Source organism: Ctenopharyngodon idella, chromosome 9, assembly GCF_019924925.1.
Source record: "Ctenopharyngodon idella isolate HZGC_01 chromosome 9, HZGC01, whole genome shotgun sequence".
Taxonomy (NCBI): Eukaryota; Metazoa; Chordata; class Actinopteri; order Cypriniformes; family Xenocyprididae; genus Ctenopharyngodon; species Ctenopharyngodon idella.
This window is the reverse complement of record NC_067228.1, coordinates 26911922-26972869: the sequence shown is the minus strand read 5'-3', so window position 1 is coordinate 26972869 and position 60948 is coordinate 26911922. Positions and strand designations below refer to the sequence as shown.

General features: G+C 37.7%; 2 protein-coding genes and 2 long non-coding RNA genes across 10 annotated transcripts; 3 read left to right on the top strand and 1 right to left on the bottom strand.

Moving 5' to 3' along the window:
- Positions 1-11956: 11956 nt before the first annotated feature.
- On the top strand, positions 11957-18127 carry si:ch211-214p13.9 (cell surface glycoprotein CD200 receptor 1-A). 2 transcript variants are annotated; one of them, XM_051906017.1, is made up of 7 exons: positions 11957-12284; positions 13267-13323; positions 14810-15106; positions 15403-15681; positions 17125-17257; positions 17369-17432; positions 17546-18127. In XM_051906017.1, the coding sequence occupies exons 1-7, from the start codon at positions 12215-12217 to the stop codon at positions 17636-17638; spliced, it is 993 nt and encodes a 330-aa protein (XP_051761977.1). In that variant the 5' UTR covers positions 11957-12214; the 3' UTR covers positions 17639-18127. The 2 variants fall into 2 exon arrangements, with proteins under 2 accessions (XP_051761977.1, XP_051761978.1); XM_051906018.1 differs by lacking the exon at positions 13267-13323 and having other exon boundaries at positions 11959-12284.
- Positions 18128-20976: 2849 nt separating this feature from the next.
- On the bottom strand, positions 20977-28816 carry LOC127518829 (uncharacterized). Its single transcript, XR_007931675.1, has 6 exons — positions 28755-28816; positions 28603-28666; positions 25815-28322; positions 25584-25606; positions 25254-25294; positions 20977-21436 (listed from the first exon to the last, which is right to left on the bottom strand). It is a non-coding gene; the product is annotated as an uncharacterized LOC127518829 (long non-coding RNA).
- A 145-nt stretch (positions 28817-28961) lies between these two features.
- On the top strand, positions 28962-32742 carry LOC127518831 (uncharacterized). Its single transcript, XR_007931679.1, has 4 exons — positions 28962-29921; positions 30089-30145; positions 30665-30784; positions 31834-32742. It is a non-coding gene; the product is annotated as an uncharacterized LOC127518831 (long non-coding RNA).
- A 4610-nt stretch (positions 32743-37352) lies between these two features.
- Positions 37353-55271, top strand: zgc:113337 (uncharacterized protein LOC503741 homolog). Of its 6 annotated transcripts, XM_051906010.1 has the most exons (10): positions 37425-37487; positions 37942-37962; positions 38549-38661; positions 39386-39461; positions 39540-39860; positions 41860-42189; positions 44294-44578; positions 48804-48905; positions 54298-54358; positions 54932-55271. In XM_051906010.1, the coding sequence occupies exons 4-9, from the start codon at positions 39392-39394 to the stop codon at positions 54354-54356; spliced, it is 1167 nt and encodes a 388-aa protein (XP_051761970.1). In that variant the 5' UTR covers positions 37425-37487; positions 37942-37962; positions 38549-38661; positions 39386-39391; the 3' UTR covers positions 54357-54358; positions 54932-55271. The 6 variants fall into 6 exon arrangements, with proteins under 6 accessions (XP_051761972.1, XP_051761974.1, XP_051761973.1 ...); XM_051906009.1 differs by lacking the exon at positions 37942-37962 and having other exon boundaries at positions 37354-37487; XM_051906011.1 differs by lacking the exon at positions 37425-37487 and having other exon boundaries at positions 37961-38080.
- Positions 55272-60948: the final 5677 nt, after the last annotated feature.

Genomic DNA, 60948 nt, shown 5'->3' with positions numbered 1-60948 from the left:
TCTGGCCACTGTGAAGGACTTGTATCTGTCATTCCCAAGATGAATTGATGCTGTATTGGCCACAAAAGGAGGGCTTACACCATACTAATAAATTACTGTGGTCTAAAACCAGACGTCATAAGAGGGGTAATACGTCAGTCAAAAAAAACAGAGCTTGCAATGCCAGTTGCTTGTCAACAGAGGTTGCCAAAAACACATTGAAACCGTATTTTGCGTATTTAACTCAAATGTCTCTTTCTTTTACTTGTGTAGCCTATTAATAGCTTGTAGGGCTGTCAAATCGATTTATCACTATTAGTCACATCTAACATAAAAGTCTGTGTTTATATAATATATGTGTGTGTACATATATATGTGTGTGTATGTGGGGGGGTCATATACACACAGAATAATCTCGATAAATCGATTTGACAGCACTAATATATATTTATGTTTCATGCCCAGAGGAAACTTTTGTTACTCTACATGCACACGTTGTGCATCTACATACGAACCTTCTATTTACTGTAATAGTTTGTAATGCCTTAGAAGTTTAAAGCATTGTGTTGGTATCTACAGTTTGTAGGCCTGGGACGACAGACCTTTGGAAAAATTTGAATCATACATTTATATGGACTGTATATGATGTAGCCTATATGATGAGTCAAATTTACAAAAACAATTCATCATATCTTTCTGAGTTTTATTTTGCATTCACGCCATGTTATAATTACCGTAAATACAAGATAACAACAAGCGACGTTATATTCTTCACGTCCTCATACTCGGAATTTTGTGTTTATTTAGCAACACTGTCAATGCCAAAATAAATCTGCATCAGCCACGTGTGTCAGGGTTATATCTGTTTATAGTTTGTTTTTTATCTGTTTGCCTGTTCTGTTGTAGTCTGTGTTTCTTAGTTGTATTCTAGGTTGTTAATTAGTCCTGTCCTTGTTTGTTTCCTTGGTTACTGGTTTGATTAGAGTTCTTGTTTCAGGTGTGTCTAGTTAGTTTCTCCCTTTGTTTGCCTTGTATATATACCCTGGGTTTTCCCTTAGTCTCTGTCGGTTCTCGTTTGTGTTTTGATGTGGTTACTCTTATGTTTCTCCTGGATATCCGTAATTAAAGTCTACCTTTCTGCATTTCTCCTCGTCGTGCGAGTTTATACACCATGTCACGTAACAACGTGGTCGAAGCTCTCTGAAAATTCTGAGTTTACAAGTTGTAATTACAAGTTCTATGAGGATGTGAATGCTTTTTTACAAGTCAGAATCGTAATTGAATGTAATTGTATGCCGCCTCCATGTGCTGTGTGTTGTGGGTCTCCCTCGGTAGAAATCGCATTCAGGGGAGGAGAAATGGGAACGCGGGGGCACCGCGATGCGACCGCAAAGGGCACTTTCACTTTCGCAATCAAAGGCGCAGGGGCTCAAGCCATTTTTGCTAAAATCCGATGGCTCAGTGAGGCTTCCATTGAGAGAAAGTTAATTTAGACTTTCAAACGCCCAGAAACAAACTAAAAACATATTTAAAACAGTTCATGTGACTACAGTGGTTCAACCTTAATGTTATGAAGCGACGAGAATAATTTTTGTGCGCAAAAAAAACAAAACAACGACTTTATTCAACAGTATATAGTGAAGGGCGATTTCAAAACACTGCTTCATGAAGCTTCGATGCTTTAACGAATCTTTTGTTTCGAATCAGTGGTCAAGTCATGTGATTTCAGTAAACGAGGCTTCGTTACTTCATAAGGCAGGAACACACCAAGCCGACGCCGACGAACTAGTGGCAACAAAAGCAGACTGCGGGGTTGGCTCACACTGCTTCATGAAGCGTCTGGGTCCAAAGTTGCCCTGACACACCAAACCGACGCTCAACAGCCAACGGCCCAAGTAGCATGTCCGTTCTGCGCCTGCGTAAGATGAAATGCCTTTCCGTACCAGCAGGTGGCAGTAGCAGATGGCCCGATTAACAATATCCGACGGCGATTCAACATGCCGAATCGGCTGAAAAAAAGCAGACGAGGACTAACTTCAGCCGACGGTGCGGAACACACTGAGAAAGCTTAGTCGGCCGACGAACAAAAACTACCCAACGGCCGACCGTCGGCTTGGTGTGTTCCTGCCTATAAGTGTTTCGAAATTTCAATGGTTCACGTGACTTTGGCAGTTTGATACATGCTCCGAACCACTGATTCGAAACAAAAGATTCGTAAAGCTTCGAAGCTTCATGAAGCAGTGTTTTGAAATCGTCCTTCACCAGATATTGTTAAATAAAGTCGTTATTTAGTTTTTTTGGCACACAAAAAGTATTCTCATCGCTTCATAACATTAAGGTTGAACCACTGTAGTCACATGAACTGTTTTAAATATGTTTTTAGTACCTTTCTGGACGTTTGAAAGTCTAAGTTAACTTGCTCTCAATGCAGGCCTCACGAGCCATCGGATTTTTATCAAAAATATCTTAATTTGTGTTCCGAAGATGAACGAAGATCTTACAGGTGTGGAACGACATGAGGGTGAGTAATTAAAGACAGAATTTTCATATTTAGGTGAACTAACCCTTTAAGCAAAAAATATCTGTAGCCATTTGAAATTAGAGATAACCACTGCATTTTAATCACAATCCAAACAAAGATGTTACATACATGTAGCATGAGCAGTTGTTTTTGATTTGAATTAGATTGTATAATTTCAAGATTTAAAGCAAAAACAGAATGGTGTGACTTTAGATTTGTGAAATTATTCTAGACACCTGCACTGACTGACTGAATGAAAATGCAAATTCACTAGGTGGCGCTTATGGTACAGCAGCAGTTTCTTTGAAAACACTACTTTATACAGAGGCAAGAAGAAAATAAAATTCCATCATAACTTTTATGAAGACAGTCAGTTCCTTTTCAAGAGATCCGTTCATATAAACCCCCATCCCTAATGCAATATTTATATTTTTCTCTCTATATTTCAAGCATCGCGAACTGTGAGCTTACTGTGCCTGGTACAGTTTCTCCCCTCAGGCATGTTTAAAGTGTATTGCACGCCCAACTCGAAAACTCGGGTATCATCAGTTTCCCATTATTAAATGCAACTTAAGAAAGGGGCGCATGTCCAATTTCTGACCTTGAAACTCGTAATTACGATTATTCCTATAGCATGGGAAGGCAGAATTATGGTAATTCCGACATAGTGGGAACGCAGCTTTGTTTCAGGAGCATGAATCAGCACATACTATAAAATGTTTCCTTCAAAACCTTGGTATTCACTGCAAATAAGAGTGGTAATAAAATGTACAATAGTAGTTTGGGGCATTATTTGGGCATTATGGCATCATTGTGGGAGAATGTGGTTGTTCCCCCCTTGGTGGAAATCACGAGGGCCCCCCGAAAGACTGGTGCCCCTCAAGCAACGTCATATACTGAAGACTTTGATTACTATAAACAGACTGTTTTAGGCTACCTTTTTTCACTGTCCTTTGTCCGCTTGAAGTGGAAGTCACATTAGGTGCGTTTACGCCATGTTGCAATTACCGTAGTTACAAGATTTTAACTTGTAAAAAGCGTTTGCGTAATTACAACTTGTAAGCTGGGAATATTCTGAGAGCTCTACTTTTGTACCATGTGACCACTGTACCACCTGACTGCTGCAGATTAATTTAAGCATTGATAGTGTTGCCATAAAAACGCATAATTCCCAGTCCGTAGAACGTGTTGTCATCTCGAAAATACGGTAATTACGACATGGCGTGAACGCAGCAATAATACTTGTAGATAACAACAAATATATTTCGCCCTCTGCCTGAAAAAAAAAAAAAACGCCAAAGCGGTAACTTCTCTCCACCTTGTCTATAAGCAAAGACTAAAGCAATTTAATATGTATTATAACGATTGTGAAATAAAAAAATCTATTTCAAAATCAGAAAAAAACTGAGTTAAGTGAATCAGTTTTTCCCCACCCTTTACAGTTTATGACATTGTTGAGATCTCTTTTAATCAATGGTGGAACTCGGTCCCCCCTTGAAATTCACTCCCCCTCCAAATTTCCAGCCCCGCTTTTAATAGAAGAGATACTACATTGAGCTCTTTTGTGTTTTCTCTTGCTATATGAGAAAAACTTAATTTTTCTAACACACTCTGATAGATAGTGAAAGTGAATGACTTATTATTATGATACAATTTCATAAAATACAGAACCATAAACGATGTGAGAACAATAAACCTCAATAAACCTGTGGCTGTTTTTTTTTTTTTTTTTTTTTTTTCTTTTTAACAGCTTGTGGTTAGGTTAGCCTGCAAATGCTTCCAACCTCTGCTGGCAGAGAACTTGCTCTAATGGAGGCTCTTGCCTGTTCTCGTGATAGACTGAAGCAGAGGTGGTGAGATACATGCTCACACATTCACAACTGAAAGTACCTCCTCCATTACACTGCATTTCGCCGCAGATGATCTGATTTGCCGTAAATGACACAGTCTTCACAGAAACATTTTAGTTGATTGTTTGTTTGTGGCTTGTGCTCTTAACTTTGCACACATTCAATATGTGTTTGTGTGGGTGTGTGTTAAAAGAGAGAGAAACATGGCAGATTTACCAACAAACATTATTTACTCAACACATTATATTAAACATAATAAAGCATCTTGTTTGGAAATTCAAATTCCTACTTCAGAAAATGTACCATGTTTCCAACAATGACTGTGCTAAGATATCAAAGTCTTACATTCAAAAGTCAAATATTTCAATATAAGCTCAAACATTTCTCATCAAATTCTTCCAGGACCAAATGATCTGAGTTGCTATCCAAATGATTTTTGATTTACTATTCATTACAAAACTAAGTTGATACTTAAATGAAACATAAAGATGTACTATGAAACAGCAACCTCTGAGCAATATATTTTCCTCTGGCCCACTTTAGCACAGGTGATTTCTGGGAAGATTCCTCAGATTGTGCAAATGTGAGTTGCTCATGGCATACAGAAGAAAGGTGTATTTACAGTATCTCACAGAAGTGAGTACACCCCTCACATTTTTGCAAATATTTTATTATATCTTTTCATGTGACAACACTGAAGAAATGACACTTTGCTTCAATGTAAAGTAGCGAGTGTACAGCTTGTATAACAGTGTAAATTTGCTGTCCCCTCAAAATAACTCAACACAGCCATTAATGTCTAAACCACTGGCCTCAAAAAGTGAGTACACCCCTAAGTAAAAATGTCCAAATTGGGCCCAATTAGCCATTTTCTCTCCCCGGTGTCATGTGACTCGTTAGTGTTACAAGGTCTCAAGTGTGAATGGGGAGCAGGTGTGTTAAATTTGGTGTTACCGCCAGAGATTGTATACTATAGGGAGATGAGAGGGTCTGTATCTCTTACCATTGGAGAAAGCATAACGGCTAACTTAATCACGTGTGGAACCTCTCAGCCTATCGTGTAATGGTAGTGACATCAGTCACAACATTCCCTAGTCTGCCTTCTCTTAAAAAAATACATTTTTATCAAGCTAAATCTACATATAGTTCCTAACGAAAGTATTGTTTAGTGTAAAACATGCTGAAGATTAGCAAACAGGCTGTCGATTAACTAAATGATTAGCTATTCCCCCACAAAAGCTGTTTAATCAGCATAGTGAAGCCTCTCATCCATTGACATCCATTCAAAAACGGCCTCTTATCTACTTCCCTGCGTACCGCCAGAGGTGGAGCGTTAGCATTAGCCGTTACGCTTTTTTGGCTAAAGGTTGCAGGCTTGCCTTCCAGTGGCTTTGTTATTGCTCTCACTCTCTCATACTGGTCACTGGAAGTTCAACATGGCACCTCATGGCAAAGAACTCTCTGAGGATCTGAAGAAAAGAATTGTTGCTCTACATAAAGATGGCGTAGGCTATAAGAAGATTGCCAAGACCCTGAAACTGAGCTGCAGCACGGTGGCCAAGACCATACAGCGGTTTAACAGGACAGGTTCCACTCAGAACAGGCCTCGCCATGGTCGACCAAAGAAGTTGAGTGCAGGTGCTCAGCGTCATATCCAGAGGTTGTGTTTGGGAAACAGACGTATGAGTGCTGCCAGCATTGCTGCAGAGGTTGAAGGGGTGGGGGGTCAGCCTGTCAGTGCTCAGACCATACGCCGCACACTGCATCAAATTGGTCTACATGGCTGTCGTCCCAGAAGGAAGCCTCTTCTAAAGATGATGCACAAGAAAGCCCGCAAACAGTTTGCTGAAGACAAGCAGACTAAGGACATGGATTACTGGAACCATGTCCTGTGGTCTGATGAGACCAAGATAAACTTATGTGGTTCAGATGGTGTCAAGTGTGTGTGGCAACCAGGTGAGGAGTGCAAAGACAAGTGTGTCTTGCCTACAGTCAAGCATGGTGGTGGGAGTGTCATGGTCTGGGGCTGCATGAGTTCTGCCGGCTCTGGGGAGCTACAGTTCAGTGAGAGAACCATGAATGCCAACATGTACTGTGACATACTGAAGCAGAGCATGATCCCCTCCCTTTGGAGACTGGGCCGCAGGACAGTATTCCAACATGATAACGACCCCAAACACACCTCCAAGACGACCACTGCCTTGCTAAAGAAGCTGAGGGTACCTAAACCCTATTGAGCATCTGTGGGGCATCCTCAAACAGAAGGTGAAGGAGTGCAAGGTCTCTAACATCCACCAGCTCCGTGATGTCGTCTTGGAGGAGTGGAAGAGGACTCCAGTGGCAACCTGTGAAGTTCTGGTGAACTCCATGCCCAAGAGGGTTAAGGCAGTGCTGGAAAATAATGGTGGCCACACAAAATATTGACACTTTCACTTAGGGGTGTACTCACTTTTGTGGCCAGCGGTTTAGACATTAATGGCTGTGTGTTGAGTTATTTTGAGGGGACAGCAAATTTACACTGTTATACAAGTTGTACACTCACTATTTTACATTGTAGCAAGTGTCATTTCTTCAGTGTTGTCACATGAAAAGATATAATAAAATATTTACAAAAATGTGAGGGGTGTACTCACTTCTGTGAGATACTGTATGTGTGTCTCCAAAGTATAAGTTGTCTACATTAAAGTTTATTTACTAAAGCATCTCCAACACTGATATTGTTCTGATTACACAAGTTCAGTAATATATATACCATCATATCTTGTGTGGCCACTAAAATTGACCAAACTCAAATTTAAAACCACTGTATGGAGACGTAGAAGACCACAGTTGTTCATTCAGGTCTGAAATGAGGAAAACCACAATAAAGGGCATATATAGTCTCATATTATATTTTACTTTAAACAGATTCCCAGTTGAACTTCCTCAGCCAGTTGCTGCCAGCTCATTCTCAAACATTTCCAGGGTGATGACTGTTCTTGCCAAACTAATAATAACCCCACTAATAATAAGTGGAATTGTTCAAATGTGGATTTTTTTAGTAAGCATTGGGCTCACAGGATCAAGTTGTTTGGTTAAAGCTCTTTTTAAAGCTAATTTATACATTCAGCAGAGAGGTAAACAAAGAACAGTTGGGTGTTTGTGTGAAGGGAATGTGTTGATAATGTAGGTTTTGAAATATGTCAGCAGATAAAGGCCATTTTTGACTGCATTGCAGATTGCAAAGAGCGTGTGCTTTCTAATCTATAGCACATCATCAGACGTCTTACCACACCAACACATTTGATCTGACAACGGCTAATATCCATGTGTGATTGGAGGGGGGCATGGCTAACCACATCCTGTGTGACTGCATCTGTCTGAACTATGCACAACATCTGCACAAGAATTAACTGACTATGCTGTTTTTCATAACCTCATTTAACATGCAAGGATTGTCCACTAACTGAAATTGTGCTACATAATTATACACCTAAACTTCACGAAAATTCAACCTAGTGAGATGTGAAAAATACTGAAATTAGTCAAATCAATACACTATATTATTATAGCACAATGGTCCAGTATGTTGAGAAATATATATATTTTATTGTGAAGATTATAAATATTTAAATTATATATATAATATTTAATTCAACATTACTATTCTATTCTCTAACTATTCTCCCCCCACCCCCGACCAATGTTGTTTTGGACCACACTGACTTTAATAGCTTGGGCAAAATATCTTCTTTTATGTTCAATGGAAGAAAGAAGGTCATACACACGTGGGACAACATGAAGGTTAATAACGCAATCTTCTTTTTTGGTGAACTGTCCCTTTAATTTATCACATTGATCACTGGAATACTAAATGCTTATTTTATTGAACAATCAAAGAGTTTTGTGCAAACTAAACTGGATATTTCACTATTGGCCATGGCAACATACTGGCACTACTTTACATTTACATTTACATTTACATTTAGTCACTTAGCAGACCCTTTTCTCCAAAGCGACTTACAAATGAGAATAGTAGAAGCAATCAAATCAACATGAGTACAACAGTATGTAAGTGCCGTGTCAAGTCACAGTTTCATCAGTAAAGTGTTCGTAGCAAGGGTTTCTTTTTTCTTTTCTTTTTTTTTTTAAATATACACAAATAGATGGAGAAAGAGAATAGAAAATCGAAAAAGAAAAGTAAAATAAAAAGTGCTAATATTGCTGGGTCAAGTGTTGATGAAAAAAAAAACTTTAAAGTAACTTTAATTACTTTAATAAAGTAATAATGCTTTAATAATAATAATAATAATTTAATAACCCCATATATATTCTTGCTCTTTTCATTTCAACACAAATTGGTGCCATCTTGAATCTCAAGAGGTTAGACTAGTGACAGTTGTAAAATTGACCTTGGACAACTTGTATTCATATCATAAACATAATACGTTAGAGGCCTAAAAACATGGATAAAAAGTTGAGATGGCTAAAACATTGGGGAACTGTGAGAGTCAGCTGGGTTAGAAAAAAAACAACTAAAATAGAAGAAACATTTTTAATACCGTCATACAGTATTTTTTTTTTTTTTTTTTTTTTTCTAAGCCACTTGTTTTCTTTGTTGAAATGGCCTTTTACTTACAGGAAGCTGTAAGATATGATCTAAAGCCGCCCTTGCATTGTCACCTTTCTCCCCCTAGTGAGAATCCTTCAGATCAGATTCATGAAACAGTAAATAGTCTCTGCTTATTCACCATACTAAAAAGAATGAATGTATGAATATATCCACACAAAACAACTGACCGCCAGTACATCTGAAAAAAAACAAAAAAAAAAACATAAAAGGTTTTCTTGGGCTAATCCACGTATATAGTTTATAACCTTTTAGTGTACAAATATTGGTAATTTTAACCTTGTGCTCATAGTTTTGATCTAGCTGAAAATGTAAACACACCCAAAAGCTCAAACTGGATCCGACAGTTCCACATACGCATATGATTGGAACTCCAGGCAACTGCTGTTCTTCACTGGAAATGAATGACATTTAGGTTATTTACATCTGGGATTAAGATGCGTTTTGGTTGATAGGATCACAAGTGGACGACGCTAAATACATGTGTAAATGGGGTAGGGCTGTCAGTAATGATTATTTTGGTAATCGAGTAATCGATCGATTATTTTGATGATTAATTGAGTAATCGGATTTTTTTGTGGAAATAAAAATAGAAAATGCATTATGTATTATAAAAAAAATGCCTGCAGAGGGCGCCAACGGCCTAGTGGTTGTTGTTGTTACACAGAAGATCAAATCCTTAATATTGGCCAAATGTTTACTTAATCTTTAATATTTGCCCACTTCTTTATGATGTAAATGTTACAGCCACTGTAATTTCAGAACATGTGGACATCAAAACATGCAAACTCAGAGCGAGGGTTTAAACTTCTATTTTGAAATTGCGATGAACAGTTTGCATATTTAGAAATATGTATTCTCCAACCCGATCTCACGGCAATTTGTACGTATTTTACAAGGTGGCTAATTTGTACAAATTCATACGACCTCACTTGTATGAATTCATATGTTTTTTTTGCTAAATCGGAATGCGCTACTTCCGATATTTTCCCGGTTACTGGCAAATTGCAATCGAGGATTTTTAAAAATCGAGTATTCAAATTGAATCAAGGAATCTGGACAGCCTTAAAATGGGGTCTAAAAGATTTTTAGCTTGTCCACTTTTGACCACTTCCAGAGACGTCGAAAACTCATTCGACCATGGATTGGTTTCGTGGTGTAAACGCTCATGTGGTCGAATGCATTTGAACAACCACAAAAGACTGCCTACTCTCTGCCTAAACATTAAAGGGTTAGTTCACCCAAAAATGAAAATTCTGTCATGTATTACTCACCCTCACGGTGTTCCACACCCGTAAGACCTTCGTTAATCTTCGGAACGCAAATTAAGATATTTTTGTTGAAATCCGATGGCTCAGTGAGGCCTCCATAGCCAGCAATGACATTTCCTCTCTCAAGATCCATTAATGTACTAAAAACATATTTAAATCAGTTCATGTGAGTACAGTGGTTGAATATTAATATTATAAAGCGACGAGAATATTTTCAAAATTACCAAAAAAAAACCAAATAACGACTTATATAGTGATGGCCGATTTCAAAACACTGTGTCATGAAGCTTCGGAGCGTTATGAATCAGCGTGTCGAATCAGCGGATCGGAGCGCCAAAGTCATGTGATTTCAGCAGTTTGGCGGTTTGACACGCGATCCGAATCATGATTCAATACGCTGATTCATAATGCTCCGAAGCTTCCTGAAGCAGTTTTTTGAAATCCGCCATCACTATAATAAGTCGTTATTTTGTTTTTTTGGTGCACCAAAAATATTCTCGTCGCTTTATAATATTAATATTGAACCACTGTACTGATTTAAATATGTTTTTAGTACAATAATGGATCTTGAGAGAGGAAATGCCATTGCTGGCTATGCAGGCCTCACTGAGCCATCGGATTTCAACAAAAATATCTTAATTTGTGTTCCGAAGATTAACGAAGGTCTTACGGGTGTGGAACGGCATGAGGGTGAGTAATAAATGACATTATTTTCATTTTTGGGTGAACTAACCCTTTAACATTAACATGTAAACATTATGTGAAGCAAGCCAGTGTAATGGAGGCCAGCTAGTAGACGCTGTGCGAGTAAACCTCACTCCCCTGATCTCAAGAGATGGTCTAGTGATTGACACTAGAGGTGGCAGCCTTTAGCCTCCTTGTTAGAGTGTCCGACTTCCACGTCGGAGACCCAGGTTTGAGGCCCACGCAGAGCGTGGCAAGTAGGACCTGGGTGAGGGGTTACACCAGCCAGACAGGATTTAAACTTTGTCGACCTAAGTTTGGTTTGAAGACAAAAAATGTAATAAGCACAATGTTCTCTCGCCATTCCTGATTTCTAACACACACTCACTGCGTTCAGTGTGGTCTTGTGGCTGTCAGAGCACAAAAGAAAGCTGCTCTACGTATGTTTTTCCGTCGTCTTCGTCGTGTTCATAAGTAAATTGCGTGAGCTTATTTTGGGCATTAGATCAAAAGATCTGAAAAAAAAAACATACATTTACCCACTAATGGACCCTTCCCTCAAAGAAATCAGGACAGAAGTGGTTGAAAGTGGACAAAAGAGACGGATTAAAATACCAGGTGTAAACAGGAATGTGTCTGCCTTGTCTCCTTGTGATCCGATCGACCAAAATGCATCTTAATACCAGGTGTAAACAGGGCCTTAGTCTGTCATTTGTCAGAGATAGTGGGGGAAAGAATAAATTGAAATGATCCAAATAGCCTTTTCATCTCTCTTTTGAATCGTAGATTACAGCAGGAGTAAGGTCACATTACTATAATCATTCTACCAGCTAGATAAAACAACAAAATTAGACAATAAATATCACCATCAACAAACACATCACACACTACCAAACTGCAATCTTCTTGCACTAAGAAACGTTTTCACATGACTGCCGTGGTTAACAAGACAGGAAGTCAGCATTTTCATGTGGGAGAAGAGTATGAAATGATAAAAAAATGGAGGAGTGTACAACAGCGTCACACTGCTGAAGGAAACAAAAGGAGGAGAACTCAGACAAGGGAAAGAGAGAATGAGTGAAGTTTGATAAACAGCTCCTCAAATCAGCATGTATTACTGTATTCTTAAGACCTTGATAAATTCAGTCTAAGTTCATAGTAAAGACAAAGAATGTATGACATTTCAGTTCTTTTGAAAAAGGTACTTTGACTACAAGTGCGCATAACCCGAGAGAACAGACAAAAAAGTACATTTAAAGGTGAGCGAAGAGGAGTCTGATCAGAGATTTGTACTGTAGCAATGGCGAACAGTCAGACATTGATGGTTCTCGTCCTCCTAAGTATCTTTATGACAAGAAGTCACTCAAAAGGTGAGTGTACATACATTTTTATTGATACTCTTTAGATCTCGCTGTACGTAGATGGTTTGGCCTTCAGGTCTAATATCTTCTTAGTCTAGCATAGTTTGCAGATGCCACTTGACTTGATATTTTATTTCTAATGGACTTGATATTTTATTTCTGGAGGAATTCAATTTATACATTTATAAGTGTCCCAAAATACTTTTTGGGTATTTTCTTAAAGGTGAAATCTTGGCATTGTTTGAATCAGTTAGACAAAGTATACTGAAAGTGTGAAGTGAATCATTGTGGCTTAACTGTTGATCAACTGAGAAAAAGTTTACTTTTATATCCTTCCACTTAAAATGCAAAGACATTAACGGTGTACTTATATTGTAAATGTACTTCAGTAGAGCTCATAATGGATGTGCAGCAGAATGAGAAAACTGTTATATCACGTGCATGTGAAGGCTTTGTGTTTGTTTCTAAATGTGTTTGTTGCTATTTTGAGAGGACATGCCATGACGAAGCGCTCTTCCTCTCAGGGGGGGATTCTTAGGGGGAGATGAGTTGTTGAGGTTTTTGAGGCTGACAGAAGCATCTGAAAAGAAACTGTAAATGTAGAACAGTAAATTTTGTTGTTTGGAACCAAGTGACATTTGTGATGTGACTTTTTACATAATGCCACTGGATGTGGTAGATGGGGTGGTATGGCAGTCGTTGCTTTAGGCCAGGTGTTCAAACTGCATGTTATTCAGAATTAGGTCTCTTTCCTCTTGTGCTACAATAATAACAGCAGATGTTTGCCTAATCTTTGGACAAAACTGTACACCTCTGACTAACATTAACAAGAAATATGACTAGTAAATGTACTAAACCTTCAATATCCCACACTTACTAATGTAATGTAACGGAAATTAACTGGAATACTCACATGAGCGAATGATTCTGTTTCCATGTGCTTCGGCTCACATTAACCTGTCACTAACATGCTGTGCACTAATTGTCCTAGGAGATCAAGACAATGTATCACATCAGAATCAAGATTCTGTGATTGAAAAACTGACAGGTCAGACAAAACACTTTTATAATTTACTCTTTTTCATTTATAAATAAACTGGCACTTTTCATGAATAGGGTACAAGAACACAAAACTCAATTGACCTTAAGAAAACATTGATTGTCAAACTGTTGATAGAATTTTGTAGAATCGCCATTTTACGGGGGAATACGTACATTAGATGTTTCTAAACTAGCTGCTTTTCCTGTTGAGATAATAACTCAACATCACATCTAACATAGTTATAAAAAAACATGGGATTTGTGCTTCTAATGTTTTTTTAAAAAAAACATACGAAGTCTTGAATAGTATCGAGTGAACTCTACTGATGGAAAGTGCCAGCTGTGTTACATCTATTGTAAAAATAGAGCCGCTGTGTGTGTTGTAACTATTTTTAGAGTTAAAAAAAGGAAATGACACACCAAAGGATAAAACTAGTTTGGCATGGCAGGGAGAGATAAGTTCAGTGTATAGAGAGGGGGAAAATATGACAAAATGTGTCATAATACCCCAGTTTTACACTTCTTGTCAAAAGTTTGAAATAATAATTTTTTTATGTTTTTGAAAGAAGTATCTTATGCTCACCACGGCTGAATTTTTTGATTAAAAATAAAAAATACAGTAAAAAGGTGATGTACTACGGTATTGTTAACATAACTGTTTTATTTGTATATATTTTAAATTGTAATTTACTTCTGTAAAATCTTTCTAATATGCTGATTTGGTGCTCATTTATTGTTGATACTCAATTATTAATAATGGTCCTTACTATAAGAACAGTTGAAAACAGTTTTCGAAAATTTAAAAGAACAGCATTTATTTGAAATAGAAATCTTTCACAACATTATAAATGTCTTCACTGTCCGTTTTGATTAATTTAATACCTCCTTAAAATAGCAAAAGTATGATTATTATTATTATTATTTTTTTTTTTTTTTTTAAATCTTACTTTTGAATGGTAGTGTATCACAGTTTACCCAAATACAATATTAAGCAGCACAACAGTTTTCAACATTGATAATAATAATAAATGTTTCTTGAGCATCAATTTAGCATATTAGAATGATTTCTGAAGGATCATGTGACACTGAAGACTGAGGAATGATGCTGAAAACTCAGCTTTGCATCACAGGAATAAATTTCACTTATATATTAAAACATAAATATATTAAAACATTTTTTTTTAATTGTAAAACCATTTCACAATATTACTATTTTTTTTTTTATCAAATAAACGCAGCCTTGGTGAACATAAGAGACTTTTTAGCATTAAAAATATTAATTATTTCAGACTTTTGACCAGTAGTGTACAATTATATATTTGAATTATATTTGAATTTATTTAAATTATATTCATTTAGTATAATTTAATTTACATTAATATATGTTAAATGCAGATCATATTTTTATTTATTTATTTAGTAAACAGACATTTTACTCTTATCCAATATTACTATCTAATTTTGTACAATTCAATTTTTTTTTTTTCTTCCAGTTTTCAAAGAGCAGATCTTTGTGGTGGGCAACGATGTCACTTTATGGTGTACCGATAATGCCACTGATGTCAAATTGAATGAATTCATTTATGTTGTGTGGAACATGAGCATGCAAGGCAAAAAATGTTATCTTGGTTTGTCACACAAACGGGACGACACTTGTAATGATGGAAAGAAGCTGAACAACACTTCATTTTCCTTATTCATTCCCAATATTTCAATGGAAGATGAAGGATATTACTTATGTGATTTATCATATAAAGGAGGAAGCAATGCTGTAAATATCTCTGTAAGCGGTGAGTACAAGCAGAATTTATTGTAAAAATATTGCAAAAACTGTGAAAATGTTTTAAATCAGAGGTTAGGTATAATTCCACTAACTAATCACTAACCATCAATGTTACCTAGTTTCATTTAGTGATAGACTACTTACATCTCTCTGTTTCAACTCTCTCTTTCATCATGAGCCAGTGAAGAATTCAATTCATTATACAAAAAAAAAAAAAATTGTATTTAGAGTTAGCAATGAAGACAATAGTATTTAACTGATATCACACCGATATTCAAATTAAATAAAGTTGTTTTTTTTTAGTTACTCGCCTGGAAACTCAGCTGGACAGTGAAAATGGACAGAGGATTGCTGTCTGTAAGGCCACATATAAAAAGACGCAACCCACTCTTCATTGGGAACCTGCCTTGAACTTTTCCTTCAATAACACTTCTGTCAAGAAGGTTGACACATTTTTCATTATGGAGAATCGCGTACATCTGCCTGAATATGTGACCATCAGTAACATCACTTGTGTGGCCTCATACCTCTCTGTGTCCGGCTCTGTGCAGCATAAGAGCACACTTGATCTTACAACACAAGGTGAATTTTACACACACTGTATTTCAAAAGGAACTGACAGTTGTTTTCTTAAGTGGAACAGTAGTAAATTCTGTTTTGAAGTTTGACACAACAGTGTCAAATATATCAGCTTTAAATGAAATATGAGACATATGATGAGTAAAGTAAACAGTTACATGTAAATATTATATATATACATCAATACAACATTTCATATGTGATGAAAATGATCATGACCATCAGAAAAAAAGAGATAATTCTAATTTTATGCATGTATATACATTGTTGGACATGTTATCGGACAAATAAACCAGTGAGAGTGTGAAAAGTATTTAGGAGAGATAACTTTCTAAAAGTCCACAGGGTCAAATTTGCAAATATTTTGCAAAGAAACACCCTTTGATGAAATATGGAGCAAATTTGACCTCATTTAGTACAGTGGCTTTTATTAAGAAGGAATCAGTTTTGACAATATGCTATTACAGACTTTACAATAAGGTTTCATTTGTTAACATTAGTTCATGAATTATTTAACATGAACTAACAATGATCAATACTTCTACAACATTTATTAATCTTAGTTAATACTAATTTTTACATTTACTAATACATGTTTTAAAAGTTGTATTAGTTAATGCACTGTGAACTAATATGAATAAACAATGAACGATTGTATTTTATAAACTAACATTAAGAAAGGTTAATAAATGCTGTAATAATGTTTCACTCATAGTCAGTTCAAGGTAACTAACGTGTTAACTAATTTTAACAAATGAGACCTTATTGTAAAGTAGGTAACACTTTACAATAAGGTTCATTTGTTAACATTAACTAACATGAATTGACCATGAGCAATACATTTGTTACAGTATTTATTAATCTTTGTTAACATTATTTAATAAAAATACAGCAGTTTATAGATTGTTCATGTTAGTTCAGAGAGCATTAACTAATGTTAACAAATACAACTCTTGATTTTAATAATGCATTAGTAAATGTTGAACTTAATATTAACAAAGATTAATAAATGCTGTATAAGTGCAGTTCATTATTAGTTCATGTTAACTAATGCAGTTAACTAATGTTAACTAATGAACCTTATTGTAAAGTGTTACTGTAAAGTGTTACAGACAATTAAATTTTTTTTTAACAAATGGGGGTGAAACAACATGTTTTATCCCCTTATATATCACGTATTAACATTTACACTTTATTTTACAGTGTTCTTGTTACACGTTACATGTACTTGCTTTAGTAATAACAGTAAATTATGCATTATTGCATGCAACTAACCTTAAACTAAACCCTAATCCTAACCCTAAATCAATTTCTCTATATCTACATGTTGTTATTTAATATCACTTAGTAAATGTGTAATTACACTGTAACAAGGACACCTTCAAATAAAATGTAACCCACGTAACATTAATTATTATTACAAATATTCATCTTCTCTCTTTTCAGATATACCAAACACAGGAAATTTTGGTACATTGGGTGGTTCATGGCAAATTATTGTCATTTCAATTGGTTTTGTTCTTTCAATTATTGCGTTTCTGGCCATTTACCTACTATGCAGAAAGCTAAAGCACATAAGGTGGGTTGTTTTACTGCCTTGATTCAGTGCTATTGAATCACTTTGCATGATATGATGATTAATGAATACAGCTGTCTCATCATTATCTATTTGTCTTTGTGTTCTCTTTAGTGCATTGAAGATGCTTTGCTGCAAATCCAAAATCTCACCACCAGCTGAAGACAAACCACCCCAGGTAACACATCTCTGTCAAACCCATTTTATTTCGTATACTGCACCAAACTCTATTATTCACTATGTAGGGTCCATTGTAAAAGCTCACTAAAGCGTATGTCTGTGTGTGTTTAGCCTGCTGATGTCGAAGAGGTGGAACCCTATGCAAGTTATATACAGCGAGTCAATTCCATCTACAACTCCTCAGCTGAACTCTTTAACGCCTGAGAGACACACTCACTTTTCATGATGAAACAGGATATCAGAAAAGTACTGAGAATTAAGAGAGCAAAGACATTTCTGTGGTCAAAATTGCACATGAAAAACAATACTAGTGGAAAAATAGTCATCTCAAGAGAGCATCCCCAAAGCAAACAGCGCCTGACTGAGGAACAAAAGTCACACTGAGTCAAATCATGACAGATGATGACACAGGAACATTTGTCTTAGTATGTGATGAGGAATGACTGGGACAACTTCAGCGTCAGTAATATCACTAATATGTAGATTTCTATAAGCCTGGTTAGATATTAATCATTTCAACAAAATGTTCCTTTCGCATTTGTACAGATATCTTTCCTTTCAGAGAGTAAAAGGTAATAAAAAATCTACCCATTGTCCACTAATAATACTAAAGTTTTTTCCTTGTAAAGAGAGGATATTTTACATATTGCACAGAATTTAAATCATGTAAATAAATGTTATTATTACTTCACATTTCAGTATTGCATATGTTCTTATTTGGTCTTTGAGTTTCATTAATCAACTCAACCTTCTCACATAAACACTCTTAAAAATAAAGGTTCCAAAAAGAGTTTTTTGTAGCAACCATTTTTGTGCCATTAAAAGAACATTTCACTAAACAGTTCTTAAAAGATCAGTTTTTCTCCAAGTGTGAAGAACATTTCAATAATCTAAAGAGATTATTGGCATTGATGGTTCCATAAAGAACCTTTAACATCCATGGAATCTTTCCATTGTACAAAAGGTTTTTTAATGTAGACAAACATCCTTTTTTACTTTTTGATTAATAAAATGTTCACACTAAGAAAAACGTAGCTCTTTTAAGAACTGTTTACTGAAAGGTTCTTTGGGGAACAAAAAATGGTTCTTCTGTGGCATCACAGTTAAAAAGGTTCCAAAAAGGTTTTTCTTTTTAAGTCTATAAAGAACCTTTTTATGGAATAGAAGGGTTCCATGGATGTTAAGGGTTCTTTATGGAACCAGCGATGACACTAGAACCTTTATTTTTAAGAGTGTAGAGCAGTTTTTTTTAACCAGTGATGTTGGTTGTAATCTGTAAAAATAGGCCTTTCTAACGGGCCACAAACGGTCAGTGTTAAATAGGGAGTATGTTACTTGTTACCGGCTTTTAACATATCCCCTTCAGTGTTACACACAAATGCAACATTGTGAGTTTTGTGGTCAGATAATGGCGAGTCAGACCCTTTGAGTCTTAGTCATTTGTCCCTTGAGGTGAAAATCTCACACTGTCCCCCTGATTAAGTGTGGTTCAGTGTTTAGTGGAACATTGTGGAAATTTAGGGGTAATCGTATACCTATCTGAATGCTTGTAACTGGAAACAAGAGGTACGCCCTCAGACACAAATACTCCTACAGAAACTGAAACTGGTGGGATGCCGATCACCTTCTTTTTTGCTTTTTTGTTTTTATCGTGGGATTCCCCAAGAACTATGACAGTGTTATTTTTCATTTGATCCAAATTTAGATCTTAAAGCTTTGTACCTTTGTCCCTCGATCTACTTCTACTATCACGCTCTACATAACATACAACATGAAAGCATATTGCTCCCTCTAGTGGTTGTTTATTGGTAGAATAATTTTATTGGAATCCCTATGAAAGCTATACATTACCAGGGTTGTAAAACACAAGCAAAAAGTAAATATTTGGTCATTGTGATTTTTTTTTAATTCTTAACGCTATTTATATATTTTGAAGAAACTTCTTGTGGCTACTTCTCACAATTTTTACTTCAGTGAATATTTCTCATTGTAGATTTATTTTTGAGAATTGATTCATGTACAGGTATCTTGGCTTTGTTTTTTGGACAGTTATTTGGACATTTCCATTATTGACTAAGAAAAAAAGATGATTCACTGAACACATGTCACGCTATATGGGGTAAGTTGATAACGTATTCCCCCAATACACAGTCCATTTTTGGCTTTTCAAAATTAAGTAAGGAATAATTAATGACAGGTTGTTGAATTCTCAGAAAATAATGCACACCCGAGGTGGTAATGCGGCCACGATATGAAGCGAAGTCAATTATTCCACTTATACTATGGATACCACATGCACCTCAAGACACTGTTGCGATGTTGTATTTGAAGGCATTTGTCAGGTTTTTGTCCTTAAAACACTCTTGTGTGTGGGACAAATTTCTTATGCATCTCATCCCAAGCCTCCGTTGCTAATTCCAAAACGTCATTTCAGAAATAGTAGCAGAGGCTTAAGACATTGATAGCAAACTAATACAGTTGGTAGTTATTAATGCAGTTAGAGAGAGAAAGAGAGAGAGAGAATAAGCATATGTGCGTCTGTGCGTCTCTCACGGCAGCAGTGTCTCTACTAATAACGAAACTATAAGTTTATCTACCTCAAGAACCGCACAGTTATTACCTCGCTGGTGAGAAATGTCAGATAGCTTTTAAGTTGCTAAACTATTTTACTGATTAATTCCTCCGAGCAGTGCTGACAAAACGTTTCTGTGCGAGTGTGTGTCCATACTATACAGTACGTGTGTACGTTTGAAAGAGAGAGAGTTTTCATCCTGTTGTTTACTATATTTATTTGCTTGGTCGGTGTTGTTGTGGGTTTTGTTTCTTTTGCGGTTGTAAGCTGTAGGACCTTTTGAAATAACTGAAATCATTTGGTGAAGTGATATAGAACTGTAATGCGGTCAAGACCTTCCTAGAACTACTTCAGCTGTGTGTTTCCCTGAAAATAATTGCACACCATAGAACGTTGGTCAATCAGATTCGAGCATTCAACAGCCACGTAGTATACAATAAAATTACATTAATATTTTAAAATTACAACATACGAAATGCATATAAATATTTGCCCACCAGAAAAATGTGATAACTTGCCTCTGATATTTATGAAAAGCACCATTGTTCTAAGAACACATTGCTTCATTGTACAGGTAATTTACTCTTGTCTGATTGTATGTCAGTTTGGTTTTATTTTGTTCACCTGTTACCCAACATATGATGATACTGGAATTTTAGTTTGGGGGACAGAATTCACAAAACAATAACTTAAGATTTGACATTTCTAATTTTTGAAATGCGTGTTTGAAATCATCATACAAAACAAAGTTAGAGAAAACACACATTTGTGTAATTGGACCTGTAGTTATAGTTATGCTACAGTTTATGTAAAGGAATAATTAGTTACCAAACACATTTGATTCTTCTTTAATGATTGAGAACTTACTAGTAACCTACTAATTATTATTATAATTTTCATCATTGGAAAAATATAAATCTCTCTTGAGTTTCATAATTAAAATCACTTTATAATACATAACACATACACATATAGGAAGATAGACATAAAATGCACTTTTATTCACTATGCACATAAAGGCAGTTATTACCTACAATGCATAAAAAAAAAAAAAAAAAAAAGTTAATATGTTATACTTCATGTTGTAAATATGCAGTGACAAAAGCAGATCTGATAATAATAAAAAAATAAAATAAAATAAAATATCATTGCAACCTCATCAATACAAAGTCATCAAGCGTTTAAAGTTGTGTTTGTGTATCTCAGGTGTCCATTCCGGTTGAATGTGCTGATTTCAGCCATTTCAATGCTCAGCCCATGAGCACATAATCATCTGAACAGTCCTCGCTGCTTTTGTGCTTGCTTATGTCTGTTGTGTTTTGAGGGAGCTTTACAACGGCATAATCACAATCGTTGTCCTCCAGATCTTGAATATGCCTTTCTGGATTGATGGTAGTGTGGTCAATAGAAGCATAGAGGACATCTTCTGTCTGTGGGTCAGAGAGATAACACACGCATGTAAATTATGCTGAGGAAGTATTTAAACTGGCATTTGAAAAACTTCCATTATCCATTGCATTAGTGTGTGATGAATGCCACAGCACTAATGTTTACTCTGTGTATAACAATGAGGAACTGTCAGAGAAACTGTGAACTTTTCTTATTATCTGTTTTAGTTTAATTTTTTTTTTTTATTCTAAAACTTTATTTGTTTGTTTGTTTGTTTGTTTCCCCACAACTTAAAAAACATATTTTTATCATATTATGTGGCCTAAAGGAGGATAATAAATCAGGGTGGTATCGCCTTGTGGTTAAAAAAAAAAAAATGTATACGATAATAATCTCTTCCCTGTCATTCTCCTATGCTGTTTACATTGTATTGACAGTGCAGGCTTCCAGGTTCTATGTCAGAACGCTCATTATTGGCCGACGCTGTTCACGTGAGCAACATGACGCATGCATGTGACGCTGACACAGGAGCCGGACAATAATCAGCATTCTGACGTAGAACCCGGAAGTCTGCACTGTCTATAACATGTGGACTTACATCACATGGACTTACCCACCGGGAAGTACCACATATGGAAAGAATTCTCTGCGATAGGTCCCTAAAAGGGGTAGTGGGAACTTTGGGCACGTAGCCTGGCTGGGGTCTCAAGATCACATGACAGTATGCCGGACTGAACTCAAGGCACGTTTCACTGACAGATAAATGCCTGCAGGTCCCCAACCCTCTTGATGGAGGTGAGCGTGGTCAGGGGCAATGAGAGGACCCTAAGCTCAACTGACTCCAGTGGCTCAAAAAGAGCTCTCTGTAGGCCTTGCAAGACCACACAGAGATCCCATGAGGGAATAAGGCATGGAAGGCCCCTCCTGGCGCCTCTGAGAAACCTGATGATCAGGCATTGGTCAGCAAGGTTCAGTGGCTATTAACATCCTTATAATGAGGTTTGTGTTAGGGAAAGAAGGAGGTGGGAACTGGCGAACTTTGAACATAAAACTTGAATCATCAAATTAACAAACAACAAAATGAAAGTAAAGAGGCAGCCCCTCATAGGCGACAGCTGCATATAAACATAAAAAAACAAAACATAAATGTCCCAGGCCTGGTTCTTTCTCATCCTACACTGTCGTCACTCCTCCTTTTATCCTTCCCAGAGCTCCTCCAAGTCACTCGAGACCGGTGTGGCACGCAGGTGATGCTCATTAGGACTCACGCCACCAGCCTCGCACCATTCCAATGGCTTTTGGCCCGCCCTGCTTGCCACATACCCCCATCGCCAATCACAGGCCACTCCTCCGTGGTGCCAGGCAGAGAGTACTCAAGTCACTCCAGCTTACCGCCTCGAGCATCCATGGCAGCAGGTTCTTCTCACTCAGTCCTGCTCAATGACACTGCGGATTTCCCACAGCGGTGAGGGCTCTTTAACAGCGCGATCCACATTTCTCTGAAGTCTCGGCACCAATGTAGCAATGTTAAAGGCTCAGGGAAGAAGGTGGCGGGATTTGGCAAGCGATCAACTTAAAACTTTAATCACAAAATAAACAAACAACAAAATTAAAGTAAAGTGACAACACCTCACAGACGACTGCCGCATATAAACATAACAAAATACAATGTCCCAGGCCTTCACTGTCATCACTCCTCTTTTTATCTTTCCGGAGCTCCTCCTTGGGACTCGAGACAGGTGTGGCACTCATTAGCACTTGCACCACCAGCCTCGTTCCGTTCCCACGGCTCTTGGCCCCGCCCTACTTGCCACAGTCCTCATTACATCAGCATCTGACACAGCGTCGAGTTCCTTCAAAATGGAATGCCTTAGGTTTACATATGTATGTAACCCTGTTTCTCTATGAAAGGAACAAGATGTTGCAATTTCACATTTGCTTTAGACACCGGGTTCCGTAGACACGTCCCCATACCGTCAGCATATGACCCAGTGTCTTGTTCCCTTGTCAGGAAACCGGGGTTACATAACCCTAAAATGATTTTTAATTTAAGAGGGTTTTGAAATAAATGTTTGAAATCACCATACAAAACACAGCCAGAGAAAAAACACATTTGTGTAATTGGACCTAAAGTTACTTAGATATAGCCCATGTGATGAGTGCCAGCCCTGCCTAAGTATGGTGTTGTTTCACTCAACTATGTTTTGGCTAGATACAACTTTGAATTGAGTAAAATATAAGTACAATTTTATATTTTACATATTTTGTATGTACTTCTATTTATAAATGTAAGTTATTGTGCCTTGGAAGTTGGTCAGAAACCACCTTTCTTTTGGAAGTGCCTTCATCCAAAAACAGTTGTCAGTTACTGCAAATGACTGTCTGGGCAGTGAGACACCTTTGGCTTCAGTGCTAAATGTACTTTAATGCTTGAATAGGAAAAAATGCTTTTGAAAGTTAAAATAGCGTTTGAAACTTTCCAAGAAGTTAAGTGTGGCCATTTATATGTAATTTTACGCAATGTAAAATTACAGCACAAAATGAATGAATCATCTCATACAATTACATTGCAGAAGCATTATACAAAGGAGCATTACATACTGTAGGCTTGAGGTCAGTAGTCTTCTTTAATGAACCAGTACCCTAACTAATTGTACAGTGTACATTTTTCTAAAGTACTGTATTAGTTAATTTATGAATTTGACATGGCACTGAAGATTTCAATTGGGTTGATCCAGATATCCTTTTATCAACATTGTAAAATATGTAAATTTATAAATTTGACATTGAATGCACTGAAGATTTCTATTTGTTTAATTTCCTTTAAACGCTTGTACCAGCATCATAAATGTATCGTAAGTTTTACCTCAAGTCATTTGGCATACTTTCCCACTTTGACATACTTTCCCACCTGGATTCTATTTCTGTCTCACTGGTAGCATCATTTTGGAGAAACAGGAAAAACCATTGTGACTAAATGTTTATCGTTTGAATATTACATTTACAAGACTCATTCAGATCACCCTTCATGAAGCCCCAAAATGCAAAACAAGCCAACACATCATCAACCGTTTTTTGAGAAGGAACCAAAAATACCTGTAATGAAACTGACACAAGATCTAAACTAACACCCTCATGTTGTAACATGATGTTATCAGATGTGCAAATTCAGTACTACAGATATAAAAGGAAGGGCTATATACTGTATACATGTATATGAAATGAAAATGTAATTTTAATTGTACAGCTTAAATGTATTATTTTAGTTGAATTGCTTTTAACTACAGTAGCAAAGACAGAGAGAGAGAGAAAAAAAAAAGATTTAAGAGTCAAATAAGCAGCCTATTAAAGGATTAGTTCACTTTCAAATACTTTACTCAGTCTCAAGCCATCCTAGGTGTATATGACTTTCTTCTTTCTGATGAACACAATCGGAGATATATTAATAAATATTCTGATGCATCCGAGCTTTAAAATGGCAGTGAGCGGGATCAACAAGTATGAGCTGAAGAAAGTGTTTCCATCCACATTCATCCATCATAAACATACTCCTCACGGCTCCAGGGGGTAATAAAGGCCTTTTGAAGTGAAGCGATGCGTTTGTGTAAAACAAAAAAAATCCATATTTCACAAGTTATGAAGTAAAATATCTAGCTTTCGCTAGACCGCCTTCCGTATTGAACCCCGCTCACTGCCATTATAAAGCTTGGATGCGTCAGGATATTTATTAATATATCATCAATTGTGTTCATTAGAAAGAAGAAAGTCATGGCTTGAGGGTGAGTAAAGCTTGGGCTAATTTTTATTTGAAAGTGAACTAACCCTTTAAACTCCTATAAAACATTATGCCATTCTTACCCGTGTGCCTGCTGTTGTTTCTCTCTGATGGTCATTATCTTCTAGATAAAACATGCAAAGTACATGTCAAGAAACAGTCACTTCACAATGTAGCCATTCAGTGTACACAATGATTATCATAGCTGTCCTTCAAAGTACATTGTCACAAAACTGACAGTCAGCTACTGAAGTGCTGCATTTAGTGTGAACCACATGAACGTTGACATAAAACTGAAAGCATGTTTGCATCTCTACTAAAGGATTGACTAATCAAGTAAAAAGACACTTCCTTTTTAATGCATTAGCTGGAACATGCTATTTCAGAGTATATTAATTGATAAATTCTCTTACCAGCGCTTTCAGGTTTCTTCTTCCTGAGGATAAAAATATGTAAATTATGTAAAGTCGCATACACAATGCAATTTTCTGTTTCCAAAACATTTACATACACTTAGACTTTATAACATAAACATAGACTTTACAACATAATAAGCAATATATTTATTTTAGATTACTTACAAAGTTAATAATAATAATAAAACAGAACTCTCAGTAAATGATCAAGCTCTATAGATGCCCTACCTTCGCTTGCAGCTTAAATTTCCCATAGTTCCAACAAGCTCAATGTGGTTTGTCTGCCGCAGTATAAAAACTGAAGTTACAACCACAAATTGCAGACTGCCGAAATTGCCAGTGTAGTCTGAAACCAGAGTTTCCACCCCAATCAGAGAGAATAAGATGTGAGAGGACAGATGTAGTAAAACAAGAGAGGGATGAAGAGAGTGATTCAGTGTAAAGCGGTCAAACAGCCTGCTTGTATTTCGTTTGTATTTCCTGTGTTTTGTGGTTTTCATTTGCCTCTGAGTACATGCCATAAAGACACGCTTATTTTCATGTGTGCGCATTTACACCTCTATTAGTGGTGTTTCTGCTATCTTATATCTGTCTAATGTGTGTGTGTTATTTGTTATTCCACGACAGCTCTTCTGTAACTGCTGTATTATTTTATTATTTTCACTAATCTCCCATATGACATATGTATGCAAATAGCTGTCACTAGGAAAAACAAGCAATACAGTGTCTGATGTATTTTTTTTTTCTCATTTAGGTGAGTGGTTGGAAAACAAGTTCCCCAAAACTATCTATGAATTGTTGTTTATTCCTCTTTCATATATAGGCCTGTATATCAATGTATATAATGCTAACAACACAATTACTCATAGTGTCTTTGAATTAACAGCTATTATAGTTCCACCATGAAAAACATTACATCCTCAATGTGTGTTCAAAGATATGTTAGGTGTTTGGTTTCTGACAGTTGATGCTTGTTAGGCACAGGAAGTTGTGCATTTCCTTCGAGGCCACAAGGTAGATACAAATAAAACTCTCTAACCATGAACTACTTTGCATTATTATTTATAATTATTATTGACTTTCTTTTGCAATCTGCCTATATGTTTATGCCTTAAGCTCATATAATGCACATATAATGCTTTTTTTTTTTTTTTTTTTGATTTTGTGATCAGCATGAGATTCCATCAGATAAGCAGCAGACTCTTTCTTTGCACTGTCATCCTTAGCCCTGTAGGGGTCAGTATGAAAACACTCAAAGTTAAAAACATACAGTAGATGCAAACAGCCATTAAGGAGCCAAGCACAACGAAGGCATGATAAGTCATGCCAACATGGCTGAGAGCATCAGACCAACTGCCGAAATGAACAATTAAAGGCCTATTAAGATAATTTTTGGCAAAATAGTTGAAAAATCATTATCACACAGTCAATAAAAATGATTTAATCGTTTATCACTTTCGACCAATAGGAGGTGCTGTGACCAAATTAATGTGCTGTGGTCAGAGTGAGGTGACAATGACACATGCAAAGTTTGGTGTCAGTATGTCAAAGCATTGGAAAGATACAGCCTCAAGAGTCATTTCGGCATCATGCCTCAACTTTGTTGCTGTGGTATTTGAAAACGGTTTCATCTGTTGAAAATCATCTAATGAAATCCATAACTTTGTGCCGGCATGGTCTGAAGATGATACAATTCAATTTTGGTGAAAATTGGACAAACAGTCTAGGAGGATTTAGAAAAATTAGGTTTTCAAAGAAAAACAAAATGGCAGACAAGAAGTTCGTATCTGGCAAAATTTGTATCTATGTTCTCGGCATGACTTAAGGGATCTATTATGACCAGTTTTATTACAATAGGATAATTTATTCAAAAGTTATTAGCATTTTTAAACTTTTGCCCCAAAACTTTTTGAGTGCATGGTGCCGAAGACCCATACCGAATTTCGTAACAATACGCTAATGCGTTCATAAAATACAGCATTTTACGTTTTTTTGGGCAAACTGTTTAGAAGTTATAAGCAAAAATAATTATTTTTCATATCTCCAGACCAGTAGGTGGCTCTGGGCTGAAACGCAACACATAACCTCAGGTCATGCTTGTGATGGCATGTACCAAGTTTGGTCAGAATACGTTGAGGAGATAAAGCCTTACGTCTATTTTCGCAAGCACTATGTAAAATTTGTTCGCATGTTTTTCGGAAACGGTTTAACAAATCGACTTGAATACCATAACTTTTTGTCGGCATGGTCTGAAGATGATCTGGTTAAATTTTCATGAAAATCAGAGCAATGGCCTAGGAGGAGTTGAAGGAAAAATAATTTGGTTTCTAGCCCTTACGGTTCAAAAGTTATCATAAATATGAGTGCAAATTTGGACAGTTGGTGGCGCTAGAGGGATTGAGTTAGAGACTCCAAATTTGCTATGGTGACAGTTCAGACTGTCGTCTATCTGTGTGCCAAATTTCATAACTTTCCCGCAAGTGGTTCTATGGGCGGCCATAGACTCAAGAGTGGAAGAAGAAAAAGAAGAAGAATGCTAGTGTATACAATAGGTGCCTACACACCTTCGGTGCTTGACACCTAAAAAAAGAGTATACAAGTAAATGAGTACTAGTGATGACATATTTTTGTAGGCCAACCCAGAAGTTACAGTAGCATCATCCTGGTTCCCTCGACAAAAACCCAACAGGATTTTTTCCATTTTCCAGGCTTTTGGATTAGTGAAGTAAATAAGCTCTGTGACAAACAAAAGCTTATGATTTTTACATGTTTTGTTCATCATGATAATCTTCACAAATTAACACAACTTTCATGAATTTTGAAGCATAAATACATTTGGCAGAAATTAAAAGCTAAAGGCTAAAGGCTGTAAACTAACAACATCATGGTCATATGAGTTCAGTGTTAAGCTTCCAACAACTCTTTCAGTCTTTGTTTGAAAACATTTCCTTGTTCAAGTGCGAGATAAAAAACACAGTGATGCTTTGAAAGCGGACTAGTGAGGAAATGAGTTTACCTGTTCAGCTGATGGCATTTAATGTTCCCAACATCCTTTCTTTTTGCCACTTGTTGGCAACCACCTTTTACAAGACAAAGTTTCAAAAAGTCATAGGAGAGTATTACTGATGTATTTTATATTGTAGAATAAAATGTGGAAATATCACAAACCTTATTTGAAGCATTTAACCCTATTTTAAAAACTCACTGAAAACCAATGCTAACTTGTTTCCGGGTTTTGGCCTACAAAGCATACGTCATCCCTGCACCACTTTATACCACCTCAACTTTGTAGCACTTTCTGCCAGCAGGATGTTATAAAAGTAGAGCACACTTTTGTTGAACAGTCTAAGACAGCAAGTATTTGGCAACTTTATCCTTGACGTCAGACACGTTTCTTTATGGTGGATTTCAGCAGGGATGAAAAATTATCAGTGCATCATCTTCTTTACTCTCTTGCAGCTTACTTTGGGTGAGAGTTACACTCTTATGTATATTATTTTTTAAGTTGGGTTATGGTTAAACATTAAATATTGTTTTATGACAGCCTGTCAAACTGTTTTATGAAACAATTGCTGAATGTATCTCATAGGGTTTTTTTTTTTAGGGATCTTTATTCGGAGCACAAAGAATTATTATTTTTTTTTTTTTCTAAAATAGGATGCTGTTCAGTAGTACTAAATGTGATTATATGCTGTTTTTCATAGAAATCAACAATTTCAGTCTTCATAGGATAAAGAAGATGCATTTCACACATTATTTAGGATCAACAGTGTTTCAGGGGAACATTTGAATACAAAGACGTGGAGACACAGAGTTACAGAGTTGCATTTCTACTCTCTTAAAAATAAAGGTTATTTACTGGCATCTATGGTTCAATGAAAAACATCCACTTTCCATTGCACAAGAGGTTCTTTATAGTGGAAGAAGATTCTTTAGAATATAAAATGTTCTTCACACTAAGAAAAAATGTTTCTTTTAAGAACTTTTCACTGAAATCAATGATTAACTTGATCCTCTCTCTTGTTAAAGGTACACACAAATCCATACTGAAGGGACAGACTGTAATGCTTCCTCTCCCTGAATTTCCATTGAGGACCATTAATTCAATTGAATGGAAATACCACACAATCAACAAAACCATCCTGCTGGCCAAGATCAATCTAAATAAACAGAATTCAAAAATTTTCAGCAAGAGGACTGGGATGCAAATAATGAAGAATGGTACACTTCACATTGAAGATATAAAAGATGAAGACTCTGGGAACTACTCTTGCACCATCATTTTCAATGATCAAAAGATGCAGATAGAGCAAATTTTTCTTCAAGTACATGATGGTACCTTTGTTTTCTATCTTACAGATAACTCAAGGCCATTTCTCTAGATAATCAGACAATAGGATGATAGAGTAAATATCTCTGGCAGAAGCTAGTCAATAACAGTCAATACGTTGTTTTTTTTTTTTTTTTTTTTTTGTAATAATCATTTGTTTTCTCTGCCAAAGACTTGAAGACTGAACCTCCAAACAGCACACTGTACACCACAACATTGAAACCATCAGGTACCTTCTCATTCACTTCATTTAACGTGAACATTCAATTAAAGGCACATTCCACTCTTCATATAAGCCTTTTTCTGAAAGAAAATGTTGATTCAATCTTCCCACACTTTGCTCAGTCACCTACACATATAATAAGAAAGACTTTTAAAATGAGTGGCCATTATGCAAATGCAAAGCATTACTTCCTCATGAAGAATGAGTAAAACATTTTAAAGTGGTCATATTTTATCATTGATTGATTGATTGATTGATTGATTGAGTCATTCATTTCAAAGCCTGAATAACATTGTCACATTATTATAAAATAAACAGAACAGCAAAAGGTTATGTTTAGGAAGTATCTATCATATTCCCACCCCTTTGCCTCACAGTAACTATGAGAGTCATGTTTCTGATCACCCAACAGGCATTGTTAATATGACACTACAATGTACTGGACAATGCTGAATATTTACATACACCATACAGATTATTACAGTTCATGAACATTTTGTTTTCTTTCTTTTCCTTTCGCTGTAGAATCCAGCGTTTCTGGCAGAGCATTGATCACAATACTTGTGTGCTCAGCACTTGCAGTCATCTTAATTGTAGCCACTATTTTCGTCTTCAAATGCAGAAAAAAGAGTTGCTGCACTTCAGGTTAGTGTTACTGTATTTTATTATTTATCACTTGTATACTAAATCATAGGGGTACTTCAAATTAAAATGTTTTCAAAGCATCACTTACTTGCCCTCATGTTATACCAACCCTATTTATCTTTCTTTCCTCTTTTCCATTATAATGAATGTCAATGTGAACTAGTGTGATTATGCTCCAAAATGACAAAACTTCTACTATACAGAAATTTGGTCAATAATTCAATAGCTTCGTGTAAGGAATGGACTAAAATGTAACATTTTATCTAATGAAATTTTACACATTTTGTATGAATTTGGTTATGATTGAAATTGGGTGTCTAAACTATGATCTGTCCAGTGACATGAGGTCAAGCTAATGATTCAAGATGCTCAGATTCAGTGAAAATGGAGTGGGAAAAATGTTCCAATGTTGGTGTAGTTACTGTGTTGCCCTTGTAAGAGTCACGTGTGGGTGTAATAAAGCTTATGAAGGAGTGGAGAAACAAAAACATTCTTTAATAAATTAAAAACAAAACTCAGGAGATCGCAGGAGAATAACTTATCACAATCACATTAACATTGACGATACTGGACAAAGAACTGAACAAAACACAGGGCTTAAATACATGGGGAGTGTAATCAAGGATAAACAGAACAGGTGTGGGAACTGATTAACAACCAAGGAAACTAACTAGAGAACTAAGGGTACGTTTACATGACAACAATGCACTAAAAATTTAAAAGTTTTTCTTTGTACAGATGACAACATTATCAAAAAGATCCCCATTTACACGAATATGCGGAAATGACTAAAAACGCTGCATTACGCCATTGTGTAAATGAATGGCTAAAATGCATAAAGAGTTTTCCGTTTTTAGTTGAAAATGGTGTTGAATAAATGGCTTCTAAGGCAGGCAAAACAGGTACAGAACACAGTGAAACAAAACCAAAACTGACAAAACTAGGACAGTATTTATTTAAAAATGCATAATCAAAGTACATATAAAATGAAAAATAATCATTTGAAATGCCACAACCTAATCAGATTTTGTTTTGGCTCTGTTTTGCAGAAGAACACATCTATGCCAATAACACAATAATTCAAGGAAATAAAAGGTCACAGGTGGGCAGAAGGACGTCAGATAATAAAAATGGATAAAGGCCCCCTATAGCAAAGAGGTAAAAAACCATGATGATGCTGCAGCACATAAACTACCTCTTTTTGCCTTAGAAACAAATGTATAGAGCGCTGCAGTAATGACGCATTTCTGTAGGCTAAACTGGAAGTTACCATCACCCTGGTTCCCTCAACAAAAACCTATAGAGTTTATATAACTTTATTCTTTAATGAGAACACTTTTTTGGTTTATGGTTAAGTGATTGTTTTTTTTTTTTTTTTTCTTTTTCTTTTATTGTTGTTCTTGTGTTAAATGTAGATATTGTTGATAGTTCACCAATGAAATCTTTGCTTACCACTGAGGGTGAAATTAGTATTTCACTGAGGGTGTAGTATAAAATGTCAGAATGCATGACTACTTTTAAATTAACATCACAGAGAAACAAAATGGCGTATTTGTGGTATCTGTTAGCAACTATTTTTATAACTATTTATTATCTTACTTTTCTGTGGGTCCCACTTTAAGTGTCTTTAACTAATATGTACTAACAGTTAAATTCATCAATTTATACAATGCACTTATTGTGTACATATATGTTTTTACTTATATTATTAATACCTGCATGCAATTACATCTGTAATTAATTTCTGTAAATGAGCGTTCTCAAGAACCCCGGTAACCAGAGCGGCCAAGGTGTAATACTGGTGCTTAACAGGTATGAAGTGTATTTGAAATTATTATTATTATTATTATTATTATTATTGGTGGTGGTGAATCGATTTGGATGTGATGTACGTAATTTTGTTAATTTTGTATATGTATCATGTATATATACATATGTATAAATTTGTGTATTTGTAACAGAGTGCCACAGTTTTGATTTAATTTGTCTCATTATGTTGAGTTAATTGGTTGTATCATTTGGAGGTGCTTATTTTGAGGTGATTTGCCTTGTTCTTTCGATTATTTCGTATATTTTTATGCGCCCTTCCTGCATGAGAGTGAATGTTTGAAAGGGGTTTTAAAGAATCAATAACGAGAATATTTTTAAGAGATTGAAGCATCTTGTGGTGAATGTTCTCACCCACACAGCATGTAATTACATCTATAATTAAAGCTGCAAGCAGCGATGAAAGGGCCCTCGCACCCATGTCACTGCCACCCGGTGGCTTTAGGAAAACAGAGTACGGTGGGCGATATTCATTTAAGTATATAAATATAGGAGGACTATGTCAGTCATTTGTATTTTCCACACTTCCTGCTACCAGCTGGTGGCGCTATGACTATAACTACATTTTGGAATGTAGATGTCTTCAGGCCAGGGCCCTTATCAAACATGTGAAGTTTGAGGCAGATTGGACATTGTATGCTCGAGTTACAACAATTTCCTGTTTCATGACAATAATAGCATGCTTTAAAGGGTTAGTTCACCCAAAAATGAAAATAATGTAATTTATTACTCACCCTCATGTCGTTCTACACCTGTAAGACCTTCGTTCATCTGCGGAACACAAATTAAGATATTGTTGATGATATCCGATGGCCCAGTGAGGCCTGCATTCACAGCAATGTTACTGCACCTCTCAAGATCCATAAAGGTACTAAAAACATATTTGAAACAGTTCATGTGAGTTCAGTGGTTCTTTCTTAATATATTAAAGCGAGAAGAATACTTTTTGTGTGCCAAAAAAACCCCAAAATAACGACTTTTCAACAATATCTATATGGGCTGATTTCAAAACACTGCTTCAGAAGCTTTACAAATCGAATCAGTGAATCGGAGTGCCAAAGTCACGTGATTTCAGCAGTTTAGCCGTTTGATAGGAGATCCGAATCACTAATTTGAAACAAAAGATTCATAAAGCTCAGAAACTTCATGAAGCAGTGTTTTGAAATTGGCCCATATAGATATTGTTGAAAATTCATTATTTTGTTTTTTTGGCGCACAAAAAGTATTCTTATCGCTTTATAATATTAAGATAGAACCACTGAAGTCACATGAACTGTTTCCAATATGTTTTTAGTACCTTTATGAATCTTGAGAGGTGCAGTAACATTGCTGGTGAGGCCTCACTGAGCCATCGGATTTCATCAACAATATCTTAATTTGTGTTCTGAAGATGAACAAAGGTCTTATGGGTGTAGAACGACATGAGGGTGAGTAATAAATGACATTATTTTCATTTTTGGGTGAACTAACCCTTTAACACTCAGCTGAGTGTTGCTAGCATGTTTTAGAATGTTTGTAGCATGTTTAGCACTCAAATGCATTACTATTTAAACGCTATTACTATAACTAAATATTATCATGTAGATGTGTTCAGGGCAGGACTCTTCTCAAACATGTGAAGTTTGAGGCAGATTGGACATTGTATGCCTGAGTTACAACAGCTTTTTGTTTCGTGGCATAAACTGCATACATTAGCACTTAGCTAGGTGGATTTAATGTGTTTCTAGCATGTATGGTACTTCATGGCATATTTAAATGTGTTTCAGGGAGTGAATTACAGTGTAAAGCATGCCATTTCCTGTTGCCAGCAGGTGGCGCTATGACTAACTGAATATTTGCATATAGATGTATTCAGGCCAGGACTGTAATATAACGTGAAGTTTGGGGCAGATCGGACATTGTATGCCCGAGTTATAACAAATTCCTGTTTCATGGCAAAATATCAAACTTTGTCAGGCCGCCACAGACACGCCCTTCAGCGAAAACTCTAGATCTTTACAATTTAAAGGGGGGTATCACACACAGTTTCTGCCAATCTCATGTTAATCTTGAGTACATATAGAGTAACAATGCATCCTTCATATCTCCGAAAAGTCTTTAGTTTTGTCATATTTATAAAAGATAGATACACTAAACCGAGTCTTTCCAGAAAAAGCAGAGATCCCAGAGGCGTGTCTGCCGTCAGTGCCGCGGGCAGAGCTAAAGAGCACGTGCAGCTTCTGCGATGTCTGCTAGCTGCGACGTCATTATAAATACAAAGGGAACAAATATTAATTGTGAGCTGTAAAATACTGTAACGCGTTGATGGGCGTGCTATTGCTCTTGCTCTGAGTGATGTGTGTGCGCTCGTCTATCAGGGAGAAGTGCCTATACAAGGAATTCCGCCCTTTATTACGTGATAAAGGGCCATACTAGAAAAAAACCCTCCGAAACCTGTACCGAAACCGGAAGTAGTCACTTGGCACAGAAATACTCTGTCATTCGTCCAACTCATGTTTTGAAACTTTGGCCATGTTTAGCATGAGAATCCAACTCTTCAACAGTGTAAATAAGTCAGAATGCATGAAATAGCATTGCACCCCCCCTTTAACGTCGCCAAGGCCTTTAGATTAGACCAAATATGATGTTGATCTGATTACAGCTCTAGGAGGAGTTAAAGTACAACGTCTGGAAATGGCAAAAACTGCTAAAATTTTGCAGAGAAAATTCAAAATAGCTCACTTCCTGTTGTGTTTTCAGATTTTACACCCAGGGACTTTTTTGAGGGTATTGGGCTGTTACATGTGTCTACCAAATTTCATACCTGTACGTGAAACGCAGAGCAAAGGGCGCTTAATTGAAATTTTGTAGGTGGCGTTATCGAGCCATTTAGCCACAAATTCTGAAACCCATATCAGACATAAATTTTCACCACTTCTGACGCGTGTGCAAAGTTTCATGAGTTTTCAAACATGCTTAGGCCCTCAAAAATGTGATTCATTTCGGAGAAGAAGAATAATTGACCATCGGTGCTCGGGCCCTAATTACACTTACACTTTTGACCCTTCCCTTACAACCTTAACACACCCTTAAACATAACCATACCACCAAACCTGTCCCTAGCCTTACCCGTATCCCACCTCAATAACAGCACAAGTGTTTTGCAATACAAAATGAACACCTTAATAAATACATTGTATCTAACATTTTTTATTAGTACATAGTTAAAGACATACAATATAAAGTGTGACTGTTCTGTGTGGTGCTGCAAGCACTGTTTGTTATGTGTATGTGTATATATTTGAAGTTTGTTTGTTAGTTTTGATTTCCTACTTCATAAGTTGAAAGTTATCTTTGAAAATTTGCACATTTGATGTTTAGGTTTCCTCTCACTGTACAACTGTTACAAGACTGAACTAACCTAAGGCTTGTTTGTCAAACAAACACAGGGGTGGTCAAACAAACACATCTAGTGACAATGTCACCCAGCTTGCAACTGTGTTTCTGTGGTGATTTTGCAACTGTGGTTAACTGACCTCTTTAGAGGATGCTGTAGTTGTGTGCTTTATTAAATGTGTGCAGATTATGTTGCACCTTTAACCAACAAAGTAAATAATGTATAAAAAGAACAAAGTGACTAATACATTTAAATTAGTTTTCTTTTAAAGAAACCTGAATACTGTATGGTGAAAATGATGAGGTCAAACAGTGACATCTGTGGTGTGTTGTGGTCAAGGCTGCTATGGGGAAATTGGTGTACATGCTTTTTTTGTCATCATCTCACTTACTGTAAATATTGATCAAAGCAGCCATCTTTTATTCTGACTCACTTAAGTGGGTCAATACAGAAAATACCACTACTGTGTTTGTTCATTCTTTTTTTTTTTTTTTTATAAGAAGCCTAATAGTGATGTGGACTACTTGAGAAAGACCAAGGCAAAAAGATAATGCAAAATAAAACAGAAATCTCTTGATGAAAAACTGACCACATTTTTTTCTTCATTATCAATTCAGTAAAATTGTCAGTCTCATTATGAACACTAGAGGTCAGACTGAGAACAGTGCTGTGCTGTGAGGCCTCTTAACATAAATACTTTGTTTCGACTAAAGTTTAAATTTGTATCAAATGATATTATATATGTATTAAACTAAGACATACATATTAAGTTCATTTCAACCAATGCTAAAGAAACTACAGTTTAGACAAAGGTTCCTTTGTGCCTCCTTGTCAGGGTCCTGTCACCTTGATTGATTGTATGCTTGTCTTGTCCTTTTTATGAATGTATGGCTTTGAGGTTATTCTCTGAAAATGGGTCACACTTTATATTAGGTGTCTTTAACTACTATGTTCTTACACCAAAAAATATTTACAATGTACTTATTGTATTCTTGTTGTATTGCAAAACACTTGTGCTACTATTGAGGTGGGATACGGGTAAGGTTAAGGACAGGCTTGGGGGTATGGGTAGGTTTAAGGGTAAAAGGGAAGGGGTCCAACTCTGTACATCATTAATGATTATTTTAAGTCTCTGAAATGTAAGCATCATAAAAAGGTTTGTAAATACATAAATACTGTGATGTATGCTAAAATACAGCACAAGCTAAAATATAATTTTTATATATTATGTGGCTTCATTTGAATTTTTAGTTTCGTATTTGGACATTGGTGCCATTTGAGTATGTGTGTGAGCTGAGATGCCTATGATGCCTGACAATGCTGTCTAAGTAGGCAGCTCAATGAGTGTTATGACAGAACCATCACATGCTTGACGTTGGCATATGCAGTGTGTTAGTGATGGGTGGAGAAAGGACCGTTTGCAGTCCAGTTGATTCAGTGTGTTGAAGAGTGTGTTGTGCATGTACAGCTGAGAGCAGAGGGCATCTACACCACATAGAGGTATGTAAGACTCCATCTTAGGTTACTTTCATAGCAAACTTTAGCCTCATTTTGTTGTCATTGTCAGATGATTTGATCATTTTACCATTTTATTTGAGCATTAATAAGTCCTAATAAAGGTCTAATATTTACTATCCTTACATTTTATTTCAATGTGTGGACGTTACTTTGCATCAGCTTTAACAGAATTTTGTTTTGTTAAAAAGAAAAGATGTATTTTATATAAAAATCAATCAACTGTTTGTTATTTAACTGTTCTTAGCAAATCCTGTCTACTAAACCAAGCATTTGTCTATATTTATATTTATATAATCCTTGTGGAATCATTTTGAACATATAAAAATGGTCAAAATTAATATCATGATTATTGTAGTGTAGTTATGGACGAAACTGCTCAAACACACATTAATGATGTTTTTTTGTTTTGTTTTTTTCTTGAAATTATTCATTACAGACTTCAAGACTAAAGACTTTGGTCTGGACACAAATATACATTCTTTTTTATTTATTTATTTTAGAAAAATAAAGTCATGAAAACTATGAAATAACACACAAACTTATACTCTTATATTTGAGCTTGATAATGGACACTTGTAAGCTGTTTTTCCATCTCTATCCAATCCAGATCATCCATTTAAAAATAATAATTAAAATTTTAGTTTGGTAAAGAAATATGTAACCAAAGTAAATTGGACCTTCTTTTTTATTAATTGTCTTTAACTACTTAGTCGTACTAACGACTAAATCTTATATTTACATCTATAATTACACTCCCTTACTTCCCTAACCCACCCATAAACCTACCCATGCCACCAAACCCTAACCATATCTGTACCACATCAATAGCAGCAAAAGTGTTTTGCATTACAGAAGAGCATAAATACATTGTACCTAACCATTATTATTATTTTTTTTATGCAAGTACGTTAAAGGCACCTACTGTAATATAAAGTGTGACCATACAATTTATATTTGTCTGCAAAACTCATTTCAAGCTAAGTATTTTTGCAAATTTATACTTTCATAAATTTTCTCTTTTTTTGTCTGTAATGTGAACACAGATGGCAGCCCTTCAGTAAGATGTTGGAAGCGACCCTAATTGACAGAAATCATCACCTTCACTGTAATCCCTCAAGACTGACCTGGACTGTTAAATGCCCTCTCAATACAAAGGGTACAAACTACTTAAAGATTGTGAACATCTTTAATTTTACAATTATAGCTTATAATTCAGTGCTATAAGGGGCTTTCGCACCGGAGGAACCTTTTCATAGTTCCTAGAACTATTGGCTGAAGTTGCCCGGATTTTGCCGTGTTCGCACCGCAGGAACTAGGAACGATTTTAGTTCTAGGAACTCCTTTTGGGGGAACTAAATTAGCTCCTACTTCAGAGTATTGGTTGATTGGTCAAGCACATGTCAAAAACCGGTACCCGGCATTTTTAAAAAGCCGTGTAAACATATTTACTTCACGAACATGGAAAACAGTGATAACAGCATTTACCATGCTGTCTGCAGCATTGTGTTCTTTTCTCTGCCTCGATGATATGCAATACTGAAAGTTGTCATAAGAGATTTTGTCTCTTAGCCCCACTTTTTGCTCTTTCAGTCGCGTAAATTATGCGTTTACATTCCATTGCCGTTATCACAAAACCCACAACACACAACAAACACAGCTCCGATCACGGCGTCTTCCATCCACTGGTTTTTAGCGTTTGTAAATGTCGCACTTAAAGACGCCGCTGTCAGTCGCTTCACAGTTCCCATTCCCGGTGCGACCAGCAACATGGCCCGGGGGAGAAATTAGTTCTCGGGGAACTATCCTAGTGGCTAGTTCCTAGAACTGTTCGGTGCAAAAGCCCCCATAGATACTAAAATACAGTATTTCCTTTCAACCAGGCTAAAATGTTTGTGGTCTCCTTGCCAAGATGTCTACAGATCTGTGTGTCTTTGGTAATGGTGTCCAGACTACAAGGTGTGTGATTTGCAGCAATCTCATTGTTCTGTGTGTAAGTGGTTTGTTTGGATTAGTGTCAGTATTGGTGTGTCTCAGGCAGGGTCTCAGCTCCAGCACGTCTGGAGGCCATGGTTGAAAAGCCCTTCACTCTGAGCTGTACGCTTGTCAAGGCTAAAGGAGAATCAGTTCATCAGATCCGCTGGCTGGACGTGCAGAACCAGACGTTAATCACTTACCAGCCTGGTCAACAAGACAGCGTGAGCGGTCAACAGCATGTGGAGCTAGCGGCCTCTCCACGAGATGCCAGCGCCATCACTATCAAACGTGTCAGCTACAGGGATGAGGGTTGTTACACTTGCATCTTTGATGTTTATCCCAGAGGCTCAAGGGAAGGACAGACCTGCCTTACTGTTACAGGTGAGTCTTGGGTGAGATATTTTGGGAAAGTGCATCTACACAACTTCCGTTTGACGTGAGCATCACTACAGTCAAACAACACATTAAGGCGGGGTAAGCCATTTTTCAAAAAAGCTGTTGGACATTGTTGATATTTGAAATCAACCCAAATAACCCCCCCTATCTCTTCATTGCTCCGCCTCCAAAACTCACCCTCCAATCCTAACCACCCTGCTTTGAGTTGGTCTCGAAACCCAGCCCGATCGCTGCTAGCAGGCGAGGCGAGTGGCGAGCGGGTGCTAAAGCGCTTGCCCAGTCATAAACCTTCATTCCAGTGATATTCATTTGAGCTCTTTTGTATCATTTGCTCATTCTGTCTCCTTGACCGTCATACGTCCCCTAATGCTGATTGGTTAAACGTTTTTTGTTGCCGTCAGCCTGACTAACTTCCAAACAGTGTTTTTGAAAAATAACTTACCCTACCTTTAATGGTGGGGATTTTTCATTGACTCATTTAGCAGTTACACCAGTAGGTGGCGACAAGTAGTAATGAGTAAATCATTGAATGATTCACACAACTGATTCATTTAAAAAAATGCTAATTCACTCGGGAATTAATCAATGAATGTGTCATTGAATCATTCACTAAAAACCAATTAGTTCAAAAATGCTGATTCATTCAGGAACAAAACACACCACTACTGTATAGTGATTTAATTTAATTCAATTCAAGTTTATATACATAGCGTTTTTCACAATACATTGTTTCAAAGCAGCTTTACAGAAAATGCTTGTTTCATTGTTAACAAATTAGGAAGTATTCTGTTATCAGTCAGAGATGAGTGTATCAACGTAATGTCCATTTTGCATTAATATACAGCTACAATGTACAATACATGTTATGTGGGTTAGATGGCATGCATGTATTGAGTTAAGCAGACACAGCAAACATGTTAGGCAGCAATTACAACTTGTGCTAGTAATAAATACAATACTGGATATATTATAAAATACAAGATAATATTACAACATAAGGATGCTATTTGATAGTTTGATAGTATAGTTTGAATATTTGTATGTTCATCCAAAGAAGTCTTCGCAATTGTCGGTATTGCATGAAATCGTTGCAAAGGCTGGTTTCAAACTGGAGCTTACTCAAGTTTGCAAAAACAGGGGAGCAAAAGAAAAAGAACTAGTATAGCTGCCATTCATAGCATTTTAGGCAAAAGATGAACCCTGAACATTATCAGGAAGGCTATTCTAGAGTTAAGGAGACAAATATGAAAAAGCTTTAGCTCCTATAGTAGACTTTGATATCCTCTGTACTCTCAAAAGTCCAGAGTTTTGTGACCTTACAGAGCGCAATGGATTAACACCAGTTAAATACAAAAGAGCTAGACTGTTTAAGGCTTCAGGGCTACAGGAGGATATTCAGAGCAACTGCTCCATGAATATGCATTGGAAAGACAAGTTTTACTTTACTAGTAATAATTTAGTTTTTTTAGATATGCTTTGAAAACTGATAATCAACTAGTTTATCATCAGTTTCTGTGGGAACAATAAAACACATCAGCATGGTTGTGTTTTTGGATGTTGCGTCGTGGATTCTGGAAGAGAATGTGAATGTAGATGAGAAACAGCTGCTGGGTCAGGCATAGATCCAGCTGGTCTCAGCATCACTTGGATGCTCAGCACCTGCCAATCATTTCTAGGGAGGATGTGGTGACTACTGTCCTTCCCTCACTCTAATACGTCATTGATCATGTGGGGGTTGTATTTTTTTGTTGTATCTTTTCTTTATAGCTGTATCTATTGACCTGAATATTCGTGTCAACTGGGTCTCACTAAGATCTCTGATTCCCAAAGCCTAAATACCTTAATTGTTTAATGCAGATAGTAAAATAGTTTGTCTAGAGACATAGTAGTAGTATATATAGTATGTATACAACAGAATATAGTTTAAAATGCAGTGTTTATGTTATCATGCCATTGTTAGTAACTTATTTTAATTGCTTTACAGCAACAGTGATCTCAGAGGGCAATAAGACTGCAGTGGGTGGTAAACAAGCCTCTCTGGCCTGTCGGTATGCCCTGCCAGAGAAAGTCAAGCAGGTGTTGTGGAAGAAGATTGTGAATAAAGCAGAATCCCGTGAAGTTGCATTTTTTGCAAAGCAAAGTGACCCTGTAATTGAAGAAGAGTTTGTAGACCGTGCGAGCTTGAACCCTTCGCTGTCTGACACAGAGCTCACTTTATGGCCGGTCCGAGCTGAAGATGAGGCCTGCTACACCTGTGAGTTCCACACGTACCCGGATGGCATTAAGAGTGCCACAAGTTGCCTTACTATTTTTGGTAAGTTCCTCAGGGTTTTAGTCCACTGTTACAGTGAAATCTTCATTAGTTGGGTAATGCTGATATTTTACTCCTCTGAGTGTTGTTAGGATGACAATAAGTTTTTTTTTAGGCTGGTCTGTCTCAGCGAGCTAACAGCGTTCGTCAGTGTCAAAATGACTGAGATGGCCAATCAAATCAAGGAAGGCAGGGTTTACTGTTCACAGATCCAAATATGAATATAGTGTAACAGTCAGTTTAGAGAAGTAAAAACAACCAGAATACAAAACATATTCTTAGAGCTCCTCCTAGTGGTCATCATATAAAACATGAAGGAAAATAACTTGACAGCTTTAACTAAATGCACTACTAAATATTTGATTTTTGAACTGAATGAAACACAAATCCAGCTTAGTGTATGCAGCTGGTAGCGCTGTAGCACAGAGTGGTAGAGAGGGCAGGACAAGGCTAAACACACACAGGACTGAAGAAAATGAGGACAACAGACAGAGAGAGTGATATGAAAGAAACTGATTGTAGGAGGGTGAGACTGTGAGATCTATGATTTATTCAGACTGTGGCCAAAGTGAATGACTGTGTCACTGTTCCACTAACACAGTGCTTTTCTCTATGTGCTGCTCTTGTTCTCCTGCCCTGTCTCTCTCGGATTGATGTTCACTTATTGCTTTTGCTCTGTACTGTTGCACTAGAATATGGAACCACCAATTATTACTTATAAGCATTGTTTACCCCCAAATGAAAATTCTGACATTATTTACTTACCCTTGTGTTGTTCCAAACCTGTATGACTTTATTTCTTCAATGGAACAGATATTTTGATGAATGTTTTTGTTCGTACAATGACTATCAGTTGGTCCAAAACAGCAAGACTTCAAACTATCCTTTGTGTTCCACCGAAGAAAGAAAGTCATACTGGTTCAGAATTAGGAGGGTGAGTAAATGATGACAGTAGATCAACTTTTCATTTAATTACATTCACTCATCTCTTATTCATACTAATCTTGAATTGTTCTGAGGTCATGGTTTTGTAAGAATGTGAATTGCTTATCCTCTGTTGGAGTGACAAGCATATACCTCTTTTTGGGCCAGTGATGTGGTTTGAATGGGCATCTCTGTAGCTTTGAAATGCTGGCGAAACTATGTGGGCTGTAAACACTCAGAGATGGCATGCAGATCTGTTTATGTACAAAGCCAACTATTGCTCAAGCCAACACAAATGGTTATCATTGAGTAGAGTCAATGCATGATTATGTGTTGGGATCAAGGGGTCAAGTCTTGGCTTTTTAGCATGGCTCCGTTGGCCCCTACTGGTAGATGCTGTGCACAAATACTCTTATTCATATGCCTATACGTATATCGTCAAAAACGTTGAGCGGCAAAATGCTTATCTCAACACATTTAGTTATAATTTACATAAATCATTCAAAACAGTGAGCTGCATACACTGAGCTAGATTTGTTTTTCACTCAGTTTAGAATCTAAAAATCAAATATTTAGTAGTGTATTTAGTTAAAGCTGTCAAGTTAATTTCCTTTATGTTTTATATGATGACCACTAGGAGGAGCTCTAAGAATATGTTTTGTATTCTGGTTGTTTTTGGTTCTCTAAACTGACTGTTACACTCTGTACCATTCATATTTTAAAAAAAAAAAAAAAAAAAAAAAAATCAAATCTTAAAGCTACTTAAATCTTACCTTGCACTCATTCAATGTTAAAAACTGAAGCATCTGGAATTCATGTTCTGTATCTGTGAACGGTAAATCCCGCCTTCTTTGATTTGATTGGCTGTCTCAGACATTTTTATATTGATGAGTACAGTTAGATTGCTGAGGCAAACCAGCCTAAAATTTAAATTTTAAATCATCCTAACAACAAACAGAGTAGCATCTGGAGTATCAAATGTTGTGGGGACAATTTGGCTATTTCTAATGTCATTGGTGGTTATGACCCTGGATGCTGTAACTGCTCACTCTGCAGGTCCTTGTCATTCACATGTAGCTATGAATTTTGACTAAATAAAATGTTTAAAATGTTTCACACCCCTTGACTAAACTCTCTGGGAGTAAGACACAAAACCTGTATCCTGTATCATATACATTTACAGTCCTGCCCAAACCTCAAGTAAGTTACAAGACCACATCTCCTGGAGTGATTGAGGCTAACTGTACTGCCGTCGCCCGGCCACAGGCTGAAATAGTATGGAACGTGGAGGGGAATGACCGGACCATTGGTCCACCTGTGACCACCGCTATCCAGCAGAGTGATGGGACAACTCTGGTCATCAGTACATTGACCATCCAGGCCGGACTTCTGAAGGATGTCTCTGTCAAATGTCTCGTTCATCATAAAGGACTGGAGACTGCCATTGCTGTTTCCATGAACACTAAAAGTGAGTTTGAACTATTTTATTATGCTCTTTGCTTATGATGGTTTATATTGTATAAAATAATAAGATTTTTTTTCTTGATCGTTTGAGGTAAATGGGTTCGTTGTATTATGAAAACCTACAGTTGCTTTCAGAACTAAAAATGTCTCAGGTTACGTATGTAACCCAGTTCCCTGAGAGAGGGATGAGACACTGCTTCATGGCTTTAATGCTATGGGAATGCTTCTGCGTGAGCCCATGTCTGAAGCTTGTCTGATTGGCTTAACGTATAGACGTCATGACATAGTGTTGTGTGTCACCGAGACCATAAATAGATGCCAGAAGTGCATGTTGGCACATTCAATTTGTCTTAAGAAGAAGCACAGACATAACCAGGGCATGGTAACACGATGGAGCGTCTCGTTCCCCTCTCAGGGAACCGGGTAACATACATGTGTGGAGAGGACCAACTGGCCACAGCACATACATCATGAAGTGATGCACCCCTAGCAAGAGCACTGGAAGAGGTCGTACTCCTAGTGGAGTGAGCCCTGTCCCCTAGAGGCCAAGTCATTCCAAGCACCTCATTGGAGAGGGTGATAGCGTCAGTAATCCAAAGCAAGATAAGCTGCTTGGTGACCACGTTCTTTCTATTGCGACCACCGAAACAGACCAGAAGCTGAGAAGATCTACAGTATGTCACTGGCCTGAACAGTGGACATAGATCCTCAAAGCAGACATAAAATTTGCAGGCTTTTCTTGCTTTTCTTGCAAGATAACTGGCTGACCAGCAAGAACTTTGAAATATAGTCCAGTCTGGGGTGCAGTATAGCTCTGACATCACCTGGGGCAAAATCTAAGCAGGAGGAGGCTACTGAAAGGGCCTGAATGTCTCCTACTTTCTTGAGTGACATCAAAGCTAGCAATAAGGCTACTTTGATATTTAGCATCTTGTCTGGGACTGATTCCAAGGGCTCAAATGGGGCCTCTGTTAAGACTCCCAGGACAAATGCTAGGTCTCAGGAGGGAACTAGTGACTGGCAATTAGTCCGCAACCATCTGGCACCTCCTAAGAACTGAGACAGCAAGGGGTGCATCTCCACAGATGAACCCTTTAGAGGTGTGTGGCTAGTGGAAATGGGGGCTACATACACCTTTAAGGCAGTCAGAGCCATTCCTGTTGTGAGACGCTCTTGAATGAACTCCAGTACTGGACGGACAGGGTAGTTAACTGGATCCACATCATATTGCTAACACCAAGATACATACAGTTGCCATTTCAAGGCATATAACTTGCTAGTGGAAGTTTTCCTTATAATGCTCAGGACCCACTGAAAGACATTGGGCAGAAGTTGTTGCAAAGTCACTAAATCACCAGTGGTGGAGGGATAAGTAAGTGCCCTGAAACAGCTCACTGGTAGGGAATCAACTGAACACAATGACTTGAGTAAAGCTAGATTTCCCCCCTGAGGGTGCTCACCCTCAATGCCCTGAGCCACTGGCATCAAGGCTCTTCCAAATAACCCTGAGAGGTTTTTATCAGCATCGAGTGGGAAAAACAAAAAACAGTCCGTCTGCTTGATTACACAGAGTGCAAGTTCCGTGGCCCAGTGGAAAATTCCTCTAAAACCTCCAAGGTTAAAACGCTTCCTCAGAGCTAAATACAGCCATAAATCAACCAGATAAGAATCATTTTGTGGATTATACACTGCATATACTTAACTCAATGTTTGCTCCGGACTTATTTTGTTTGCTGATGCAGAATCTATGCACTGACAGGGCAAAGATGAGACTTTTCCGTCAAGAAGAAACGCCAACTGTATCGGAGCTTAAACTGAAACTCCTGATAGTGCATAGTGCAAAAAACAAAACAAAAAAAAAACAGGCCATCTACTTGGTGAGACAGGAGGCAAGTTCTGTGGCCCAGTAGAAATATTCCTCTGAACCTCCAAGGTTAAAATTATTCCTCATAAAGATAAATACAGCCATAAATCAACAAGAAAAGGAAACATGGTGTGAATGATAGACTGTATATACTTAAAGGGTTAGTTAACCCAAAAATAAAAATTATGTAATTTATTACTCACCCTCATGTCATTCTACACCCGTAAGACCTTCGTTCATCTTCGGAACACAAATTAAGATATTTTTGATGAAATCCGATGGCTCAGTGAGGCCTCCATTGCCACCAAGTTAATTTACACTTTCAGTGCCCAGAAAGGTACTAAAAACATATTTAAAACAGTTTATGTGAGTAAGTGGTTCTACCTTAATATTATAAAGCGACGAAAATACTCTTTGTGCACCAAAAAAACAAAATAACGAGTTTTCAACAATATCTAGTGATGGGCGATTTCAAAACACTGCTTCATGAAGCTTCAAAGCTTTACGAATCTTTTGTTTTGAATCAGTGGTTCGGAGTGCCAAAGTTACGTGATCTCAGCAGTTTGACACGAGATCCAAACCACTGATTCGAAACAAAAGATTCGAAGCAGTGTTTTGAAATAGATTCTGCATCAGCAAACAAAAGAAGGCTGCAGCAAACATTGAGTTAAGTATATGCAGTCTATAATCCACAAAATGATTCTTATCTGGTTGATTTATGGCTGTATTTAGCTCTGAGGAAGCTTTTTAACCTTGGAGGTTTTAGAGGAATATTTCCACTGGGCCACGGAACTTACACTTTCAGTGCCCAGAAAGGTACTAAAAACATATTTAAAACAGTTCATGTGACTACAGTGGTTCTACCTTAATATTATAAAGCGACGAGAGTACTGTCTGTGCGCCCAAAAAAACAAAATAATGAGTTTTCAACAATATCTAGTGATAGGCGATTTCAAAACACTGCTTCATGAAGCTTCGAAGCTTTACGAATCTTTTGTTTCGAATCAGTGGTTCGGAGCGCCAAAGTTACATGATTTCAGCAGTTTGACACGTGATTCGAACCACTGATTCGAAACAAAAGATTCGAAGCAGTGTTTTGAAATCAGCCATCACTAGATATTGTTGAAAAGCCCTTATTTTTTTTATTTTTTATTTTTTTTTTTTTTTGCGCACAAAAAGTATTCTCGTCGCTTTATAATATTAAGGTTGAACGAAGATGAATGAAGGTCTTATGGGTGTAGAACGACATGAGGGTGAGTAATAAATGACATTATTTTAATTTTTGGGTGAACTAACCCTTTAACTCAACGTTTGCTCTGGCCTTATTTTGTTTGCTGATGCAGACCCCTAATCTATGCGTTGCCTCTGCAAACATGAGATTTTTCCGTCAAGAAGAAAAGTCAACAGTAACGGAGCTTAAACTGAAACTCTTGATAGTGCATCGCCTATAAGTCTATACATATTTCATACACAGCTCACTCAAACTGCAATCCACATGATCAAAATCCATTGTGCCTCCTCAGCAAACATGGGACCCGAATCATGGGACACAGATGTCTGACTTCATTCCCTCGAGAAGAGAGCCAGATGGGAGCAGAGTTTCCTTTTTGAAACACTCACTGAACACAGCCAGCCCCCTTGAGAACTGGCTGAGTGTGATCTGCTCCCAAATGAACAAAACAGAGACGGTGTAAGTCGTCCTCCATAATATAGAGGGGTCACGGCATCACACGCTTTGTATATTCTGTTTGATCTTCACAGACATGAGCACAACAAACAAGCTGTCGATGAGCTTCTCTGGCATCGATTTATGGACTCTGTGATATGCTACACTACGTCACAATGTCAATACATTCAGCCAATCAGATTGCTGTGTTTAGACACGTGCTTCAGACACCGGCTCACATGGAAGCATTCCTATAGCATCAACGCCATGACGCAACATCGAGTTCCACTCTAAAGGGAACTTATTTAAAAGACCATCCACTGAAACCACTTAAAAAATGTCTTTTTTTGACTTGATTTTAATATTATTCTGACACCAGAATGTCAAATGGTACAAGTAAATTGTAGTCGAATTGAAGAAAAAGTAACCTGTTCAATTCTAATTATCAGAGAGAGTGAAAAAATTATTTTGATTTATGAATCCAAGACCTTCACTTTCTTTTAACAAAAAGACAAAAGTTAAAATCTTTGAATATATATTCATTTATAAAAAATAAACCACTGTGACATAAAAGTGCCTGAAGTTGAAGAAACATCCACTCATAAAATATTCTGAATCTGAAGCATTTCCTCAAGTCAAATAGTAATTAAGAACAAAAAGTAGCAACCAGTCTGTGGCTTTCTCTGCTTCTCTCACCAGTTGGCACGGCACTTACTATCCTGATCTCTGTGACTACAGTAGCGTTCCTTCTGGTCCTGTGCCTCTGTTTCTGTTTGTGGAAGTGTGTCCTGCGTAAGGATGGTGAGTATTCATATAGCAATCTAAAATAATGAGAACAATCCAAAACAGCTCTGCAAAATAAAATAAATTTAAAGAGATAAATTTCTGTCATCATCAGGCCAGCCTGTTTAAGTTTAAGATCCCACCATGCAAAGGTCAATATCCTGTAATGCTCTCAGATGTTTGTCCAGTTATCTATGACAAACTGACGGCAGTTTTTCTCCTGCTCTAAGTTCCCCTGCCTGTGTCATTGAAATTAGTTTGTCACAATCAAAAGCAAATATTGTCTTTAAAGGATTAGTTCACTTTCAAATGAAAATTACCCTCAAGCCATCCTAGGTGTACATGACTTTCTTCTTTCTGATGAACACAATCAGAGGTATATTAATAAATATCCTGACGCATATAAGCTTTATAATGGCAGTGAGCGAGGATCAACAAGTATGAGCTGAAGAAAGTGTCTCCATCCATATCCATCATAAACATACTCACATACTCCACATGGCTCCGGGGGGGGATTAAAATATCTCCGCCAGACCACCTTCCGTATTCAAAAAATGGAAGTGGCGTCGCGTCAGTTAAGCTTTTTCCCTAAGTTGAATAGGGAAGGTGTAGGACATAGCGTAAGCGTTTTGAACTGCAAGAGTTTTACACTTTCTTCGTAAGTAGAATACGGAAGGCCGTCTGGCGGAAGCTAGATATTTTACTTTATAACTTGTTAAATATGAATTTTTTTACACAAACGCATCGATTCGCTTCAGAAGGCGTTTATTAACCCCCCGAAGCTGTGTGAAGTATTTTTATGATTGATGGATGTGGATAGAGGCACTTTCTTCAGCTCATACTCTTTGATCCCACTCACTGCCATTATAAAGCTTGGATGCGTCAGGATATTTACAGGTGCTGGTCATATAATTAGAATATCATCAAAAAGTTGATTTATTTCACTAATTCCATTCAAAAAGTGAAACTTGTATATTATATTCATTCATTACACACAGACTGATATATTTCAAATGTTTATTTCTTTTAATTTTGATGATTATAACTGACAACTAAGGAAAATCCCAAATTCAGTATCTCAGACAATTAGAATATTGTGAAAAGGTTCAATATTGAAGACACCTGGTGCCACACTCTAATCAGCTAATTAACTCAAAACACCTGCAAAGGCCTTTAAATGGTCTCTCAGTCTAGTTCTGTAGGCTACACAATCATGGGGAAGACTGCTGACTTGACAGTTGTCCAAAAGACGACCATTGACACCTTGCACAAGGAGGGCAAGACACAAAAGGTCATTGCAAAAGAGGCTGGCTGTTCACATAGCTCTGTGTCCAAGCACATTAATAGAGAGGCGAAGGGAAGGAAAGGATGTGGTAGAAAAAAGTGTACAAGCAATAGGGATAACCGCACCCTGGACAGGATTGTGAAACAAAACCCATTCAAAAATGTGGGGGAGATTCACAAAGAGTGGACTGCAGCTGGAGTCAGTGCTTCAAGAACCACTACGCACAGACGTATGCAAGACATGGGTTTCAGCTGTCGCATTCCTTGTGTCAAGCCACTCTTGAACAACAGACAGCGTCAGAAGCGTCTCGCCTGGGCTAAAGACAAAAAGGACTGGACTGCTGCTGAGTGGTCCAAAGTTATGTTCTCTAATGAAAGTAAATTTTGCATTTCCTTTGGAAATCAGGGTCCCAGAGTCTGGAGGAAGAGAGGAGAGGCACACAATCCATGTTGCTTGAGGTCCAGTGTAAAGTTTCCACAGTCAGTGATGGTTTGGGGTGCCATGTCATCTGCTGGTGTTGGTCCACTGTGTTTTCTGAGGTCCAAGGTCAACGCAGCCATATACCAGGAAGTTTTAGAGCACTTCATGCTTCCTGCTGCTGACCAACTTTATGGAGATGCAGATTTCATTTTCCAACAGGACTTGGCACCTGCACACAGTGCCAAAGGCACCAGTACCTGGTTTAAGGACCATGGTATCCCTGTTCTTAATTGGCCAGCAAACTCGCCTGACCTTAACCCCATAGAAAATCTATGGGGTATTGTGAAGAGGAAGATGCGATATGCCAGACCCAACAATGCAGAAGAGCTGAAGGCCACTATCAGAGCAACCTGGACTCTAATAACACCTGAGCAGTGCCACAGACTGATCGACTCCATGCCACGCCGCATTGCTGCAGTAATTCAGGCAAAAGGAGCCCCAACTAAGTATTGAGTGCTGTACATGTTCATACTTTTCATGTTCATACTTTTCAGTTGGCCAAGATTTCTAAAAATCCTTTCTTTGTATTGGTCTTAAGTAATATTCTAATTTTCTGAGATACTGAATTTGGGATTTTCCTTAGTTGTCAGTTATAATCATCAAAATTAAAAGAAATGAACATTTGAAATATATCAGTCTGTGTGTAATGAATGAATATAATATACAAGTTTCACTTTTTGAATGGAATTAGTGAAATAAATCAACTTTTTGATGATATTCTAATTATATGACCAGCACCTGTATTAATATAACTCCGATTGTGTTCATCAGAAAGAAGAAAGTCATATACACCTAGGATGGCTTTAGGGTAAGTAAAGCTTAGGCTAATTTTCATTTGAAAGTGAACTAATACTTTAATTTTGCAGCTTGTTCTCCAAGCAGATGTCCAGGTTTGAAAGTATAATAATTAACAATCTTGAGAATAGCTTCATGGAAATAGTATGTGAGCAGCTTCACTTTGTGGACTTTTGCTCAGAGAAGTGAACATAACTGATACATAGCAGCTTGTTTCTGTGCGGTCATGATGTTTATTTACCTAATGCTTACTAGATTGTTCAAACTAGTCAACGCTGTAGCGACACTATTGATTTTGAAGTCAAGCTGCTGCTGCTTCTGACAAGAGAGTTCATTACTGTCCTTAAACAAACAGGGGTCAATGACAAATGAAGTGCTCCAAAGATGATCATACAAACAACATCTTTTATTAAACAACAAATTTTTTAATGACATAATGACTCTAAGGGGCAGTTCCTCAAACATGTTTTCACACTGTTCTGCTTTCCATTGTTTTTGTATGTAAACATTTACTAGCTGGACGTTGCATTTTTTGCAGTATCTCAGGCATGAGCAGCATGCTTTTAGAATGGCGTGTCAAGTTAAAAGATGTTCAACAGATCTCAAGACCTTGTGTTTTTTTTTTCATTCCACTGCTCTGCACTTTTTTTTAAACGCAAAAAAAAAAAAAAAAAAATGTGTTCTGTGTGAACAGCTCCTAAAATTGTCATTTAAAGATTGTTTTCAAATAGGTCCAACCAAAAAAAATTAGGCAATTAAATAGGCAAATACATAAGAGTCTATGACTAGATCATTATTGGTGTGTGGTATTATGTTTCTAGCATGTTATATGTTTGGCAACAGTTCTTTTAACCCTAACTGATGGAGTGTGTAGCTTTTAATTTCTTAAAACTGCAGTCTGTAACTTTTTTTGGTTAAAAATTATCTATAATCAATTTTTGAGCAAGTACATAACCTCCTAATCTCCTTACCTTAGCCTAATTCACAACGGTAGGCTTGTAATAAAGTTTTGTAATAAAATCGGTACTGGTGGGTTTCTGCTGGAATTCGTACATGCCGCTGTTCGTCTTTGCGTCATTACATCACATCTGTAAACAGAAAGAAGAGTACCAGCTAGTAGGCTATATGGCATGTGAGGATGCTGCTCATGACGGATCATTTATAGCCTTTTCTCACAGCAGCTGGAATAATTAAACTTATCATTTTAATGGTGGATTGTAATCCAGAAAGGTCCAAATGACAATCATCAGTGACAACTGAAGATTCACCTGTAGTCAAAAGCAAAAGACGTCGGACTGCGGAGTGGCTACAGACATTTAAATCTACAGGTAACGCTAATACACTCTAAATACACAGTCATGCAATGCTGATGTTGTTAACATTAACAATTTGAGAACAAAGTATAACAGTAATAATAATTTGCACGGTTTGGCATGATCCGAGCTAATAGATTGTTAGATTTAATCACCATTGGCAGCACGATTTATTGTAATGCTTTTTTTCTGTTGGTTCAGATGACATTTTCTGGTGAAAATTCTTATTTTGGTCTTCCAAGACGTGATTCCAAAGTACAGTATCCACACCGATGTGGTGACTGACAGCAAACATTAGATTCATCCACTTTGAGGAGTCGTACCGATGCACAACCCACCTAAAGATGATAATTCCACAAATAACTGCAATTGTAGGCTTCAAATAGAGATGGCGACAAAGAGGCAAAACTTACGGTCTGCAGCTTTAAACAACCTGTGGGAAGGCATATCATGGTTTATTTGGACGTATCATGGTATCATGGTCATATTCCAGGATGACAAAGCCAAGATTTATCAGGCTCAAATTGTGAAAGAATGGTTGGGAGGGAGCATGAATAATCATTTTCACACATGAATTGGCACCTCTGAGTCCAGACCTTAAATTTATTAAAAGTCTTTGGTATGTGCTAGACTTTATAGAGTGCTCGACTATTGCATTGTCGACACAAGCTCTTGACCAAAATGTATACTTCTTGACGGTAATAATATCACAACATTTATTTCCATCAAGAGGTGGAAGTTTGCCATGTTATGAAATTGTTCTAAGTTTACAACAAAATAGCCTCTTTCATTTTAAAACAATGCTGCTTCATTTTTTTTTTTTAATTGTAAAGTTTTTTTTTTATGTTTTTTTTTTTCATTTTATTTAGAAGATATTAATAAATGTTTTATTCCACATAATTTTAGCCTGACTTAAAAGCCTTTTTTTCATAAAAAAAAAAAAAGGTGTATTAATGTCATTGTATAAAATGAGTGCATGCACTGCAGCATATGACTGTTGTCCCTTTCCATAATGGTAATATGGCAGTGTTTGGTCTTGGCGGACTAGTTCTGCTAGGCTGCTGCAGTTGATTATTGCAGAGTATTGCTGCTGCTGAAGATCAAGTATGGACTTGCTACTGCTAATAGATACACAGACACGCTGCTGTGAGCATGTAAGATATGCTGCTGCTGCAAAAAAAAAACACAAACAAACAAAAAAAAAACCCACATAATTACCGTAGCAGTTCTAGGCAGGTGGAGCTGGGGGAGGTGGAGAGCTGCAGGACTAGCTTACAGCAAACAACAAATCAGACTATTTAAATGTTGAGCAAGCAATCTCACTGGCTGCGGGATCAGCAGAGGTCAATCATGTGATTGCTTGCAGATTGCATGTAAAGGACCTATCAGCCTGCACATTCTAGAGTTTCATGACCATATATATAAACACTTTGACACTTGAAGAAATAGATAACATTTAATTAATGTGAAACCATTGTCCAATATAGCTATGGCTTATGAATTTTGTATGTATATTTGTAATGTTCTACATGAACAGAGCCTGAAGAGCATCAATTACAGAGAAGAGGCCGAGAAGACAGAGAAACAGACAGTTGAATGTAGGTGTCTTCTGGAACGTAGAACAGGAAGTGCTCTTCCTGTGACCTATTTCTGCTTTACTCTGATGGCCCTTAACACAAATCCTTCAGACCTGATCTACTGATGAGAAATTAAAGTTTTTTATTTGTGGTGTGTGTAATTACCGTAACCAATATTTTAAATACTAATATTTATTATTCAAAATGTCAGTGTAAATCCCAAGTATATTTAATATTTTTATTTTACTTTCCCCTTTTTGTTCCTACTAAAGTATCTAACAAAGACTTCACTCTGGATATTTTAATATCATCGGGGGTTCCTGTTCAAACAAAGCTGGCAGTGATATTTCTTAATTATTATTTCATTATTGTGAGAAAGTTTCTCATGGCTCATGCATTGGTGGAGTCCTTAAGTTCTGATCAACAAACCTCTAATTTACTAATTTGACATATTCTGACATTCATTCTACTTTCTGATCAATCTGGAATTAAAAACAGTCAGGTTACAACTGTGAGAGTATTGGGTTTAACATATGTATATTTTAACAACTTATGATGTTACAGTTACATCTGTGCTCTGTCTTGTTTCCACAGAGTGAATCATTTTGATCGTGGCAGAGGGATATGCTGAGACACCTGTGAAGACGAAAATCTCCTGTCATCACATTACCTGCTTTTCCAGCCAAAGAAAACCAGTGACACATCTCTACTTGAGGAAAGATTCTACATTCTGAACAATTTGTAAATCTATCACTAATATGAAGATTGCAGTAGATGGCGTTTTATCTTGGCACAGGAGGTAATTTAATTAAGTTAGTATTTGCCTGTTTTATTACTGTTATTTTACCCACCCAGAATGCATCTGTAAAATCAAAAACCTCTTGAATTCTCTGAAAAAATAGCTATCCACTCAAATAAAGTATAAGAAAACTTTCTTGTTTATTTTTTATTAATCATAAAAGTGGTCATTGCAGTGCCAAATGACATCTGTCCCTTCTCTTTTGATCTAGTCCAGCTCCACCTCTGTGGACCTAATGGGTGGGGCTTAACCTAATTAGGGTTAGGGGTAGGGTAAGGTTAGGGTTAGGGAGTGGCTGAACGTCAAGCTCCACTTATTATTTCTGCAGTGAGCAGCCTCTCAGTTAAACGCTATCATGAATTACACTCTCTCAGGTCTGATTCTCATCCATGATTCTCAGGTCTGTATGTTTAAATTAAATAATAATTGTGATTTTGGTTTAATTTCAGTCAATCGTGCAGCCCTAGATTAAGCTCACACAAGCACAAAACAAATTCCCACTTCAAATATGCTGCTCTGTCTCACATGCTAAACTGTGTGATACGGGAGCTACTGTGATAAATTTATTCATCACACAGACCAATTTTTTTTTTCATAGCACATGCAACTTAAATGTTGCGCTGTACAGCAGTAGTTCCCTTTTAGTCGCTCACGTCGGTGACCAACGAATTGGGAAATCTCGCCAGAGAGACCAATCTACTGCGAGTGTAAACTAAATGAGCCAATGCACATTGGCATGCAATATTTGCATCTGACTGCCACGCCTTGCCACGTGGGTATAAATAGGCAGCAGGTGCAATGCATATCAGCTTTTTGCTTTGGAGTCGAGCGGTTTGTTTGTATGCTCTTCTGATCTATAAAGAGTGTTTTCTAAAAGAGCCCAGTTCTTCAGTGAAGAAGCCTCTTCTCTTCAGTTTTGGTGTGATGGCGCTGCACCGGTGGTCACGATCTCGAGAAAGAGCCTTCAGTTGAGAGAGCATCTTCAATGAGAGTGTGAGCACGCTGCAGGCTGCACTAAATCCCTGCCAGTGTGGCTGCAGCCATTTCCCCCTGTGCGCTTCAGCGCTAATAAAGAGAGCAATTTCCCTAAAAGAGCTTACACGGGTGTGACGTTGCGTCTTTTTAAGATTACATTCCACCTGTGTGTTTCTGGATGTGGTCGTGATCGGATGGTCACGATCGCTGCCTCATGTGTCTGGGCATTAAGCATGCTGAGGTGGCTTTCGTGGATGAGTCATGTACCCACTGCAGGAAGATGACCATCTCAGAGTTAGACTCCAGTAGACTCCAATATCTAATATCTAGACTCCAGTCCCCCTGCCTCGATCTAGTTCTCATTCTGGAGGGAATCAGACGAAGACTACTTCAGGTAGTTGCATGGGTGATCAACCTCCCAGGGCTCTTCACCCCTCTTGTGCTTTGTAGCCAGTAGAGCTGCCCAATGAACGCACTGGACCGTCTAATCGATGTGTACCAGTCGTATCCTTCGGGGCTACACTCGATGACCAGATGTTGATTTGTGCATCAGAGTGTGAGCCTACTCTCTCTGGGGATGATTCGGCTGAGTTGCCTCTTTCGGGAATGGTAGCATTGTCCAAGTTTGACACAGAGTTCATGGCTATGCTTGCCCGGGCCGCCGAGAGAGCCCCTGAGGTTGGATGATTGGTTTCTCATTCCCATTCTTCCCGGAGGCCAAGGGGTACACGTGGATCCCCCCGGGGGAGCGGTCGGTTGTGATGCAATTGTGTCCGAGCACTGCTTCCACCTTGCAGGGTAACACGTGTCTTCTGGGTCCCAAGAGGGCACGGAAAGCAGTGGGTGGTGAAAAACCTTAACACTCTCATCCTCCTCTTCTGTTGCCAGCAGGCAGCAGTGGGCATTTCGAGAGCATGACCAAGTCTTCTCTCACACCCTCTGCCCAACTGTGTAACCAGGTAAGTGTTGCATCGCACACTCAGGCCCCGCTGCAGGCCGCCGCGTAGCCCCCCGGGCCGGGTCCCTGCATTCCACCTTGCTGCCCCACCACGGGTATGTCTGTGGTTACTTTGGTCCAACTTGGTCCAAGCCTGGCTGGCGCTTTCCAGCCCATTTCGCTGGCTCCTTCAGACCATCAGACTCGGCTATATGATTCAGTTCACCCAGCATACCCCCAAGTTCAGGGGCACCCCTCCACCCTCAAAGTATATGTTGCTGCAATTTCTGCATATCACAACCCCATAGAAGGCAAGTTGGTAGGGAAGCACGACCTGGTCATCAGGTTCCTTGGGGGGGCAGAAGGTTGTATCCTCCTCGGCCTCCCTCCATACCCTCTTGGGACTTGGGACTTAGCTCAGGTGCTTAGAGCGCTTCAGAGAGTCCCATTCGAGCCACATGTAGCCTCCTCCCAAATTGGGTGAGAGCCACCTTAGAGACTTCAATATGCAGTACAGCCCTACGAGGTTAGTCCATATGTCTATACTCCACTTAGAACCTCCCTATCGTAGGATATGGCCTCTGCAGCGTTCCTTATCCTATGGAAAGGTTACGCTTTCCTAGTGTTATCCAAGTCTCACTAATGAGACAGCAGTGATCGACTCTCTCTGCATAAGCCCTGTCCCATCTCCAAGGATGGTTCAGCAGGCTTACGCGGGGCGCTGGAAGGGGCAGCACCTGTGACGCTTTGGTAGGGATTCTCAATTCGTCGGACACGGCCGTGACATTGAACGTGACCAACTGAAAGAGAAAGTCTTGGTTACATATGTAACCCTCTTTCCCTGAAGGAGGGAACGGAGATGTCACATCCAGGTGCCACAGTTGCTGTACCACTGCTGGGGCGCCGGGTCACTGGCTCAGATCCTCAGCGAAAACCTGATATGCGCTGCACCTGCTGCCTATTTATACCCACCCGGCAAGGTGTGGCAGTCAGATGCAAATATCGCATGCCAAAGTGCATTGGCTCGTTTAGTTTACACTCGAAGTACACTATATTGACAAAAGTATTGGGACACCCCTCCAAATCATTGAATTCAGGTGTTCCAATCACTTCCATGGCCACAGGTGTATAAAATCTAGCACCTAGGCATGCAGACTGCTTCTAAAAACATTTGTGAAAGAATGGGTCGCTCTCAGGAGCTCAGTGAATTTAAGCGTGGTACCGTGATAGGTTGCCACCTGTGCAATAAGTCCATTCGTGAAATTTCCTCACTACTAAATATTCCACGGTCAACTGTTAGTGGTATCATAACAAAGTGGAAGCAATTGGGAACAACAGCAACTCAGCCACGAAGTGGTAGGCCACGTAAAATCACAGAGCGGGGTCAGAGAATGCTGAGGCGCACAGTGCGCATAAGTTGCCAACTTTCTGCAGAGTCAATAGCTACAGACCTCCAAACTTCGTGTGGCTTCCAGATTAGCTCAAGAACAGTGCGTAGAGACCTTCATGGAATGGGTTTCCATGGCCGAGCAGCTTCATCCAAGCCTTACATCACCAAGTGCAATGCAAAGCGTCAGATGCACTGGTGTAAAGCACGCCACCACTGGACTCTAGAGCAGTGGAGACGTGTTCTCTGGAGTGACGAATTATGCTTCTCTGTCTGGCAATCCGATGGACGAGTCTGGGTTTGGTGGTTGCCAGGAGAACGGTACTTGCCTGACTGCATTGTGCCAAGTGTAAAGATTGGTGGAGGGGGGATTATGGTGCAGGGTTGTTTTTCAGGGGTTGGGCTTAGCCCCTTAGTTCCAGTGAAAGGAACTCTTAATGCTTCAGCATACCAAGACATTTTGGACAATTTCATGCTCCCAACTTTGTGGGAACAGTTTGGGGATGGCCCCTTTCTGTTCCAACATGACTGCACTCAAGTGCACAAGGCAAGGTCCATAAAGACATGGATGAGCAAGTTTGGTGTGGAGGAACTTGACTGGCCTGCACAGAGTCCTGACCTCAACCCGATAGAACTCCTTTGGGATGAATTAGAGCAGAGACTGTGAGCCACGCCTTCTCGCCAACATCACTGCCTGACCTCACTATGCGCTTCTAGAAGAATGATTATTATTAACACACACCTAAACCTTGGGGAAAGCCTTCCCAGAAGAGTTGAGGCTGTTATAGCTGCAAAGGGTGGGCCAGCTCCATATTAAACCCTATGGATTAAGAATGGGATGTCATTAAAGTTCATGTGCACGTAAAGGCAGGCGTCCCAAAACTTTTGCCAATATAGTGTAGATTGGTCTCTCTGGTGAGATTCCCAATCCGTCGGTCACCGAAGTGACATCTCTGTCCCCTCTTTCAGGGAACGAGGGTTACATATGTAACCAAGATGTTCTATCATATATATATATACTCGGTTTTCTGATATTTGTATCATGATCGAATATATAGTTTCTTAGTTTAGTTTCATATAATCTTGATTTTGCTCTCTCCCTTCATTTTTAAGATGGACATTTGCACTGCCGATGAAAGGATGCAAGTCCAGTGAGGTAGATTGAGCACTACACTGTTGTTTTTCACTCTAGTCTTTGGATACTATTATGAAATCATTAAATATTTTCTATCTCATTCTTTTTTATTGTTGTTAAATGATTTGGTAGAATGAACTAGAGATTTAGATTAACTAGAACTATACAATTTCAATTCTTTGGTCTCTGAGCTCAGAGCAGTGGTGGGAATACTAAACCATGCTGGAGATGCACTCAGATAACACTGAGAGGTCGTGACAGCTTCTCAAAGCATTCACTATACCAGTGGAAATGCATTATCTGCAGTCTTTAAATGTCTGAAAATATTGCAGTTTTGCTTGCTAAATTTTTTGGAAAATCATGTTGCTTTGAGCTTTGTATTAATGCATGTGCACGTGCAAGCCAGTGTAATGATAACATCTGATAAAAGGTGAAAGAGTTTTGAATTCTGTCCCATGTATGCTAAATGATTTCCCATATTCCTGAGGACGTGAGAGAGTGTGGCCACACTTTTAATTAGAATGAATAAATTCACCACAAATTCTCTCTATTCAATAAAGTACAGAATTAAATACTCTATTTTCCTATTGTGATATATGGATGTTGTATTTATTGTGCACTTCAAGCTGGAAATTGTAAATGGTATTGACTTGTTTATGTAATGCATTGCATTTGCATCAATAATTAAAGGAAGTATGGCCTTTGATTTAATTGAATCTGTTACGATATTTATCAAATTAAATGACGTGGTATGTGTGACTTGAGTCTAATAACATAGTTGTTTTGCTTTGTAAGTGTTAAGGGCAACAGAAGAAAACAAGGTCCTTGTCATGATCCCTTGAAATGAACAGGCATCACAGTATTATGTTTTAAATATTTCAAAGACTGAATAAAAGAAAAATAATGTCCAGTACATGCAGTTCTTTACAATTTTTATTTATGGAATATTTAGCTTTTCACATTCTTGGTACACATGGATAGGAAAACATATTTATTTTATTTTATTATTATTTTCTATTGTGTAAATCATATGTTGATTAAAAAAAAAAAAAAAAAAAAAAATACACCTAAAGCTTTTTTAATGTGTTCCTATAGCTGGTAAAGCATTTTGCTAGCAATGCCAAAATCACACACACACACACACACAAACACACACAAAATGTAAGTTACATGGAAAAAAAGTTTCTGGTAAATGTATAAATGTAAATAATGTGATGTCAGTTAAATGAATACATAATTTTGGTTCCTCACAGAGAGTCAAAGATTTTGAGAATAGGCAAAAGTGTAACATTTTTGTAGATGTGTTCCAGGAAAAATGTGTTTCAGCACTTGTGATCTTGCCAAAATTGAATGCTTTTCACACCGAAGAGTTCCAGAT

Excerpts from the sequence above, each read along its gene's own strand:
- si:ch211-214p13.9 (XM_051906017.1), top strand. The coding sequence starts at position 12,215 with ATGGCGAACAGTCAGACATTGATGGTTCTCGTCCTCCTAAGTATCTTT. Across the intron at positions 15,107-15,402 it reads TGTAAATATCTCTGTAAGCG|TTACTCGCCTGGAAACTCAG; the intron begins GTGAGTACAAGC and ends GTTTTTTTTTAG. Across the intron at positions 17,433-17,545 it reads CTGAAGACAAACCACCCCAG|CCTGCTGATGTCGAAGAGGT; the intron begins GTAACACATCTC and ends GTGTGTGTTTAG.
- zgc:113337 (XM_051906009.1), top strand. The coding sequence starts at position 39,392 with ATGTTTGTGGTCTCCTTGCCAAGATGTCTACAGATCTGTGTGTCTTTG. Across the intron at positions 39,462-39,539 it reads AATGGTGTCCAGACTACAAG|GCAGGGTCTCAGCTCCAGCA; the intron begins GTGTGTGATTTG and ends GGTGTGTCTCAG. Across the intron at positions 39,861-41,859 it reads GACCTGCCTTACTGTTACAG|CAACAGTGATCTCAGAGGGC; the intron begins GTGAGTCTTGGG and ends ATTGCTTTACAG.